This window comes from Onychomys torridus, chromosome 2 (genome assembly GCF_903995425.1).
Source record: "Onychomys torridus chromosome 2, mOncTor1.1, whole genome shotgun sequence".
Taxonomy (NCBI): Eukaryota; Metazoa; Chordata; class Mammalia; order Rodentia; family Cricetidae; genus Onychomys; species Onychomys torridus.
Window position 1 is genome coordinate 143441740 of NC_050444.1, and position 55000 is coordinate 143496739.

At 43.0% G+C, this 55000-nt stretch overlaps 1 protein-coding gene across 2 annotated transcripts; it reads left to right on the plus strand.

The window, feature by feature from the left end:
- The first annotated feature begins 4754 nt into the window (after positions 1-4754).
- On the plus strand, positions 4755-35925 carry Ptp4a2 (protein tyrosine phosphatase 4A2). 2 transcript variants are annotated; one of them, XM_036178435.1, is made up of 6 exons: positions 4755-5171; positions 21749-22445; positions 25179-25271; positions 30503-30633; positions 31768-31842; positions 33623-35925. In XM_036178435.1, the coding sequence occupies exons 2-6, from the start codon at positions 22350-22352 to the stop codon at positions 33729-33731; spliced, it is 504 nt and encodes a 167-aa protein (XP_036034328.1). In that variant the 5' UTR covers positions 4755-5171; positions 21749-22349; the 3' UTR covers positions 33732-35925. The 2 variants fall into 2 exon arrangements, with proteins under 2 accessions (XP_036034328.1, XP_036034329.1); XM_036178436.1 differs by lacking the exon at positions 4755-5171 and adding an exon at positions 5350-5369.
- Positions 35926-55000: the final 19075 nt, after the last annotated feature.

Sequence of the window (55000 nt, forward strand, 5' to 3'; positions counted from 1 at the left end):
CTCTAGCGGAAATCCAGTTACACTGACCGCGAAGATGGGCACCCGGATTGCTGACTGCCCCAGGGAAAGAAGTTCGCCTTGTGAGTGCCCCATCCGGTGTAAAGTGGGCTCCAGCCAAAGCGTTCCTGCTCCTACTGGCACCAACACCACGAACTCTGCCTTCCAGAAGCTGCAGCTCCTCCTACTCCCCTCGGGCCTCCCCCAAGCCCCAGCGCGCAGAGGAGGGTGCTGCGAGCACGCCACCGGGTGTGCGTCTGACACCCCGGCCCCCAGGCTTCCTGTACCCGAGGACCTGCAGGGCGGGGGTTGGGGAGAGCGGGTTCCGCAGAGGACTGGAACCATAGCCCTTGTCCCCTCCACTTCACCCCAGTGAAAGAGGGCTGTAAAATTCCGGAAGAGAGATTAGAGGCCGGGGATGGGTGGGGCGGTGAATCAGTACATTCCTTCCTCCCCCTGCCTCCTCCTCTTGGGTTATCACTCTTGGGAGGGTTGGGCCACTTCTCACAGCCTTCTTCTCTCTTAACCGCTTCCCTGGCAGGGGCCAGACAAACTGAGCAATGCTAGGCGGGGATTTCCCGTGTTCATCTGAACTTTGTAGGGCCTGGTTGGCTCAATTTGCAGCTCATGACCCATTTGGTTTCGGGCCGAAGAGTTTTAGCTGTGGCTTCCAACTTGGCCCTTCATCGGTAGCCCCTAGCAATGGGGCTAGCACCCAATTGCTCTTAGGTGCCCATAAACTTATATTGAGTATCAGAGGCTGGGAAATCTGGGCTCAGAAAGGATAGGTAACTTCCACCTGGTCACACAGTGGCTGATCCTGGAATAACCTCAGCTTTGTTGGTTGCATATATTTCCCACCACACCCCATTACTTCCTTTACTTGAGGTCACTGAAAGGCAAAGCTTGTTTGTAAAAGGGGTAGGGAAGTAAAAAGGATGGACCACTGCCGCTGTGCCAGATACTTTAAATATGTTGTCCTTAATTTCTCGGTTTCCCACAGCTAGGATCAAATAGATGTGACCACCATGCTCTGGTATAGATGAGGAAGCTTTAGCAGTCAGGAATTTTAAGTTTCAAGAGCTAAACTCTTGGTATGTAGAGCTATAGTATGAAGTCTCTGCTCTTTTTGAAACCGTAGGGGTAAGACAAGGTCTCACACTGTAACCCAGGCTGCCCTGGAACTCACACTGTAGCCCAGGCTGGCTTCAAACTTGTGGGTTTTTTTTTTTTTTTTTCCCTATGTTTCTGGGAACTGAACCGAGGGCCTTGTGCATGCTAGGCAAGTGGTCTACTATTCTCTATATCCCCAACCCTGCTTAATTTTTTTGGTGATGGCATGTCCCTAAATGGAAAGTTGTCTTTTTATTTTGTATGTGTGCTGGGGAGCATGGAGGCCAGAGGGCAACCTTGGGTGTTGTTTCTTAGGAGCCACCCACTTTGCCTTTTTTGAGGGGAAGGGGCATACAAGACAGGGTCTCACTATGTAGCCCTGGCTGTCCGGGAACTCGCTATGTAGACTAGACTGGCCTAAAACTCAGAGATCTGCCTCCCAAATGCTGGAATTAAAGATATGCACCACTATGCCTGGCTGCCTTGTCTTTTTTGAGTCAGGGTCTCTCACTGGCCTGGAACTCTCTAATAGGCTAGGCAGGCAAGGCAGTGAGCCCCAGGGATACACCTGTCTCCACTTCCTCAATGCCGGAATTTCAAGTGCTTATCACCACACCTGGTGTTTTTCATATGAGTTCTGGAGCTTGACCACAGGTACTTTAAAGGCTCCTTAGCCCCACCCCTTCATTTTATAGAAGGGGAAGCTGAGACTCTGAAACTTGAAATAAGGTCTTAGTTTGCCTGCTACTGCTGTGATAAACACCATGACCAAAGGGAGCCTGGGATGAACCTTATAAACTTCCAGCCCATCTAGAAGGAAAGTCAGGGCAGGAACTCAAGGCAGGAACTGAAACAGGGGTCATGGAGGGGTGCTGCTTGCTCAGTTTGCTCTCTTATATACCCTAGGACCATTCTGTCCAGGGGGTGGCACCACCCATAGTGGGCTGGGCCCTCCCACGTCAATCATTAATCAAGAAAATGCCCTACAGACTTGTCTATGGGCTATTCTAATGGTGGCATCTTCTCAATTGAAGTTATCGCTTCCCAAGATCAAGGTTGCATAGCAACTTTATGACCATGCAAGGATGCCAAGTGAAAGGGTATAGACTCACAGAATGGGAACCAAATACCTGTCTCCTGACCTCAGCATCTCAGTTTCTCTGCCATGCTCCTAATTCTTCTTTGATACTGCTGTGTATGACAGGCCCACACAGCTTCTGCCTCCAAGGAAATCATGCTCCATAAAATGAGCTAGGAATACCGCCAGCTTCGCTTCACAGGGGTGCTGGGAGGATTAATAAGCTAATGGCAGTTGGACTGCTTCAGCAAAGGCCCTGGATTAATTCAGGGTACATATGTGTGAAGCTCACTGCCAAGGGTGGTTTGTGTTTAATAAGGCACATGCAGCCTGGTTCCTGATCTGTTTATGGTGAGGAGGAAGTAAAATTGCATTACAGCCTACTCTGGGAAAACATCTAGATTTGAGAGGACAGCACACTCCTTGCTGGCCTGTTCGTAAGGGCAAAGTGATGGCGACCCTGTGGTCTCTTAGAGATGGGTTCCCTAAGATCTCAGAAGACTTGAAGACCTTCCGGCTTACTCTGAGGGACACCAATTATTGAGGGAAGTCAGAGACTAATGTGATCATTTGGGTCCCAGAGGCAGACAAACCTGGGCCAAGATCTGCTTCTGTTATTTCCTTTTTCTGAGCCTCAATTCTCTTTTAAAACAAGTAAATAGTACCTTCTTCATAGGGTTATTTAGAAGCATAAATTTGGTAATTTATTTAAAAGTACCTTGCCCAGAGCTTGGAGTAGAGGAGATGCTTTAAAAATGGCTGTTAGTGTAGCTATTATTGTTATCCTTACATTGTTATGTTAATTTACTCATGTTTTAGGGCCAGGCTGAGAGCCAGTTGGGGGGAAGATTCATTCTTTCAGCTGCCTACTAGTTTGCCCCAAGTAGACCCATCAAGCAGAGGACAATCCATGAAAACAGGCATTTATAGTATGTTGTATGTGCTATGATAGAGTGTGCATACTAAGTTGTTTTAAGATCGTAAAGGAAGTATCTGTAACCAGGAAATGCAGCGAAAGTTCTGTAGTGGAATTAGTTCTTCCTTTCCTCTGTCCTTCGAGAAAACACTTTCTGATGGAGGCTGGCGGAATAATGCAGGCAGCCAGAGAGCTTCCACACCATCTGCCAGAGGCCTTGATTCTAATCTGCAGTCTCTCTTGTTCCTCAAGGCCTTTTAACTCCCACGCAGCCAGCCTTGCCCTAAAAAACCCCCTCCTGGGCCACCTGCTGGTGATAAACAACCAGAGTTCTGTGCTGTGGCTTGATAAGGCTGAGTCATTAAGATCTTTCCTTTCCTTTTAAAACTAAGTTCTAAAGGAAGGCTCTGGTCAGGAGCTATGCTCCAGGTCTGCCTTGTGGGTAAGGGCTAATGACCGCTGACCACTGCTTTTCCTCACGGGCAAGGGCAGGATGACTGTGTTGGGAATAGTCAGCTCACGGGGGCATTTTCATTTTCTTGTAAATAGGTGTCAGTTCTGGACAGGTGAGACTTCCCAGGATGGATAGTGAGCAGACTTTTCTCCTCATTCCCATCTTTCTGGGGGAGTCTACCCACTTCTCAAACCAGCCTCCAGGGCCTTTTCCTGCTCCATCTGGCAATAACCCAAATCAGTCTCCCAACTCACTGGTAACCACGTTTTCCTAACCAGAACTCAGGACGAATGATCTGGCAAAGAATTTCTGGCCAGGTTCCAAATGCAAAAATCTTTCCATTGGAGGATCTCTAGGATTATCTTCAACTCCTTAAAAGGGACATTGATTAGATTGGCAATGTTGGCATCCAATCCAACCCCCCACCCTTTTTAGGGGCCAAGATTGAATTTAGGGCCTCACAAATAAGGAGCTATAGACTCAGTTCCACAGTCTTTTTTTTTTTTTTTTAAATCACACTCATTCTTCATACTTTATATTGGTACTGAAGAACATCTGTGAAGATGGGATTATTTTCGCTTAATAGTTGAGAATACTTAGGAAAAAACTTGTTCCTTAAGTCTGTATTTCTGTCTGCCAAGGAAGAGGTCTGTGTTTCCCTAGCCGGGGAGGGGGCTGGGGAGCAGGGCAGAAGGACCCTTCGCGGACAAGTACACGCCTTTCGAGGCCTCTAGGAAGGGCAGCCAAGCACTAAGCTACTGGGTTCCCTACTTCTGAGCAGGAAATCCCCGTGCTCAGACCTCCGTCGCCGCCCAGTCCCAGTCCCAGCGGGATCTGGCCCGAAGCCGCGCCTCCAGGGAACGGGAATCCGCCCGCGACCTTGCGGGTCACTGGGCGGCCAGAGGCTCTAACTTAGACCCAGGTGCGGATGGGCGGGCCGCAGCGTGGGCGGGCGCTTCCCTCGGCCACGTTCGCCACCGGGTTCCCCCACCCCGCGCCGGTCACATGGACGCGCCTTCCGTCGGCCCCAGTGCCGAGCAGCGCGAACCCGGGAGGAGGCGGAGAGCGGCAGGCGCCCAGGGCAGTGGGTCAGCGCCCCGTAGGCAGGGTGGGCGGGGCCGGCCGCCGCGAGCCGCCGGCAACCAATCAGTGGCGTCGAGGGCGGGGCCACGGCCGCGCGCGCGCCGCGCCCCGCAGCGCCCCCTGAGGGGCGGCGGCGGGAGCTGGTCCGGCTGCGCGCGCAGCGGTGGTGGCGGCGGCGCGATCGGCCAGGCTGTAACCGTCGTCCGTCCGGGAGCGGCTGGAGCGGCAGCGGCGGCCGGGAACGGCGCGAGGCGACGCCAGCAGGCAGCGGCGGTAACGGGGGCAGCGGCGGCAGCGGGGGACGCAGCGGCAGCAGCGGCAGCAGCAGCAGCAAGACGGACTCGTGGACACGCGCCGCCGCCGCCGCCGCCGGGCCGGGCCGGGTGTCGCGCGCCGAGGCTGGGGGGGAGTCGTCGCCGCCGCCGCCGCCGCTCCCGCCGCCGCCGCCGCCGCCGAGGTGACTGAGGAGAGAGGCGCCTCCTCGCTCCCGCCTCCGCCGGCCTTCAATGCCCAGTCCCCAGCTCGCCAGCGTGAGTGCGCCCCTCCCGGGCGGCCCCGCGCGGCGCCCGGGCCTCGGGCAGGGGAGGGCGGGAGGCGCCGCTGCCATTAGAGCAGGCCCGAGACACCTCCCCGGAAGGAGGGCCGGGCCGGGCCGGGCCAGGGGCGGGGAGCGCGGCTCGAGGTGGGGGAGCGAGCGAGCGGGCGAGCGTGAAAGAATGCGGGAGAAGGTGCGTGTGCGGGCAGCGTGTGTCCTTGTGGGGGCGAAGGTGTGGCGAGCGCGAGTGGGGGCGAGGAGCAGCGTGGCGGGCGAGGAGGTGTGCAGGGGTGCGCCTGCGTTTGTCCGGCGCGTGAGCACAGGAGCACAGGCATCCCGGAGGCCCCTTGGTCTTTGTGTTGGTAGTGAACCTCCGGGTCCCGGGTCTAACTCACTCAGAAGCGTGGGATCCGTGAGTTTCGGTCAAGTAAGAGGAAAGGGTTTGAGTCTCCCGTGACGCCGATCTCCGGCGCGTCTTTCCCCGTTTCGCGAAAATGATGTAAATTTCTGAATTTCTAGAGATGTCTTTGCCGTCTTCCCAGCCCCCATTTCCCAGGAGCTAACTAACCAAGCTTGACTTCCTCGCCCAGGGTCCTGAGTTTTTGCCGGTTAGCGTATTGGGAAACGTAAACTTTTTTTGGTAGTAGGTAAATGCTTAGTGTTCAGGTCAAGGATATTTATAGTGAGGTGAACCGCAGTATCTTTTAGGCTGTGACTCTCTTACCCTTCTGCAGGAAAACGCCTAAGAAACAGTCATAGTATAAATGTAGATGAAGAAGTGCCATAGTTGGATTTCTGTCTTTCGATTTGTCACGAAATACAAAGTGACTAATCTAGTGTCGTTGTAGGCAATCAGCAAATGCGTCGCTGTAGCTGGGTTAGTGTATGATATTTACTTGTTTCCGCGCTGTGTTATGGAGCAGTTTCAGACAGGAAGTGAGAGAAGTTTAAGCTTCGCTAGTGTGCAAAAGGAAACTAAGGGTATGGAAGAACACATTATCAGGGCTTTGTTTTCTGATCCGGACATTTTTAGTTTCAGATTGAATGATCCGACATGATTGTTAATGAATTTTTCTCTATCTGGGGTTGAAGAAGGGATTATTTTGTTCCATTTGTTTTATTTTACTATTTTTAGAAATTCCAAATAGGGTTGTTCTTGTAGTTCAGTATGGTCTCAAACTCTTTGTAACACAGTTAGCTGGCTTTGAACTCTGATCCTCCTACCTGCCTTGGTCTTCCAAGTGTTAAGATTATAGATGTGTAAGTAGGCTGAATTGGGAATTTGAGATGAATTGTTGATACAGATTTTATACTTTAGTGATGTAATCATAGAAGGTAATTGGAAATAAGTAAGCAAAGCTGAGGCTGGTGCCATAGCTCTGTAATCTCCATTACTTGGGGGTTAGAGGCCAGAGCATGGAAGATTCAAGGACAGCTTGTGAAACTTTGAGAGCTTATCTCAAAATAGTAAAAGGGAGTCTGGGGAAATAGCTCAGTGGTAGAGAGAGCACTTGCCCTGATAGAGAAGCCCTAGGTTTAATCCCCACTGTTACTACCAAAAAAATGTTGGGAATAAGGAAAGTAAAAAAGTGGTTCTTTTTGATAGTGGGTATAGAATTACAGACAAAAATTAGTATGTTAGAAAAAAAAGAAAAGAAAAAAATTAGTATGTTACTGAAGTTAGAAATTTTACGTATATGTAACATTTGATAAAAAATTTTGTTAAAGTGAAAAGATTTTTTTTTTTAATATAAAGTCTGATTTTGTACCGACCTGGCACTTACTCTGCAGCTCAAGCTGGCGTGGCATGTGTGGTGGTACTTTTGGTGGAGCTTCCCAAGTGCTGGGATAGCAGGAATGACCACCAAGCTTAGATAGAAATTAATGGTTTGCTTAGTGTCCCTTCTCTCGTACAATGCTTGAGAAGTAGTGTTGTCATTCACTGGAAGATGGGAGTAATTAGTGGTAAGTGCCACTGTGCTACAGGTGTTTTTTAATACTCATTTAATTCTCACGGCCACAATAAAGGTGGAGGATGTCCTCATTGGCATTTGTTTTGCACATTTTTGAGATGCTTCTGTTTGCCAGGCACTAGGGATTTGGTGATGTGCCCTCTAGACTTCACAGTGATGAGATGAAGAGATACATGAGGAACAGTTACTTTGTTTGGTAACTTGTCCCGGTCATACAAATATTAACTGGATTAAAAATTAAGGTCATCTAAAGCCCCTGATTTTTCCAGGACACCAAACCATTCTCTTAGTAGTGAGTCTGATTTGGTCTAGCAGCTTTGTGCACACGAGAGCTGTGGAAGCTAATGGAGAGGGTTGAGTGTGTTTGAGGCAGGAGGATGGGTGTAGGAGATGCTGACTTGGGACTTTTGGGGGCCTAAGCTAGGCTTTTATGTGGGAGCTGATTCTGCCTTGAAACTGTCTTGGGCCCCAGGGTGTGTGCTTTGAGACAGTTTTTATGAGGCACCTGGGATATGTCTGGGAGGAAAGTCTGATTAAAGAAATGTAGCAGACTTTTATGTTTGGTGGTTTTGTGTGTGTTGTGGGGGCATTTATTGGAGCTGTGGAGTCAACTGAAGTTGCCACTTTGAAAGTTTTTCTCTTGGGATGTGCAGATAATTAAGTCAAGAGATTGCAAATCACATGTAAGAGAATACTCTTGAAAGTACTCTGTTAATTATAAGTTGAACTCCAGATGCAAAGTATTACTAAGACAACAGCTTGTTACATTTAGTATCTACAAAAGCTGGCATTTCAGAACACCTTATTGGTGAAAAAATAGTTCAGAACTGCTGAACTGGGTATTTTCTGACTCAGAACAGAAGTCAGACCACTCCCTCCATGAGTCAGTCAAGTAATATTTAATTTGATTGAACCAAGTTTATAGACAGAAACCATTTACACCATTTACAATGTCAACTGAACTTTGGTGACATTAGGTAAGGAAGCGTAAATGAATGCTTTTGCATATGGATTTTTGTTTTGTTTTGTTTTGTTTTTTCAAGACAGGGTTTTTCCTTGTAACAGCTCTGGTTGTCCTCGAACTCCTTTGTAGACCAGGCTGGCCTTGAACTCAGAGATCCACCTTCTGCTGGGATTAAAGGGGTGTGCCATCATTGCCCAGCCTGCATGTTTTTTAAAGTCAGAAGTTTCGTATGTGTTATTTATATACTTGCTGAAAATTGTGAGCAGAGGAAATTGTATTTCTTTTTCTTGAGTTAGCACCCCTGCCCCCTTTGAACCTAGGGCTTCCTGTCACTCTACTACACAGCTGCACCCTCCACCCTCTGAGAGAACTTTTTCCGTCCTTCAAAGATAGTTTTTTTTTCCTTTTTTTAAATGTAATAATTGCAGACTACAGTTTGGACACAAAGTTGAAATTCAGTAGGGATTTACATTACACTTCCACATTTTATTGGAATTCGTGGTTGGAGATCAGTAAAGCCTCTGAAGAAATCATTGACAAAGAAAGCTTCTAGAGAGCAACACACAGCTTTTAGACATTCATTCTGGAGATGGAAACTTCAGTTAGAGCAAAACCTAAGTTATGCATAGGTAGAAGTTGGGGATCATTAAGTAAGATTTTGAGTGGGTAGAACTCAGGACTCAGTTTAATGTGGTAGGGTGAGTTACTTTAGTAAGGAGGAAGTGGTAGAATGTGCTTTGGGTGTGTTAAAGACAAGGTTAAACCTAAGTGCTCTTGGTTCCAGCATTCCTCCTTCAGAGACTTTTTTGTGTCTCATCACAAACCATCGCCTTTATGTCCATCAAGGTAAAGGAGCTTGTTGCTGATTGACAACCTGAGTTTCATCTTCGGAGCTCACATGATAGAAGGAGACACAACTGCTCACATAAAGTTGTTCACATACATGCTGTGGCCCACACAAATGCACACATACACACATGGGCAAAACAAATGTAAAAAACCCACTAAGTCACCACATCCTAATATTTATTTATTTTTGGTTTTTCGAGACAGAGTTTCTCTGTGTAGCTTTGTGTCTTTCCTGGAACTCACTTTGGAGACCAGGCTGGCCTCGAACCTGGAACTCACAGAGATCCGCCTGCCTCTGCCTCCCGAGTGCTGGGATTACAACAGGCGTGCGCCGCCGCACCTTCATGAAGGAAAGCTGCATACCCATGTAGCTCTGTCCACTTTCCACCAGTCTTTATGAAGTTGCTAGGACTTGGGTGAGAAAAATGACCTTTCTATACATTGCACACCTTTTGAAGGTGTTTTCCTTCTACTGTATTCTCTCTCTTTTCCACCTCTCTTCCTCTCCTTCCTCCCTTTTTCCTTCCTTTTTCATCTTTCTGAGACAGGGTTTCTCCAATTATCTGGCTGTCCTGGAATTCACTGTGTGTAGTCCAGGCTGGCCTGGAATTCTCAGAGATCCACCTGCCACTGCCTCCCAGTGCTGGAATTGAAGGTGTTCACTATCTGGGACCCCTTGTACTATATTTTCAATTATTGTAGATTGATAAAGCATCAAAATCTTTCCAAGAAAAATCATTTTGAAAAGTTGACCAGTTACACTTGAGTTTTTGTGACTTGATTGCATGCCTAGAAACTTAATTCCCCACCCCACCCCCCAGCTGAGGACCAAACCCAGGGCAGCACTCTACCACTGAACTAAATCCCCAACTCTAGAAACTTAATTTTTATTTATTTAATTTATTTTTATTTTTTCAAGACAGTTTCTCTGTGTAGCCCTGGCTACCCTGGAACTTACTCTGTAGACCAGGCTGGCCTTGAACTCAGAGATCTACCTGGCTCTGCCTCCCGAGTGCTAGGATTGAAGGTGTGCACAGAAATGTAATTTTTAATAAAGAAGGCTGAGGATGTAAGGTCAGGGGTTACCGTGAGCTTTGAGGTCACCCTGGGCTACAATGAGACTATGTCTCAAAATATCTTTTTCTAATTCTAAATCTATCAGGTATTTAAAGATGAGGGCTGGATGGTGGTGGCGGCGAACGCCTTTAATCCCAGTACTTGGGAGGCAGAGCCAGGTGGATCTCTGAGTTCAAGGCCAGCCTGGTCTACAGAGTGATGAGATCCATGACAGGCACCAAAACTACACAGAGAACCCTTGTCACCAAAAACCAAAAAAAGGGGGAAAGGGGCTTCACTGTGCTTTCTTTACTAGTTGAGCCTGGTCTGAAACAACCCACTTTGAACATTAGCGCTACCTCCTGTAGAGAAATGGTGTTTAACTCCTTTCATTGCGCCCTTGGATTGAGAGTTTATTCCTCTCAGAATATTCTTTTGGCATAAAATGCACCTTTGAAATACTTGTTCTAGCAGTTCTGATAAATTATATTTTTATTTCTACAGTGATAAAAATGTTGGCTCTAAGGAATGTATCATTTGACAGTTCAAAATCAGATCTGCTTTTTTCTAGCTTTAGGTCTTACAGCTTTAGGTAAAATTGGACCATCTTTTCCTCCCTCATTGTATTATAGGAAGTACTAGGTTGTGTCATTATATTTGAATGTTTAATCTATGTGCATGTTTGGTATTTATTCTTGTTAGTAGCAGGATGAGTTGATATGTTTTCTACTTTGCATTACGGTGAAAAGCCTATCTTAAGGGAACAGAGTGGCTGGTTAGTACAGAAGGATATGAGTCACCAGCAGGGTTTGTCAGCAGATTGAGAAGGATGTGATAGAGGGACAATAGATTCTAGTGACATGATTCTCCACTTCACATGTGTGGTTACAAACAAATTTTCATTTGGTTTTTAGTTTAAATTACATAAATATGATAGGTACTTCAAACATGAGTCACATGTGCATATACATGTGGTGTGGGTTCTCTGGTCCATGGGAAGCTAACACAGAGCCTTGGGTATGCTCCTTAAGCTGTATCCTCAACCCTGACTATTTTGACAGGACCCAGGATCCAAACTGTCAGTGCTCCTGTGACAGTTTCTGAAACCTGGAATTCATCATGTTCCACCATACCCAGCCAGGTTATATTTTGTTTTGCATTTCTAGTCACATGAGATCTTTAGTTAAATTCATTTCTGTTTCTGAGGGAAGAAAACAATTCAATGATCAAGCAGAGTTAATGAGTATAAAGAATACTTATTTTTATTGTGGAGTTTTGTCTCTTTGTGTGTGTGTATGTTTGTGCCTCTGTGTCTATCAGAAGAGGCAACCCCCCTCTGACAGCATTTGCTCCACTATTATGACCACTACTCCACTTTGGAATTTCTGAGAATCTTTAGTGTCATTTGAACTGGTCTGAAATTCTCCATATGGTCAAGGTTGTCTCCAGTGTTAATCTGCTTAACCAAAGGCTAATCTTTCTCTAGTCACCTATCTCTCACTGTTCCTGATTTCTTCCAGTTGCTGCCAGTTTCATACTTTTTCTTAGGAGGCTTTGTTTTTTATTACGTCTGTGTTTCTGTGCCTGTGTAAATGTGTGTGACACTTGTGTGTGGCAGGGCAATTTTCTGCGCCCGCCCCCCCCCCCCCAAACAGGGTTTCTCTGTAGCTTTGGAGCCTGTCCTGGACTAGCTCTGTAGACCAGGCTGGCCTCAAACTCAAAGAGATCCACTTGCCTCTGCCTCCCAAGTGCTGGGATTACAGGCGTGTGCCACCACCACCCGACAATGACAGAACAATTTAAATGGAGGTTGTTTCTCTCCTTGGACCCTGTGGATTCTTGTTTTTCTTCTTGGCAGTAGGTACCTCTACTCTTTTCACGCTTTTCCTAACCTATGTAGTGTTAACATGAAAATTTATTTCCCATCAAGTATTTTTTTGCCTATCCTTTTAGGAGTTTGATACTCTGTAGAGTGTGTGGTGTGCGCATAGCCACACAGATGCCTTGTCATAGATTGGTGTGCTGCATTTTGGTGTCATTCAGCAGAGGTGAGGTCTTAAAAATGGAGGAAGCATTTGGAAGAAGAGGACAAGAAAGATTTGATTTTATGTTAAATTAGAGCCCGTGTTAAACTAAGTTAGTGGCAACAAAAGATTCTTGGCAAGACATCAGTGATTTCACCAGTAAACTTCACATTCATACATAATCTATACCATTTATTTAGTTTTTTTTTTAATTGGGAATATATCTGTGTTTAATGAAAATAAACATGCCATTGTTGGACAACTAGTGGTTAGATAACATACTTAAGAGACCTACAGACATAGATGATTGAAGTGTGATTCATAAAAACAAGCATAGAGGAAGTGAAGTGTAACTTAACAAGCTTTCATTGAAAAGTAGACAAAAATGCCCTAACAGCAGAATGCTTTCTGGGGCTCAAACAAAGGACTTTATGCTGACAAGATGGGTTTTGGAATGTCTTATTTGGTATCCTGAACATACGGAATGTCTGTCTGTCTGTCTGTCTCTCTCTCTCTCTCTCTCTCTCTCTCTCTCTCTCTCTCTGGCAGATACTGGACAGAGTGTGGTTGTTGTCAATGTGTTTTACAAACTGAGAAAGGAAAGTGTTATGTTGACCTATGCATAGCTGGGAAGTTCTGAAACATTGTATTATAGATAATTAAAAAGGGCCTTTGGGTTTTTGCTTTGCATGCTGCTCCTGTGTAGTGGGTTATTTTGAAAGGTGATTCAAATAACCTTTCCAAATGTCTGTTTTGCAACCTCAGGGAACTTGCAGCTGCTCAGTCATTTCAACTGTCCTGATAGCAGCCTAGGAAACATTTCAGAGTGGTGTTGACAGGCAGAAGCCAGGTGTCTTTTGGGAGTTTGCTTCTGAATTAGCTTTATTAAACAGTTGAAAGTCAGGATTCGGGTGGTTTGATTTAGATTTTTTGGTTCTGAGGATTGAACCCAAGGCCTTGAGCATACTAGGCAACCGCTTCTACTATAGAATAGTACCCTAAGCTCTCAAGTGTATCTGATAATGAAATAATTCATTCAGTAAGCAGGTTTTGGATTAATATGTGTATGGTGAAATTGAAAACTGAATTAAAATGATTAAGATTTAAGTTGTTTTCCAGGAAAACTATTTAGTCTGGTGAGCTTAAAGAAATATAGAAGAAAGAACAAGAAAAACAAGTATGATGTCAATTTTGTGGCAGAGCAACTAATTGGAGGTAGTTCTTACTGCATGAGAAGTTTACCACAGTTGCTTAGAAAAAGAGTGAGCATAACTTTATAATAAAAGAGGCTTGGATTTCTTGAAATGCTAATAACTAGTATTTAAGCATAAAACTCATAAAAAGGATGGCCTTGATACTTTCATTTACAAAGGATTCATTTACAAATGAAAGTATAGATGAGTAGAATTAATTTAACAGCAGTTTATTTTTATTTTGTTTTTTGAGACAGGGTTTCTCTGTAGCCCTGGCTGTCCTGGAACTCAATCTGGAGACCAGGCTGGCCTCAAACTCAGAGATCTACCTGCCTCTTCCTCCAGAGTACACTACCATCATCTGGCTTAGCTGTTTTATTTTTAAAAGATTAACTGAAGACAATTGGATCAGCACCCATTGTTAGGATTATACCATTAGGTCTTTTCATGTTATTAATTAATATAATTTTTTTTAAGAAAAAGTGAATATTGACCATAATACTGTGAATTGTATTGCTTTATTTTTTTGTTTTGTGTACTTTTTAAAAAAATATGCTGATTATTATTTTAAATTGTGTGTGCAGGAGTGCAGGTGGCTGGAGAGGCCACAGATGTTAGTTTCCCTGAGGCTGGAGTCACAGGTGGTTATGAACTACCAGGTGTGGATACTGGGAACTGAAGTTGGGTCCTCTGCAAGAGCAGTAAAGGCTCTTAACTGATGAGCCATCTCTCCAGCCTCTGTTTTGTGTTTTGAAAGTTTCATTCTGTAGTCCAGGTTGGCCTGGAACTGACTGTAACCCAGGTTGGTTTTCCAGTTTATGGTAGTCCTACTGTCTTTGCCTTCTTAATGCTGGGATTATAGGCATGTGCCACCAGGCCCAGATAAATTTTATTTATAAAAGGAAAAAATGACATTTTAGGACAAGAGATTCATCTGGAGAAATGCTAATCTTTAGGGGGAAAATACATTATGCAGTTGAAAAGTACAGTTTCAAATATGGCTTGAAAATACTGCAGTACTTGTCTTAAAGCTATTTGTAGAGGAATATATTACTAAAAAGGAATTTTCTAATCACCAGGATACAAATTTGAAAACCATTCCCTTTCATTTGGGTGGAAACGGCCCACTGGATGTGAGTGAACAGCTGTCAGTGTTCTCGGAAGCAGGTGTGGTTGTTGGTTAATTGCTTTCCTTTCCATTTTGAGTGGCAGGCCATGTGTCTTTGCTGATTCCGAAATGTTAAGACATTTCCTGCCATCAAGGTCATAGCTTCTTTTTATAGACTGGATTATTGATTTCTGTACTGGAACTTCATTCTCAAGTTCCCCTCTTAAAAAAGGAGGAAGTGCAGGAGTGGGAAGAGCAAGGAGTAACTCTGAGAGTTGTTTTCTTTAACTGGCCAGCGAAGCTGTCCTGCTGGTTTTGTCCCGTTGGCAGATATTTTGGCTCCTGCTTTATAGAAGCACAGCGGATGCTTTATTTACTGTCTAGGATCAGAGTCAGTAGAAGGAGGGAAAAATTCTGTGAATCTTCTTCTAAGTTTCAAGAAGCTGTGTCTCCAGTTTTTGTTTGGTAAATGTAGCATTAGAGATAAAGCAAGGTAGGTGGCCCAGGCTGGAGAGAGCAGTTGGTTGTCCCAGCAGTGTTCAGAATGGGTTAGAGTAAGTCAGGAAAATGAGCAACTTCAGTTTGAGACTAGTTAACTACATGAGAAGTGTTTAATTGGTAAAGATGATTTTTCTTCAGATTGTGTGCCTTTAGAAGCTTTCTCAAATAATCAAAAAGCAGTACAGATATTTCCCTCAGTAGTCTCCCTATTTTTGATGGTCAAGATGATTTTTGTCTGTAGTCTGAGTAGGTGTCTATGAGTTTTACAGTTACTCAGGGCCTTTACTTTCACCTTCAATATCCAGTTTTTGGACGCAGCCTTCTGGGTTCTACTTCAGAGTGTATCTGAAAACTGACTTACCCTCTGGATTGTTACTGTCTTGCTCTATAACACCTTATCTCCTAGACTGCCGAAACAGGCCCCTTCGCCCATCTTTTTGCTTCCACCCATATCATTTTTTCAGTCTGTTTTTGTAAAGCAGCTAGAGTGATATCTTATTTTAAACAAATTGTCATTTTTGAATGTAACCATTAATTTGCTTCATTTGAGGGTCACTGTTCTTTGAATGAAAGCCAAAATTTTATGGAGCCTATAAGGTTCTCACTTCTGACTCTACATTCTTTGTCCTCTTTTTCAGTAGCACTGGCCCTCCTGTTTTTCCTGGAACACTCAAAGCATGTCCTTTATAATTGTAACTACAGCTTAGCTTATCTGCTTGTCTAATGCTCTGAGTATCTATTTGGCTCACACCCTCTAGGCTTGATTAAAATGTCACTTTTCTAACAAATTCTTCTTAAAAAATTGGAATCCCAGTCACTTCTGGAACTACAGATTATTTAACTTTGCATTTTTCTTCAAGGAGTGGCATTGTATCCCCCCCACTAAAATATACAATTCATCCCAATAGGAATTTTTTGTTAATTGCTTTTTTGCATTAAGAATATGTGACATAGTATATATCCAGTAGATGTTTAAATTAATACATCATTATATAGACAGTCATAAAGAAATTTTAGCTCATCTGGATAAATTCAGATTAGGTCAGTTGTATTTATTTTAGTGGGAAATACAGATGTTTATGGAAGATGGATTTGTTTTAGCAAGGTTTTGGCTCTGTATACAATGTACATTTGGCTTTAAGTATCCTGATCATAGAGAATAATCAGACTCATTTGCATGGTTTCCTGTAGAATTTATGTTAAGAAAAATAACAGTACATAAACTTGCTTGTTTTTTAGACTTTGGGGTGTAGGTTCTGTTTGCTTCTGTCTAGAATTCTTGTAGTGTGCGTTTATATTATAGTGTGCTATTTTAATTTGGTGAATACTGGCATAGGTCATCAATTAGAGGCTTATATGACTTAATTTGGAGCTGAAAGAGGTGGAAAGCTTGGTGGTAGTGGATTGATGTTAGTAAGATTGGATCAAATTAAATAGGGCTGATCTCTCATGCCTTTGAATTGCTGTATACCCATATGAACAGGACTGTAGTTGCTGAGCCATGACATGAAGTTTGCTGAGTCTTTAACAAATATGAAAACTGTCTTCCTAGAACTGTAGTACTCACAGGCTTGCCTGGGACAGAGGGACTAGCCCTCTGGAGGCCTTTTCTAACCCTGTGATTATTACAGTATTGTTTGGAACATACATTTAAATCATTAGAGGTTCTTTATCACCCTAGAATTTTTAAAAGAGATGTGTAGTATTACATGGAAAAGCTAAAACCATTCAAAAGGTGTATGTTAAGATAAACAAATTATGCTTCTGTCCTTTAGCCCCTCTCCACACTTTCTCTGCCTTCTGGAAACCTTATCTCCCTTATCTTTGTAACCTTTAAGATAGTCCATGGGTATGAAAGTGCACACATGCATTTCTAAAAGCAGACCATGTACTCTGCCATGCATCTTTAAATTTAGTTTGCTAACTAGTGTCTTTCATCCTTCTTTACCTATTTGTTTATTATGTAGATCTATTTTATCTTTTAACCTTTGCCTAGTTCTCCATTTTAAGAATATACCCTGCAGCTGTTCTGTGGTGGCGCACTTGGGAGGCAGAGGCAGGTGGATCTCTGTGAGTTCGAGGACAGCCAGGGCTACACAGAGAAACTTTGTTTCAAAAAACATACATACATACATACAGTCTAATTAAAGGATGAGTACTGGATTATTTTATACATGTTGGCTATAGACTCGCCTTTAGATGGATACAAGCAGAAGGATACTGACACCAAGATTTAAACTGTTTTTTTTTTTTTTTTTGAGCTGAGGATCGAACCCAGATCCTTGCGCTTGCTAGTAGGCAAATGCTCTACCACTAAGCTAAATCCCCAACCCAGATTTAAACTGTTTGATACCCTCAGAGTTTTAAGTAGTCTCCATACTGTCTCAGCTAGTTAGGACGTTAGGACTTTACTTGCTTGCCTGTTCTTCCAAACCTCATATACTTTCCCTCTACTCCGTCCCTTCTTTCTAGCCTTCCACTTAAGGGGATTTCTGTGGCAAACCATTCTTTTCAATTCTTCTGTGAAAATATATTCTTTTGCTGAAATTAAAATATTACATATAAAACGGAATTATACCAAAATATCTTGAAAAAACCCATGTGTATATATGTCTGTGGAGGCATATACTGTTGTGAGAGTGCTCTTGGAGGCCAGTTTTGTTGTGAGCTGCCTGACATGGGTGCTGGGAACTGAACACTGGATTCTGCAACTCTTGAGCATTCTAGCTGTGGTAGATTATGGTGGAGATTTTGATTTAAAAACAGGTTGTTTGCTTTGCATCAGTGTCAGCTGCAGTTAACATTAGTTCAGCTGAAATGATAGGCGCAAAACTCTACTGTTGATTGTGTAGTTGGACTCTTGGGAAGGGTGGGACAGAAACTTGGTTTTATCATGTGTCTGTTAATTTTGATAGAACATACTGTTTCTTTTGGCGGAAATTCTGTTGTTGGAGCTCTTCAGTATTAAGAATTGAAAATCTAATAAAAAGTTATCATTATCCCTGGAAATGGTTCTTTCCAAAATGAAGTGGGAGGAATAGGATAGGATAAAGCTTGTTTTGTTTGCTTAGCAGACAAACCCTGGAGACTAGGTAGAAAATTTAATGCCAGGACCATAAGCTTTTAAGTCTGGCTGCCACTACAATGCAAGCCTGTTAGTGCCTCTGCTCAGCTGATACACATTAACTGTGATAACGTTGAATCAAAAGATTCAAACGCAGGTTAGAATTTCCTTGTGTTTTGCTGTGCACTGTATGCAAACCATTGTTTTTAGTAGTTTCTGGTAATCTTTTCCTCATAGAAGTCAGCAGTTGCAGATGCTTGAAGAAAATCTAGACTTGCATGCAGAGAGAATGGGTCTTGAATATGTGGGTGCATCCAAAGTGGAAGGGAAAAAATAACTAAGGAGTCAGGAGACCTAGGCTCTTGTCTTGAATTGCTCCTAATTGAATAGTGTTGGTCTTAAAACATTTAACCTATGTGAACAAGATCTTTGAGGTTTAAAGGTCAGAATAATTTATCTGCATTTCTCCTAGCATTTCTCCAAAGCTTTGTGGCTACCCAAAGAGTGTTCTGTAAAATGTCCTGTGTAACTTCAGGTGCCTGTGTTGGAGGTTACAATTAGAATTAAAATGGTATAGTAGTCACAGACAGTTTTGTTTTTGGCGGCCCCCGCCTCTTTTTTTTTTTTTGAGACATGGTCTCTCTCTATGTAGCTCCGGTTGTCCTGAAACTTGCTATGTAGACCTGGCAGGTCTTACAGAGATCTGCAGCCTGGACTGGTCTAAAATTTCTGTGTATCAAGCAAGGGTGGTTTTGAACTTATAGGGGGGAGCACCCCCATTCCCAACCACCCCCTTTTTTTCCCCCTGAGACAGTTTTTCTGTATTGGGGATAGCTGAGGTCTTGTGCATGCTGGACAAGTCCTTCATCACCAAAATGCACTCAGCACAAATATATTTATTGCTGCAAATTTAATATATTTTTTTGAGACAAAGTCTAAAAATGTAGCCCTGACTGGCCTGGAACTTGGTGATCATTCTGCTTCCCAAGTACTGGGATTTACAGACATGTGCTGCTGTACCCAGCTTTTAAAATTATTACTTTTAATTTTTGCAGTACTGGAATATCTAACTCAGGGTTTTATGCCTTATGGGCAACCATGCTACCTCTGGGTTTTATTTTCAGCCCTGAAACATCAAATAAGCATTTAGTTATTGGTGACTTATAGAAGAGGAAAGAAAAAGAACTTCTTAGACCATGTCCCTGTTTCCAGAGGAACTTAATCATCGGACTGAGCCTGTTTGTAATGAAACATCTTAAACTGTTTCAAAGCAGCAGGCCTAAAAAAAATTACGGATTCTGCTACTTCTCTGACTTACCTTGTGTTTTAATAATATTTGGATAGAAGAGTGCTGTAGGAACCACTCACTTTCAGATAGCTTATACTTTTTTTGTTCTTTAAATCTATGTGGATGTTTTGCTTACGTGTGTAGCTGTGCCTGACATGCATACAAGAGCCTTCAGAGACCAGAGGAGGGTGGTCGGATCTTCTGGAATCAGAGCCACAGACAGTTGTTAGCTGTCATGTGGGTGCTGGAAACCAAACCCAGGTCCTCTGAAAAACCAAGTGCTCTTAACCACTATTTATCCAGCTACAGAGTTCACATTTCCCTTTTAAAATTATTATTATTATTATTTATATTTTTTGGGTTTTTTTTTTTTTTTCGAGACAGGGTTTTTCTGTAGCTTTGGAGGCTGTCCTGGAACTTGCTTTGTAGACCAGGCTGGCCTTGAACTCACAGAGATCCACCTGCCTCAGCTTCCCGGGTGCTGGGATTATAGGTGTGCGCCACCACCGCCCGGTTTAAATTATTTTTTTAAGGTCTAGAGAAATGATGGCACATTGCTTGTTAAGAGTACTGACTGCTCTTCCAGAGAGCCCAAATCCCCAGCACCCACTAGGTGGCTCACAACTATCTATAACTCCAGTTCTAGGCCCTCTTCTGGCCTTCATAGGCAGTATATGTATATTATATAAAGACATGCAGGCAAAACACTCATACACTTAAAATTAATAAATCTTCAGAAATTTTTAAAAAACTTTTTTAGACAGGGTTTCGTTGTGGAGCCTTGGCTGTCCTGGAACTAGCTCTGTACACCAAGTTAGCCTCAACTCGCAAAGATTGGTCTGCCTCTGCCTCCTGAGTGCTGAGATTAAAGGCGTGCAATACCACACCAGGCTACAAAATTATTTTTTGAAATATTTACTTTTATTATTACTTTTAGCCCTACTTGTTTATGTGTTTGCTGGCTATGCACACATGAGTGCAGGTACTCTTGGACGCTAGAGGTTTTGGGTCTCTCAGGAGCTGGAGTCACAGGGAGTTTGTGAGCCACCCAGTGTAGGTGCTGAAATTTGAAGTTGGGTTCTTTTCAAAAGTAGTATACTGTCTCAACCACTGAGCCATCTCTCCAGCCCTAGAATTATTATTTTTCTTAGACAGGTCTTACCATGTAATGTAGTGCTGGCTGGCCTGGAACTCACTTTGTAGACCAGACTTGCCTCAAACATACAGAAATCCACCTGCCTCTGCTTCCTAAGTGCTGAGATTAAAGGCATATGTCACCAGTTCTAAATTTTTTTGGGAAAAAAGATTCCCCTACATTATTTTTGATACATGATCTTTTTTGGTTTTTCGAGACAGGGTTTTTCTCTGTAGCTTTGCGCCTTTCCTGGATCTCGCTTTGGAGACCCGCCTGCCTCTGCCGCCCAAGTGCTGGGATTAAAGGCGTGCGCCACCACCCTGCTCAGTGGTGATAAATTAAAACACGAAAACCACATAGCCAGTAGAAGACTGTAGATCGAGGCCCGGTTAGTTCATGTGACTTGAGACAACTTGAGGGAAGTCCTTTCACTTCTCTTTTTCTTTTCACGTAAATAACAGCTATTTGGGGAGAGAGGGAGTGTGTGTGTGTGTGTGTGTGTGTGTGTGTGTGTGTGTGTGTGTGTGTGTCTGTCTGTCTGTCTGTCTGTCTGTCTAGGCTTGCCTTGAACTTGCTATATAGCCAAGAATGACCCGGAATTTCTGATTTCCCTGTTTGTACCTTTCAGCTGCTAGGATTTTTGGACATGTGCCACCACAACCAGTTTATGAGGGGTTGGTGATCAAACTAGGCTTGTTAGGAAAGCAGTCTATCAGCACCCACCCTAAAATAAAAATTTGACCATGCTTAATGGATTAATATCATAATGAGGGTAATGCATAAAATTTTAATAAAATGAAATCTTTGAAGTAGAATTTTGGGCCGGGCAGTGGTGGCGCACGCCTTTAATCCCAGCACTCGGGAGGCAGAGCCAGGTGGATCTCTGAGTTCGAGGCCAGCCTGGTCTACAGAGCGAGATCCAGGAAAGGCACCAAAACTACAGAGAGAAACCATGTATCAAAAAACCAAAAAAAAAAAAAAAAAAAAAGTAGAATTTTGTTAAATGTCTTCAGCCTATTACAGATAGATACCTTATTTTAAACAAAGGCTATATGTGAAAGATCTATCAAAAGCAGAAAAATACAACATTTTTGTGAGCTGAAAGTTAAAAAAAAATAGTCGATGGAACGTTTTCTTCAAGTAATAGTGATTTTAATGAATTTTTAAGATCTAGACATTGAAAAATGAGTTAGAAATAATTTATTCCCCTATGAACTGTATTGAAGCAGTTTTGAAAAAAGATAAGGTGTTTAAGACTCTTGTTGTGTATGCACCCTTGTCGTCTTTATAGGTGGCAGTCATTTAGCATTGGTGATATTTGACCTGTCTTGGGCTCTCAGGGAGTGTATTTTTACTTTAGACTTCATGGTTACTGGGTTCTTAACCTCACTTCCTGTTACGTATGCTTTTTCTCCAGGTTTTTCGTTGGAATATACGTTGCACATTTATGGCGATTCTGAGTGTGAGGGCAGACTTCTGCCAGGCTCAGCACAGCGTTTTTGCTGACAAGTGAGCTTGGGGATATATGTGCCATAATTAACATTGCCTTGAAGACTCTGGACACCGAGACTGGCCTCAGAAGTAGTAGGCTTTTTTTTTTTTTTTTTTTAATTGCAAGCATATTTCTTTGAATGACTCCAGTAAAATTAAGCATCAAGTAAACTAAAGTGGAAAGAACCTACACCTTTAACTTGTCTCACTAGTGCCTAAATGTAGTTGAAAGGCTGCTTACATTTTGTATGTAGTTGGATTTTTTTGGAGGCTGAAGGTATCCATCTGCAGACATTGAGGCCCAAGTTGAATTTGGATTGAAGTGGATTCTGAATACGTCTGCCTGTGTTGGAGAAGCTTCATAAGGAATAAACAAGTTGAATAGAGAAAATAGTGATCAATAATAGGCATTTTAGTGGTCTTTTTAATGTTTTCTGCTGAGAAACATTTCAAGATTCATTGATCCCCCTTCCCCTGTTTTCCCTACCACATTCACACACGCACGCTCACACTTTTTATTTGCCATAATGAACCGTCCAGCCCCTGTGGAGATCTCTTATGAGAACATGCGTTTTCTGATAACTCACAACCCCACCAACGCTACTCTCAACAAGTTCACAGAGGTAAGATTGTAGGGTAGTCTACTATTGGGATTGACTTATAGCTAAAGTCTTACTAAAATTAGAATAAAGTTGTGTGATTTAGCTATGAATGTTTATTCTTTAATAGTTTATATTGGGTTGAATTGTTACTATAGAATTTTTTAAAGACTAAGAAACTTGGGGGCTACTCTAGATTACCTAGTACTTTAAACCTTGTGTTCTTTCTATGTTCATTAGTTTTTTTTTTTTTTGTTTTGTTTTGTTTTTTGTCATTTTTAGTAATAAAACACATTTGTTGAGCATAGTATGTCCTCAACATTGCAGTAAGCACTGAGCACTGCTTGTTTTTCAGGTCAAGGTACAAAAATTCTATATGACACAGGCACGCTTGTTCCCTCCTCCTTCTTACAGATAATACCACTCAGCTTCACAGTCATTCATTTAATTTGCCCAGTGGCTCATTGCATTTGGTAGAACTGACACATAAGCCTGTCATGCTGTCACTCAGGTTAAGGGGGTGGATGAGATGGGGAAAGGAGAACTCTCGGGTGTGACAGCCTCAGTTCAATCCTTGAGGCTATGACAACTGATTCCCCCAAGGTATTCTCTGATCTCCGCACACGTGCTCTACCAAACATGTGTATGTCCCATGCACACTAAATTAAAATGTAATAAATAGAATAAACTCATGTTATATTTCAAATTTCAGTGAAAAGATACTCCAAACTACTTAGTAATAGTAGTTATTACGATACAGGAACCCAGGAATTTGGGGGAAGGAAGTGGTCATGGGTAGTAGAACAGAGTCTCATTTGTTCCCCCCTTTTTGGTAATGAAGAAACGCTTTACTCTTTTAGCAAATATTTAAATGTAAAGTTTTTAGTCTTTTATAGGTTGTACTATCAAATGTGAATTTGCAGCTGGGATTCTCACTTTATGGGGGGCAAAGCTGATGCCAAATAGATGTTTATTGTAAAAAAAAGTTGCAGCACAATTTTTTGCTGAGTGATAACCATGAAAATTGTTTCAACTTTTAAAAAATTTTTTTTTTCCCATTTCTGTGGTACTGGGGATTGAAACCAGGACCTTGTGCAGGCTTGGTATGGACCTTTCCACTGACTTATATATATCCCTAGCACATGTATTTTGAGACTTTTCCCCACCGTACTTCAGTGGTACTGGAAATAGAACCCAAGACCTCGCCTCATGAATGTCAAGCAAATACACTGCCAGTGAGCTGTATCCCTGCCCTTTTTTATTTATTTTGAGGCACTCACTAAATTTTCTTAAATTATTTATTATTTATCTGTCTGTCTGTCTATCTATCTATCTATCTATCTATCTATCTGCCTGCTTACTTACTTATTTATGTTTTTTGAGACAGGGTTCCTCTGTAGCTTTGGAGCCTGTCCTGGACTAGATCCACCTGCCTCTGCCTCCCGAGTGCCGGGATTACAGGTGTGTACCACCACCACCCGGCTCACTCACTAAATTTTGAAGGCTGGCCTTAATTTAATCCCATAGCTCAGGTGGGTCTTGAATTTGTGATTCTTTTGTCTAGCCATCTAGGCAGCAAAAATTACAGGTCTGTGCCCCTAGGCTCACTTGAAATTCATTTTTAAAATTCCTAGCTGGGAGGTGGTGAGATGGTTCAGTGGATAAAAGCACTTACCACCAAACCTATATGGTGGAAGGAGAGAACTGAATTTTGAAAATTGTTTTGGAACCTCCATGTGTGCATTGTGGTATGTTCACAAGTGCAGGTACAAAAATGAATAAATGTGAATAAGATTTTTTAGACAAGGGTCTCACTATATAACCTTGTCTGGTCTTGAACCTCTGGAGTTCTGCCTGCTTTTGCCTCTGGAGAGCCATTCCTGACCTGTATTTTCTCTTTAAAGGAGCAAGGCATTTGCTTATAATTGTTTACTAGCTCTTTTTAAATCACTTTTTCTTCCTAATTTCAAAATTAAACTTACTCTTTAGAAAAGCAATAAATGCTTATTACACAAAACCCAAAATATATAGAAAAGCAAAATAAGAGCCAGGCATGGTGTTGAATGCCCTTCATCCAGCACTCAGGAGGCAGAGGCAAGTGGATCTCTGTGAGTTTGAGGCCAGCCTGGGCTACAGAGCGAGTTTCAGGACAGTTAGGGCTACACAAAGAAAACCCTGTCCTGGAAAAACTATAAACAAAGCAACAACAACAAAAACATTGAGTTGTTAAATACCTGGCTTCTGGATTTCCCCCCACATGTGTGTATATTTATAAATACACTTATGTAAGGTCATACCACATATTCAAAACTGTCCCCCCAATCCCTTTAGTGTTCCTTTCATAGTTGTCATAATATTATCTGTCTGGGTGTACTATCCCTCCCTTAATCATTCCCTTTTTTTGGGGAACATTAATAAACATTTCAACTGTTTACCATTCTGTTCTACATATGATGAAGATGTTGTGTAAGCTGTTCTGTCTTAATTACCTCTTTTCAATGAAATCCCAAGAATAGAATTTCTAGGTCAGTGTTGTATGCATGAACTTTGAAAGTTTTTGTGCTGTGCTGCTACACTGGTTGACCTTTATAAAGATGAATTTTTCCACAAGGACTGTGTGTCTGCTATATGTTGCTGCAGTGAGATCAGTTTTGAGCTTTGCCTAAGAACAACACTGCATAGTTTCGGCTTGTATGTTTCTGAAAACCAGTTCCAGATTCCCTGAACAAGTTTTCTGATGACTGTCTTTCTTTAAAGGAACTTAAGAAGTATGGAGTGACAACTTTGGTTCGAGTTTGTGATGCTACATATGATAAAGCTCCAGTTGAGAAAGAAGGAGTCCACGTTCTAGTGAGTGCATAGTGTCTTTGCTTGTTCCTACAAATACATCTTGACATTTCAAACACTAATATTTATGAAGCTTGATACTCAAGTGCCAAGGTAATAGGCAGTTTTTTTTAATTTGAGATTTTAATTTTTTAAATTTGCTATGTAAACCAACTGCTTGCAACTCAGAGATCCCTCTGAATAAGCAGTTTTGATAGCAGTCTTCTAGAGTTTTCTTTGGATTGATAAATGAGCAGCAGCATTTATTGTGTCCTTGGAGTCTACAACTGTAGTGTATTTTCAACAAATGAAAGGCAGAATCAAGTAGACACTTAATCCTAAAACATGGAAATTGGGGACTGGGAAATGTCTCAGAGAGTGAAACGTTTCTGTCAAAGCATGAGGACCTGAGATTGACCTTCAGAACCCAAGTAAAAAGACCATGTCTCAAAAAGTTAATTCTATGGGGTTGGGGATTTAGCTCAGTGGTAGAGTACTTGCCTAGCAAGCACAAGGCCCTGGGTTTGATCCTCAGCTGGGGGGTGGGGGGATAAAGTTAGTTCTAGCGGCAGGAGGCTCTCTGATTTCAGGGTCATCTTGGTCTACACAGTGAGTTCCAGGCCAGTGAAGGATACAACAGGGAGATCCTGTCTCAAAACCCCCACATGGCCACACCCACAATGGAAATTGTTATTTTTTTATTTTGGGGATTAATGCAGTATTTAGCTTTTGTTTCTAGGCTACTAATTTGAATATAATAATTTCCATCAGAAATACTTCATATGGAAATATCCTCTCCCAGTTTGTAAGTATGACCTTAGTGACTTAGTGTTTTGTGGATCATTTGTAGAGGACAAAAAGGCAGGAGCAAAAGCTGAAGGCTAGGAGAAGGCATCTTGGTACAGAGTACTCTTTGGTAGCCTTCTTCAAGAGCTCTAGTAGGGTTAGACTAGTTCGGTTTGAATACAAAGCAAGCATGCTAACTGCTGTTTCTTTACAGACAGTAAGAGACTCTTATTTGGAACAAAAACAAAGCAAAACAAAAAAGCCTCTACCATTTCCCCTGAATAATTGGCTCACAAGAGTAACTCTTAGGAATGAAATGACCTTGCAGTCTTCTATGCCTTTTTGAGAGCAATGTAGTAGGAAGAGAGCTGGAGCTTTTGTGAGTAACTGGGAAGAAAGTAATGGGAGGTAGATGGTTCTGTGACTCCTCAGGTACGGACTTGGTCAGTGGCTTGGAGGGCAGTTGATACAGGTAAGTTTCCTTGTTGGTCAGTCATCTCATATTTGTGACCCATACTTTTCTCACTTTTGCTTTAGTGAAAACATGTTTTTTAATGATTTCACTGCGGGGCTGGAGAGATAGCTCAGCAGTTAAGATCACCAACTGCTCTTCCGAGGACCTGGGTTCAATTCCGATTATACACATGGCTGCTCACAGCTGTTTGTACCTAACAGTTTAGGTACAGTTTGTTCCAGGGGATCCAATACCCTCACAGACATAAAAGCAGGCAAAACACCAATGCATATAAAGTACACATAAATAAATTATTTTTAAAAAAGTTCACTGCTTGGCATTGAAACAATTGGCTTGCATTTTTTTCTAAGAGACTAGTCCATGGGCTGGAACTGCTGTCGGTAAGATTATGTGTATAGAATGCAGCCCTGTGAGTTTATTTTTTTGAGGCAGCTTCATGTTATATAGGTAGGCCTCAAACTCATTATGTGATTGAGGATGACTTTGAACCGACCTTCCTTCCTTTACCTCCCAGTGCTGAGGAGGACAGGTGTGTGTGCTGTGGTTACTTTATGCAGTTCTTGGAGGGTGAGCCCAGTGCTTCCTAAATGCTACAAGCAAGCACTCTACCAGCTGAGCCATGTCCCCAGCCTGGTTCTGTGGTGTTTTTAGTTTATTTATTTTTTTGTTTTGTTTTGTTTTTTTGTTTTTCGAGACAGGGTTTCTTTCTCTGTAGCTTTGGAGGCTGTCCTGGAACTAGCTCTGTAGACCAGGCTGGCCTCGAACTCACAAGAGATCCGCCTGCCTCTGCCTCCCGAGTGCTGGGATTACAGGCATGCACCACCACCACCTGGCTTAGTTTAATTTTTAAATGTTAATTTTTTGTTTTTTGTTTTTTGTTTTTCCGAGACAGGGTTTCTCTGTGTAGCTTTGCGCCTTTCCTAGAACTCATTTGGTAGCCCAGGCTGGCCTGGAACTCACAGAGATCCATCCGCCTGGTTCTGCCTCCCAAGTGCTGGGATTAAAGGCGTGCGCCACCACCGCCCAGCTTAAATGTTAGCATTTTTAAATGTGTGCATACATGTGTTTTCATGTTCTGATCTGCTGGAGCTACTGGTGGTTGTGAGCCACTTGATAAGGGTTCTGGGAATTGAACCCAGGTCCTCTGGAAGATCAGTAAGTGCTCTTAAACACTGAGCCATCTCTCTAGCCTTGTTTTCAACTTTTATAAATAAAATTTTGTTTTTCATTATTGTGTACATGTGTGGAGCCATCAAGCTTGCCTAGTCCTGTGTATTTTAAGGAAAGATTTAAAAATTTTTGAAGTGTGGTGCATCTCTCACTCAGCGCTTGGGAAGCTGAGCAGGAAAATGACAAGTTCAGGACTAGATTGGTCCTGAACAATGAAGGAAGGTCAAGGCCAACCTGAGCTTCATATGAAATCCTGTTTCAGAAAACAGAATATTCAAATTAAGCTGAATACAAGTTAATTTTTCCCTCTTGTGTGTTCTTAGTGGGTATATGAGAAATCACCTTGCTTTGATAATGAGCAGTATGAGAAGACTTTGGATTGGCCATGGTCTTTGAAGCAGTAATGTTGGCAAACACCTTCATAAAATAGAATGAGCTAGAGAACTTAAATTAGTTTGTAGAAGATAATGCTGGGTCTGGGATTTATTCCAACCCTTTAAGTTTGGCTTTCTGTTTTGTTTTAAATAGCTGTGCCCAGATAAAATTAAAGGTCTTACTTAAACTTGAAGAAAATGAGGAGGTTACCTTTTCCCACACAGATTTATTTATATTTTCCCAGTAAAAAGGTTTTTGGAAAGAGTCACTCTAGTCCAGGGGAATTGGGATAAACCAGTTAGCTGGTAGTGATGTCAGTGTCGGTACTGTAGGTTCTGATATTTCTATTTGTTTAATGCTCTTTTTTTAGAAGATTTATTTATTATGTATACAGTGTTCTACCTGCAGGCCAGAAGAGGGCGCCAGATCTCATTACAGATGGTTGGGAGTCACCATGTGATTGCTGGGAATTGAACTCAGGAACTCTGGAAGGGCAGCAAGTGCTCTTAACCTCTGAGCCATCTCTCCAGCCCTTAATGCTTCTTTTTAAGAAAGACAGCTGTTGTGTTGCCTATGCCTGCAGTCCCAGCACTTGGGAAACGAGGCAGGAGGAGGGGGAGCCAATGGGAGGCAGCAGCAGGTGAATCTATTTGAGATTGAAGCTAATCTGGTCTACATAAGGAGTTCCAGACTAGCCAGATCTACATATTGAGACCCTGTCTAAAAATGTTAAAAGAACAAAAAACACACAAACTGCCTATCAGTGAGGGCAGCATGTTATGTGCATTGTTTTTTATCCAGGTACACTTTAAGGAAGTGTTAGAGGAAGTAAGCTCTCCATTAGGGTTTACAGTTTAACTGTAGTGACAATTGTTGTAACACTGGCAGCCCTTTAATTATGAGGTATAGTTGACAATTCAAACATAATTTGCTGTCATGGCCAATGGCTACTTAGAATATTCCACTGGTGCCAGTAATGATTGCTGAATCAGTTTAGTGCTTGTTTCTTTTCTAGTATTCTTACTTAGTCTCAGCACAATAGTCTGGAGCTTTAAAAGGATTCCCCATTTCATTTTTGTCCTTTAGGAGGGGGAAAGAGTGCATAAAATGTGGTGAATCCTGCCCATTTGTGTTGGAGTTATTAGGACCTCTTGCCTATGTAACAGCAAAGACTAAACAAGCAGTAATGTGCTGTTTGGTAAATGCAAGGAGGGCTGAAAGACAACCCAGATTGATGACTAGACAGAGAGGGAGGCTGGGTGAGCTGTGGAAGCATACACCTTTAGTCTCAGCAGTTGGGACTAGAGGACTCTATTGAGTTCAAGGTTTGGCAGGGCTCTATAGAGACCCTGTCTCCTCACTAAAAGAGGAAGTGAAAGGTATTTCAGCACATGCCTGTAATCTTAGAATTTGGGAGGTAGAAGTTGGAAGGATCAGAAGTCCAAGGTCATTCTCAAGTTAAAGGTCAGTTTAGACTATATGAGACCATAAAACAGGATGCTTAAAAAATCATCTCAAGGGTTGGGGATTTAGCTCAGTGGTAGAGCAGAGCGCCGCTTGAGGCCCTGGGTTCAATCCTCAGCTTAAAAAAAAAAAAAAAAAAAAAATCCTCTTAGGAGCCTATCATTGACACTGTCCTTACTAAATGACCTGTATTATTTGGGTGGAGGTTTAATCCCCCCCTTCTAATTTTATTTACACAAAGATAGTATTTCAGAAAGAAATGAAAAACAGAGATTTCAGAAAACCATTCTCTAAGCAAAAGATCTTATAGCCCAAGGGATAATTCTCAGAAGCAGTTGTGAAGGAACCAGTGAGACTCCATGAACCAGTGAGACTCCATCCGGCACACACTTCCAGGGGACCTACAGTGGTTAGCAATGTCTGTCCAGGCACTTGTTCTCAGCTGCTCTAGATCTGTGACACAACAGTTCTTGGTAAAGATAGGGCTGGGGGAGGTAAGTGGTAGGATGCTTGCCTAGTGCCTATAAGTCCCTAGGTTCAGTTTGCAATGTTTATGTGTATGTCTGTCTTTAGATGTGTATGGATGGCGTTTGATTATAGATCATTTTTGAAGGCTTAACTTGGCAGATTGAAATTTTGGTTTTGGATTTTTTTTTTTTTTTTTTTTAGCAGTGATTAGAATTGTGTGAAGAATAGTTGTACAGAGCCTAGCAGTAGTGGCACATGCCTTTAATCCCAGCACCTGAGAGGCAGAGGCAGGAGGATCTGTGTGAGTTCAAGGCCAGCCTGGGCTACAGAGTGAGTTCCAGAACACCTAAGGCTACAAGAGAAACTCTGTTTCAGAATAAAACAAAAGAATAGGTTTAAGTGATGCAGTTAATTTAGTTAAGCTTGCCTGCCCTGGCTACTATTTTCAGTTCATCTGTATTAGGATGTTAGTCCCTAAGAACATACCAGTTGAATGTAAGAAGTCATTTCTTTTCAGGATTGGCCATTTGATGATGGAGCTCCACCCCCTAATCAAATAGTAGATGATTGGCTGAACCTGCTAAAAACCAAATTTCGTGAAGAGCCAGGTTGCTGTGTTGCAGTGCATTGCGTGGCAGGGTTGGGAAGGTAAGAACTTTTACTTTTTTTTCTGAATTTATTGGTGTGTCTAAGAAAGCCAACTGAAAATTTCACCTTGGTAGAACTTGCATTTAGTAACTAAATGATACTAAATTATTGGAAAGGAAATGAGCAAATGCCAGTGTAATAAGCTTTCTTAAGAGCCAACTGTGTTGGTTCTGGATTGGATTCTAATGCTATATTGCATGTAGTGAGGGTCCGTGCCCCATTTCAAGAAATAAAGATACTTAGGTCATTAAGTGGGCAACAAAATTGAAATAGTTTTAGAGGTTAAAGTATCTGTACATGGTTGGGTTTGGATTGAAATGAAAGGGAGTTAACAAGGTTACTTTTAAACTCGAACAGCAATGTATGGACACTGAGAATTGACTGATTTTAGAACCTTTTCTGCCAAATATGCTTGCAGAAGTTTAAGTGCCAATTTATGAGTGCGCTGTGACTCAACTCCCTGTGAGATGCCATTGCCTCCAGGTGGTGGTGACTTGGGCTATTAGCTCTGCTTAGCACTTTAGTATGTTAAGGTTTCTTCATGAGGTTGGACGTTTCAGCCCTTCTCTTGAAGGCTAAAGGTGGTGTGAGGCTTTACTGGGTGGCTTTATTTCTGCTGCCTGTCTCAGGTAGTCGAGATGGTGTCCTATCAATGGGCTTTCTAAGACACCTTTCTTTGGGGGTGGGGGGATAGAGAGGCTGAGTGTGGTGGTGGTGGTGGGAGGGAGGCAAGAAGGATTGTCAATGAGTGTGAGTAAATGTGAGGCCAGCCTGGTGTACATAGCAAGACCTTGTCTCTGAAGAAAAGAAAATATCAAGTTACCCAGATGAGGTGAAAAAGCTTGAGTTAGTTTTTTCTTTTCTTTTTTTTTCTCTCCTTATTTTTAATTTTTAAAATTTTTTTGGCGACATGGTTTCTCTGTTTTATAGCCCTGGCTGTCCTAGAACTCACTGTGTAGACCAGGCTGTCCTTAAACTCACAGAGATCTACCTGTCTTCCAAATGCTGGTATTAAAGGCATGTGCCACCATACCCAGCACAAAGCTCAAATTGGTAATGTATAAGCTTTCCGTTAAAACCAGTGCACACTTTAGATTCTAATACTGTGGACACTTACGATGGCCTTCTCTGCAGGGCTCCTGTGCTGGTTGCACTTGCATTGATCGAGTGTGGAATGAAGTATGAAGATGCCGTTCAGTTCATAAGACAGTGAGTATATACAGTTGTCTGTGCAGAAACCCTAAGTGGGGCTATGCATGAGGAAGAGGTTATTGAGCCATTTGAAATAGGTAAGAAGTGGCTGGTCTGTGCTTAAAATACTGTTTGAATAAAAAAGACAAAGGCAAGTGACAAAGACTACCAGGAGTTTGTAAGATTGTTCTTTTAATTTAGATGTCAAATTTGGGCATGGTAGTACGTGGTTTGATGTCTAGGAATCTTGACAGTGAGTAGATTGAGGAGTGCTGTTTTCAGTGGATTTCATAATAGCACCCAGTGCAATTTCATGTGACCAGCAGGCAAAAGGAATGCATGGAGGAACAGATTAATCACTTTGGTACTTTAACATTATTTATTTAATTTTATGTGCGTTGGTGTTTTGCATGCATGTATGTGTAAGGATGTCAATCCCCTGGAACGAGTTATAGACAGGAGCTGCCATATGGGTGCTAGGAACAGAACCCAGGTCCTCTGGAAGAGCAGCCAGTGTTCTTAATCAATGAGCCATCTCTCCAGTCCCTACTTGGTACTCTTGAATGACCTATTTCCATACAAAATTATAATGGTAGTAATCTGACATCCCCGACACTGGTCTGAAATAATAGGCCATGTTCCTTTTTTTTTTTATATATAAACAAAATTAAGAGGAGGAAGAAAAGACTGACAGGAGACATGAAGTGTCTGGTTCTCAGCGCTGAGATGACGGTATCCCACTGCCACTCCAGTCTGTCCTGAACATGAGAATTTGTCTTCATATACTCTAGTTTTAGTTTTTTAAAGCGTACTAAATGCTTGTTTCTCATTCTGACCTGAAGACTCTGTTCATCTCATTGGAAAGAGTGTAGTCAGGTGTTACTGATCAACTCTGCTGATCTCTTTTAAATAAACTACATGATGGGCAAAGAAATTCAAACTCGGGTGGCAGAGGAAGGCAGATCTCAGTATTTGAGGCCAGCCTGAGCTACAAAGTGAGTTTCAGGGCTACACAGAGAAACCCTGTCTCAGGAAAAAAAAGAAAAGAAAAGAAACTTCTTTTGGAGGGGCTTGAGTTTAAAGGTGGCCCACGCCTTTAATCCCAGCACTCAGGAGGCAGAGGCAGGTGGATCTCTGTGAGTTGGAGGCTTGTCTGGTCTACAGAGTGAGTTCCAGGTTCCAGGACAACTATAGAAACCTTGTCTCTAAAAAACCAAAAAATAAACAAAAACAAAAAAACTCCAGGGCTGGAGAGAGATGGCTTAGAGGTTAAGAGCACTGACTGCTCTTCCAGAGGTCCTGAGTTCAATTCCCAGAAACCACATGGTGGCTCACAACCATCTGTGATGAGATCTGGTGCCCTCTTCTGTGTACATAATAAATAAATAAATAAATAAATAAATAAATAAACAAACCTTAAAAAAAACCAAAACACCAAAAAACAAAAACTCCAGAAGAACGTGTCTGTAGCTGGGTGGCAGTAGCACATACCATTAATCTCAGTACTCGGGAGGCAGAGGCAGGCAGATCTCTGTGAGTTCAAGGCCAGCCTGGTCTACAGTGCAAGTTCCAGGACAGTCAGAGCTACATATAGAAACTCTGTCTCATAAAACCAACCAACCAAACAAACAAAACAACCAAGTTCATGTACCAGCTTTTAAAAGTGATGCGGTATGGGGAATAAGCAGGTTTTCATCTGGGGAGAGCTGGCTTAGATGGCATTATGCCATAAATAGTACATTTATGTAAGCTGTGCAGTTCTTTGCTATATGATAGTGTACCATTCTTGTATTTTCAGAAAAAGAAGGGGAGCATTCAATTCCAAACAGCTGCTTTACTTGGAGAAATACCGACCTAAGATGCGATTACGCTTCAGAGATACCAATGGGCATTGCTGTGTTCAGTAGACGTAGAGGAAGGCTGAACGGATCGTGGCATTAGAGGGAACTCTTGGTACCTGGAAATGTGAATCTGGAATCTTACCTGTGTCATCAAAGTAGTGATGGATTCAGTACTCCTCAACTCCTAATGATTGAGAAGAAAGCAAATGATAAAGAAATCCCTCTATAACACGAATAAAATGTTTAAGAAAAGAAAAAAGAAAGGAAAAGGGATTAATTTAGTGAAAGATGATTTTGCTCCTAGTTTTGGAGTTTTGATTTCTGCCAGGATTGAATTATTTCAAAATCTCCTGTGTTTTTTAAACTTTTTTCAAAATAGATAATCTGAGGAAAACCAGCAGAATATTAACCAGTGTGGAGCCAGTTGTTGGGGAGCACACACTTCCATTATGCTTGGCACATAGGTCTCCTTGTGGTAGGATTTGGGGGAGGTAGATTTTCCCCATCTTTCTTCCTGTCCCGGTGCCCCTCCCCCCAATACATGTAGATGGAATAGAAAGAAACCCTTGTTGCTGTAGATGTGCTTGTGTCTGCAGCCTTGAGCCTACCTGGGCACTTTTAGGAAAACAACAACAACCCCCCCCCAAAAAAAAAAAGCTCCAAAAAAAAAAAAAAAACAAGCAAAGAAAAAGCAGTGCGCATCTGTTCTATGATCTAGGTGGTTGTTTAGTCTAGTGATGGTGGGTGTTCACCTTAGTTCCTCTTCCTCACTTAGGCATGAAAGGTAGCCAGGAGCAGTTTGTTTTGGTAAATGGTGAGGAAATGACATCTTAAAGAGGAGTCTGTCTCCTGGAACTTAGCTGAGATGAGAATCCTTTCCCAATAGTGGAAGAAGTGGGCATCCCAGAAACCAGAGATGGCTCCAGGCCATCGATGGTCTGTCTAGGAGAGTTAGCATATTTCTACAACTGTAGAACTATGGGTTGTGGATTTGCTATCTAACGATGTCATGGAAAAGCAATATCTTAAAATTTTAGGGCTGATTTCAGAAATAGAGGAGCAACAGGATATTCACAGTATTTTGGTCTTGAGAATGTCTGTGATGGTGGTTTTCCAAATTACTCTATGTACAGTTAGTGTAACCACCTATTACCTTGTTATTACTAGATTCTTCTGAGATTAAAAAGAAATCACTGTCAAAGCCAGTAATATCTAGTCAGTGTGTATCCACAGGCAATGGCAAGCAATAAAGTGAATAGCAAAGGGGACTCCACTCTTGGCATCATGTGGTAGCATTTTTCGGGTTGTCTGTTAAATGTGTTGATACAGAAAAGCTGTTTTTTCCTTATTTGCAGAAGACAGTTGACCAGGCTGCAGTGGAAAGGCATCTCCAGGGACTCTGGCACCCTCTTCACCTAAATGTTCGGTACTTGACAGTGAATGTCAAGCCCTGAGTGCAGGCCTAGAATCTTCCTTGTCCCAGTGGAAATATATTGTGCAGAGCCATAGGCTTCCCGCTTTGTTAGTACAGATAGGCCAGTAGGATGGACAACATCTCATTGATGGTACCTCGGTGGCTGGCAGCTTTGTGAACTGCCTCTATACTATTGCAGGGATTGTTCTGCTTTTAATTAAATTAGTCTGTGGAGTCCTTCCTGCCTCATCCCAGAAAATGAAAAATAATGCTTTTTTGACATTGTTTCTAGAATTTTAAAGTAAAAAATGATGATACAACCCAAAATTCTCTTCTTTCAGAACATGACGACAATAGATCGCTTTAACATAAACTCAAGATCAAAATATCTTCCCTTCTAAGTTTAGATTGACTGTTGACTCCAGGGGTTTTGATCAATACCAGCAAACCCTTTTCCACTTGACATGTTCAGAAGTTTGGTGTGTACATTTGTGCACGAGCATATGTGTTCCCATGAGGTTATGTGCATGCAGGTGTCCCATCGGAATCAGTGCCTACTTGAGATAGAGTACATTCCTGGTTCTGTGTGAGGAGAAGGGTGGATAAAGCAACATAAAACAACCGTCATATTGTTTTAAATAAGACTAATGTTAACTGTTCTCAGAACTGGACTTTTTTCCCTCAAAATTAAAACTTTTTTTTTTCTTTTGGATTTAATGAAGTATTCCTAGTGGAAGCCAGTTTGGCATGGTGAGAGAGATGTCAAACTTTTGAAAGGTGTGCAGCCTGATTTAAAACCAAATCCTGAACCCTTTTAAAGAACAATAAAACATATTTTACATGCTCTTTGTGCGATTTTTTTTTCCCCCCCACCTCCAAATTGAGTTTGTTTGCTCTCCTTTCTCTGGGATTCTCAAGACCTGGTTTGTGTCCTGATAATGTGCTTCCAAGAGGTGAAGTGGGAAGTGTTCAGTTAGGTGTCCCTGACCTGCAAGTAGTACATTTTTCTGTTTCACCTCTTGGACACAACAGTATAGGAATTCAATGTCTCATTCTAAGGAATTTGCTTACATCATAGGCTTGGATAAGGCATTACAATTTTTCTTTAAACTCTTAAAAGTAGAGAATTATCTGCTTTATGTATCATAGAATTTCTCTTTAATAATTGGTAAGCTAGATAAAGTGCCAAGGTACAAAGAATTAAAAGATGAATTCTGCTTTAGAGGACCTTAGTCTTAGTGAGTGGAAGCTGGGTGTGGTGGTAAGCATCTGTAATTTAAGCACTCTAGCTTGGGGGATGGAGGATCAGGGCATTCAAGGCTGCCCTAGGCTACATGGCAAGACCTTGTTTTGGCAAACAAAGTTACAGTGGATGGATGGCTTTGTGCTGTGCTATCTACAAGCTGTTGGTCCCACAGTTTAGCGTTAATCTTGTCCTCTACATTAGCTCCCTTAGATTCTTTGGCTGGTTGTGATAATTAGCTCTACAGGAAATTGCTATGCCTTGTCTTCATTCTGGCTGGACTGTGTGGTTAAGCCAACTACTCCTACCCTGAAATTGTGCAGCTCTACATGCTAGTGAGTCTAAAGTCTTGTGGCCTCATGCATTGTCTCAGACCTGCCACATCTGTCTCATTTGCGCTTTCTCCTTGCTCACTTTAGCTCTGATTGGTTGGTTTTTAAACCTAGAAACAGAGCCAGGAAGACAGCTCTGCAGGTAAGAGACTGTTCATCCCTGGAGCCTCCGAAAGAGCTGGATATTTGTAATCCCAGCACTCCTGTGGAGAGATGGAAAGCAGAGGCAAGAACTGTCTGGAAGCTCCTAGGTTAGCTAGCTTGGAGACCTCTGCAGTAAGAATGCCAGATAGTCTGAACCAACTAGGAATGCTATTCCCTGACCTCCACACTGTGTCTTGGCTGGTATATGCCAATACACTAAAGCTCTAAAAGAAACTTCACACTGTCCTGACACACACACATCTCACCCATCTCTGGTGGGCACCTGTGGTACTGTCTTAAATTGTTACTACCAACATATTGACCCCTGTTTAAAGGGTCCCATTCTATAAACATATCTAGGATTTAAAAAGTGAGCAAATGTGTACCTACTTGAGTTTATGTGTACCACATACATGCAGGGGTCCATGGAAGCCTAAAGAGGCAGTTGGGTCCACTGGAACTAGTGCTTCAAGAGCCTGAGTCTTCTGCAGAACCAGCAAAAGCAATCACCAGGTAACTCCCCAGCCCCATTACTTTTTTTTTTTTTTTTTTTTTTAAAGCTTAAGACAAGCATTTCCATCTATCTGATTTCATATCTTATTTGAGTAAGGGGCTCTTTAATCCTTTCCCTAATGCCCTTTTCATTTTCTGTCTAGATCATTCTCACCAACAGTAAGTATGCTGTTTGTTGGCATACAAAAACAGAGTTGGACCTGGTAGCTCATACTTTTTAATTCTAGGATTCTGGTGGCAGAGGCAGGTAGTGGTGAGTTCCAGGACAGCCAGGGATATGTAGAGAAACCCTGTCATTTAAAAAAAAAAAAAAAAAAAAAAATTGGGTTGGGGATTTCGCTCAGTGATAGAGCGCTTGCCTAGCAAGCACAAGGCTTTGGGTTCGATCCTCAGCTAAAAAAACAAAAAAACCCCAAACAAACAAACAAACAAACCCGAAAAAGAATAACTGGGGGCTATCTCAGAAAGTTACAGACAAGTGCCATCAAGCCTGAGAGTTTGATCCATGGAGACCATGCTGTGGCACAAGTACACATGTGAAAAGATAGAAACCTGTTTAATTCCACATCCACCTCCTTTCTCTGCTCCCCCGCCCTCCACCCCAGTACTGGGAATTGAATTTAAGACCTCAGCATGCTGGGCAAACACTACCATCAAGCTTCCCTCTTAACTGTACAGTAAAACCAAACCTATAGTCGCTTTTTTGAGCAAAGCTTGTTTATTTTTTTATTTGTCTAAGCTGATCTATAACTTAGACCTTACTGGTCTCCTCTTCAGGTTTTATCATCCTGCTGGGTGTCAGATGTACACTTCCCTTGCTGGCTCCCAGTGAGGATTTGATTTCACTGGGATTGCCCCCTTTTATGGGGGATGGGGTTGAGACAGGGTTTCTTTGTATAACATCTCTGACTGTTGTGGAACTCGCTCTGTAGACCATGGCATCCTCTAACTCCCAGAGATCTGCCTGCCTCTGTCCCCTGAGTGTTGGGATTAATGGCGTGTACCAGCACTGCCTGGTGGGATTACCCCTATTTAAAGACTGCCAGCTCTGTTGTGCTTATTAGTTCAGTGGTGGGTTCTCCAAGCTTTAGGTGTGTCTACATGATGGAGTTGGTGGCACTTTAAAATTCATCTTTGTGACTTAATGATCCCTCAAAGTTGTACACATAAGTCCCTGGGTCCTGTGAATGTGAACCTGATGGTGAGGCTACTTGGTGTATGTGATGAAGGCATTTCCTAGGTGACCTGGCGGATCAGGGCAATTTAATGTTGCTGGCTTTGAAGATGGATGAAGGGGCCACAAGCTAGCATTGCTGGCAGTACTGGGACCCAAAGAAAGCAAGGGAAGATCCCCCCATCTCCAAGAATGAGGAAACGCAACACCTGGGATTCATTTTCACAGGAATCTACACAACTATAGCATGAGAACTTTCACCCTTTGTAAGAAAGTTTCATTCTGGCTCAGATTGGCCAAATGCCCGCCCTTGTAATGCTGGATTACAGGTGTGAGCCATCATACTTTGCTTTAACCTTACTTGTTTTATCCCCACCCAAGACGGTCTCACTATGTAGCTAGCTAGCTCTGGTTGTCCTGGAGCTCACTTGGTAGACAAGGCTGACCTCGAATGACTTCTCCTGCCTCCCAACGCTGGGATTAAAGGTTTGCATCACTAAACTTGGCTTTGAACTTTAATTTTAAAAGTCAGTGTGTGTGTGTGTACACACATATGTACCCCACAGCATTTGTGTGGTGGTCAGAACAACTTGCAGGAGTTGAGTCTTCTCTGTGGGTCCCAGAAATTGAACTCAGGTTTACCTATAACTCTCGATGGTCCTGCCTCTCCTCCACACCCAGCTGGGGTTTCTGAATAACAAACAGGCTCATCATGGTGGCACAGACCTATAATTTCAGCATTTAGAAGGCTGAGGCCTTGAGCTTGGTCTAACCTGGGCTACATAGTCCCTGTTTCAAACAAAACCCGATTCATGATTTGAGATTAAACACAGCTTGTTGAATGCTGTAACTGAACCTCCTGTGAGAGGAATAATGATGTGCCCGTTACATATTTACCACCTGTCCTAGGCACTGAGACTACAGAAGGGCACATGACAAACTGGTAAGTTCTGGAGAAGGTAAGAGTTTTCAGGTAGTGTTCAGTGCTATGAGAATAGGAAGAAAAAGCACAAGTGGTTTGTGTAAACCCTACTTGGTATGTGTATGCACAGCAGTGCAGAGCCTATTAGTATAGTAAGGAGGGCAAGTAGATTTGTACTGATTGGTGATAGTGGGAAGGTAGTTTGTGATGTGATTATGTGGCAGGCATCTCAGTAAATGGGCAGTGTATTTCTTGAGGGGGTAGGTTAGCCATGTGGTTCATTGAAAAGATTCATGTCGCCTGGCAGTGGTGGCACACACCTTTAATCCTAGCACTCGGGAGGCAGAGCCAGGCAGATCTCTGTGAGTTCGAGGCCAGCTTGGGCTACCAAGTGAGTTCCAGGAAAGGCACAAAGCTACACAGAAACCCTGTCTCAGGGGAAAAAAAAAAGTTCTTGTCTGGGTACCATCAATATTTTTTGGGGGTGAGGTCTTATATCGCCCAGGCTGACCTTGAACTGGCTATGAACAGTGGAGGATGATTTGAATTCCTGATCTTATTCCCTCCACCTGCTGAGTGCTGCGTGACAAGTTTGTACCACTACTTTTGTTTTTGAGTCAAAATTATGCCTAGTTTGGCCTGGAATTCCCAATCCTCCTGCCTCAGTCTCCAAAGGTCTGGGAGCACAGAATCAGAACTACATCCAGCATACACAAGTCAGCTGAATAGGATCCTCTTAACTGCAGATTGCTGCTTTTTGCAGGGCAGAGCCACTGAAGGTCAGCAATCACAGCAGTTACAAAGTCAGGTCTTTGTACAGAAGGTTATGTAAGAATCTTGAGTTAGAGGCTATATTTGTAAGGTGTGATTGATTTGTACTGTGCATGTGGTATGTGTCAGCCAAGTTAATGAGAATGAACCGGAGAGGTTGGACCCTGAGGAATCTTGGTGGCTAATGATGGGGCTGCTGTGGTCCAAGAAAAGGAAGTTTTAGGCCTTAACCAAGGGAGCAAGGGAGGCCTATGGTAGAATTTACTTCCCACCACCATTGTGCAGGTCTGTGTGAAAGGTGAGGTGAGCAGTATATCAGTTTTAAAAGTCCTAGGAGCTAACGTGGCTATGGAAAGGTGTGGTAAACCTTTCCCGTACCCACCTGTCTCCTTTCCACAGATCACGTAGACTGGAAGCAATTAGAATATTTCATGCTTGCAGCTCTGACCTCTGCCCTGGAAGAGGTCACTGGCAGGTGTACCACACTGTGGCACTGCTGTCACTGGTGTCCCCTTGTTTTAAAGGTAGGGAGTCAGGAAAATAGAAAAACAAGGGGCTAACACTACCAGTATCTGTCTAGTTCTGCTGCTCTCAGGGTTTTACATGCCTGATCGGATTTAGTCTTCATAGGCCTCACCACCAGCCCTATTTATAAATGAGAGACTACAAAGTAAAGAAATAGTGAGCAGGCGCTGGCAAGGTCAGTATGCTAATCCTGGGACTGACTCTAAAATTGGCCCTTTGCTGCCCAGCTGGACTGCTTTGTAGACTGGGAAGAGATCTATTGGGGATTTCTTAGGCATTGGATGATGCAAAGGAGCCCTTGGTAATTGAGCTGCATCTTTATATTAAATGTGGGGGCAGGAGAGGGTTGGCATGCTTGTGCATATGCATGTGTATAGCAATTCTGACTTGTCGGTGGCTTCAGCTTGTGCAAACTGTGTGTAATGGGCCTTGCCAGTAACAAACCAGGACATTCAAGCTGAGTGGTTTATAGTTTATAATTGGCTTCTTATTACTGTTGGCTGCCTTTCTTGCACATAGAGTATTACTCCAGGATTGGTATTTGATTTAAGAAATTTTCAAATTGATTTTATCTTCAGTGCATTAATGCGTGGCCTCGATTCCTGCAGAGGCATCAGATAAAACCAGCGTGGATATGTTTTAGGAATCATAACTGGATCTGAGCTGCCAGTGACCTGGCTTTCAGTCAGCATAGCTAAATCACATTTCTGAAAGAAAAAACATTTTTTTTTCATAACTAAGTCCTTTGACTTTTTTCTTGGGGCATCTCAAGTTTGGACTCCATCAACTGGAAAATATTTTCCAGATAATGCTAAAACACATAAATGGGAATTTGTTAACATGAGTTGATCTAATCACTCTCTTCCTTCTGGAACCCAACACATAAATATTCCAAGAATAATGCAGAAATCAGCCTAATTTTCAAGGGTGCCCAATTGTGATGCCTTTCAAAATCAGGAAATGTGGAATATGACCCAGTAATGAAAAGACTGTTAATGCAGTTGAGTGCATGGAAAACTGAAGGGTGTTCTTTCTGTAATTTCATGAAGATTAGCATAGGTAAATGTTTTTAGTTTTGTTTTTTTCATTTCATCTCTAGAAGTACAGAGTAGATTGCAGCTGTATGGAAGCACCTATTAATCATCTTCTAATGCTTTCATGTAAATGCTCATATTTGACTTCCATTTAGAGTCGCTATTAACACCTGGAACTCCAGATTGATAACAGGTAAAAATTTAATGAGATTAATTTATAGCCTCTTTGTTCCTCACCCCATACCCTCCTAATATCTAATTCTCATGGGATAAGGCAGGAAATAGGCGAGAAGAGAGAGCTTTGAGCTCGGCATATCATTTCATTAAGATTTATTTTTGCGGGTGGTAGTGGTGCACGCCTTTAATCCCAGCACTCAGGAGGCAGAGGCAGGTGGATCTCTGTGAGTTCAAAGCCAGCCTGGTCTACAGAGCAAGTTCCAGGACAGGCTCCAAAGCTACACACAGAAACCCTGTCTCAAAAAAAATTTTTTTATGTGTATGCATGTTTTGCCTATGTATGAATGTGCACCACGTGCATACCTACTGCCTGAGAAGCCAGAAGAGGACATCCACCGGTATGGGAGTTACAGATGGCTGTGAGCTGCCATGTGGGTGCCCAGAACCAAGCCCTAGTGCTCTGCACGGGAGCAGGTGCTCTTGGCCTCTGGGTCATCCGTGTGTCCTCCCCCTTTCTGGAGAGACAGGATTTTACTATGTTGCCCTGGCTGACCTAGAACTTATATGTAGATCAGGCTGGACTTGCACCTACTACAGAAATCCACCAGCCTCTGCCTCCATGATGTCAAATATATGTGTAGCAAGAAGACTTTTTGATTATTTCATGTTCTAAGGATATAGATCCTTTTTATATTACTTAGTAGTGTTGGGGTGGTGTTTTTGTTTGGTTTTGGTCTTTGTTTTCAGTCAGAGTCTTGGCTTTGCATGCTTGGCTGCCCTCAAATTCACTGTGTAGACCAGCCATGCTGGCCTTTAACCTGCCTTCTGTCTCTTAACCTTTAAACTGTCCTGCCCTGCCTCCCAAGTATGCAGGTACAGGTATGTGCCACTGCATGTGGGTCTTTTAAATATAAAGTAAAAAATACTTTTTTATGTATGTGTCTGTGCATCTATGAATATGAATAATGCCCTAGGTGGGCAGAGGTGGGAGTTGGAGCCCCTGGAGCTAGAGTTAAGGCAGTTGTAAGCCAACTTATGTGCTAAGAACTGAACCCAGGTTCTTTACGAGAGCAGCCAGTGCTGCTCACACAGCTGAGCCTTCTCTTCAGTCCATACCTGGCTTTTTCCTGGCTTCTGAATGATTTCTTCCCCCATCCTATAAATCTTAAAAGGTTTTGGGAGGGGTTTTTGTCTTGTTTTTTTGTCTGTTTGCTTTTTCTCTCTCTCTTTCTGGTAAGGTCTCAGAAGCCTAAATGTAGCCCAGATTGATCTTAAACTTACAGCAGTCCTCTTGCCTCAGCCTCGCTGATGCTGGGATTATAGGTATGAGACACTATACTCAGCTCAAATATCTTTTCTTTTTCGTTTATTTATTTTCTTTGTATGTATGTATGTATGTATGTCTTTATTTTTCTGAGACAGGGTTTCTCTGTGTAGTTTTGGTGCCTGTCCTGGATCTCGATCTGTAGCCCAGGCTGGCCTTGAACTCACAGAGATCCGCCTGCCTCTGCCTCCCAAGTGCTGGGATTAAAGGCGTGTGCCACCACCGCCCGGGCTCAGTGTCACTCTAGCCTCCTCAGCACTGAAAGCGTTACACCCTATGATGGTAGGTCCCATGGGTGTGAGACTGCTGTGCCTCTTAGGAGGCAGGAGGCTTACCAATGTCTAAAGGGAAAGTAGTTGTGTGGATATATACACACATCTCACATGTCCATATATACTCACATAAGAATAATTTATAGTAGTAGAATGTGCAGTATTCATTATGGAAATCCCATATGAGTGCTTGACTCCACAGAATCTCATGTTCTAGCCAGCCAGTATGTGGTTGCAACTGATAAAACCAACACAAATGTTGACTTTTCTTTTGAAGGCCCAGAAGTAAAACAGTCAAGACAGTACTAAAATGTCCTTTGTTGGGGCTGGAGAGATGGTTCAGTGGGTAAGACGATTGGCTACTGTTCCAGAAGTTCTGAGTTCAATACCCAGCACCCACACAGTGACTCACGGTCATCTGTAATAGGTTCTTATATCCTCTTCGGTCATGCAGGCATATACAAAAATAGAGCACTCATATACATAAATAATAAATCTTTAAAAAAAGAATGTTTTTCATTGGAGGTGTGTGAGGTCTCCATGGGACTAGATGAGTCTTAAAATAGTAGACTCCTTAGTTTTTGGTGCATTATTTTGTGCCCTTCCAACATCATTGTTGAGGACATGGTGCGCATCTACATTTAACCTGCACTCCTGCCATTTATTAAGTCTAGGTAATCAGGAGGATGAGCCTCATTTGTAGCACTTGCCAGCTTCCATGGTTTGAGTACTCCAGTTGATGTCACTGAAGGTAGAATTGGGAGTGAGCAAATTATTGTGGTGTCTCCAGCATACAGATATATACAGTGAAATAAGTATATAAGAACACAGGTGAGCCAAGTGGTGGTGGTGCACACCTTTAATCCCAGGACTTGGGAGACAGTGGCAGGCAGATCTCTGTGAGTTCAGGGCTAGCCTGATCTATAGAGCAAGTTCCAGGACAGATAGGAGTGGTACACAGAGAAACCCTGTCTTGGAAAATGAAAGATGGCTTAGTGGACAAAGGTGCTTGCCCCCAGGCCTGGCCACCTGACCCCTGGGAGTCACATAGACGTCGGAGAGAACCGAACGCCCCAAGTTGTCCTCTGACTACCACATGCATCTTGGCAAGCATGGCCCACATGGTGATGTGCAGGCAGACGCGCTGGAGGAGTAGCTCAGGGTCCTACATCATGTAGGCGACAGGAAGTCGACTGAGACACTGGCCTGTATCCCGAGCATAGGAAACATCAAAGCCCGCCCCACAGGGACACCCTTCCTGCAACAGCGACATGTCACAATAGTGCCACTCCTCAGGAGCTATGGTTACATTCAAACTACCCCCTCCCCCCACACACAATAAATAAATGTTAAAAGAAATAGAACACAGGCCAGGTGATAGTAGCACCTGCCTTTAATCCCAGCACTCAGGAGGCAGAGGCAGGTGGATCCCTGTGAATTTGAGGCTAGCCTGGTCTACAGAGTGAGTTCTAGGACAGCCAGGGCTACACGGAGAAACCCTGTCATAAGCAAAGAAAGAACATAGAGTAGTAAAATAATGAGAAACATGAATTTCAAGAACTTACAAATTTGTTTTTTATTTAATTTAATTGTTACTACAATGATTTTTAAGACAGGGTGTCAATTGTGTTAACCCTGGCTGGCCTGGAACTCACTCTGTAGATCAGGTCAGCCTCAAACTCAGAGATCTGCCTTTGTCTCCTGAGCGCCAGAACTAACGGTGTGTACCATCACACCCAGCCATACAACTTAATTTTTAATACTGGCTTTATCTAATCAGCTTGAACGTTTTCTGAAATTGGATGAACAGTGGTGGGGCCACTGTTTTGTGACCCCTGTGTTTAGTCATTTCTGCCACTCTTTGGCCACAGCCCATAAGCCCCCCACTTTGTCCTTTCAGCTGTAGCAGCATGCCTGTCCTTCGGCCAGTTTTCTGTTCGCTCCTCAGTCCACCATAACCTGACTTTTGTACTTCCATGATAGAATGTGCTAGAAAGGAAAGGCCCTTTTCCTCCACCAATCCCAGCATCCAGGGCTCCCTGGGGCTCATTCTAGATGTCTGTTTTTCTCTTCCTGTGCACTCTGCCTCCATGATTGCATCCAAACCCATGCAGCTAGGTGCATTGATGGCTCAATCCCTGTGATTCCGACCCACAGCCCTCTAATGTTCCAGCGCACTTGTCTACAGTCTTCATCAAGTCCTTGCCTCATCCATCAAAAAGCATCACGAAAACATACTCACGGTTTCTCTTCTCACTGAGCCCTCTGACCAGACACCTAGCAGTCATCCTCCCCTTTTCTCTGCTTCATTGCCCTCACTTTCTGCTCAGGCACCAAACCCAGATTGACAGACATATCCATTCATGCGTCCCGTGTATTGGGTCGAAGCATTAGAGCTTGAAGTCAAACCTATACATGTAATTTTTGTCTCTGTCATTTTTTAACCAGCTTTGTAAGCTTGGGGAACTTGCTCAACCACTCTGTTTCAGTTTTCCTAAATATGGAGTAGGAATTACAGAATCTCCCTTGCAGGCAATCTCAAGGGATCAAAACACTGGAAACAGCCTGCTGCAGAGTGGGACTTAGAGTGAGCTGGTGTTCGTCATGCTGATATTTCTGCAGCATCTGTAAGCAGTGGTGTATTGGTTTCCTAAGGCTGCCATAGCAAAGTGCCATAAATGAGGTGGTATTGGAGGACAAATTTATCTCTTACAGTTCTGGAGGCTAGATGCCAGAAATCAAGCTGTCAGCAGGGCTGTGTTCCCACTAAACCTCCAGCAAATCTCTCCTGACCTCTCCCTAGCTTCTGGTGTTTATTGAAACTCTTGGCTACTTCAGTGTATTCCAGTCCCAGTCTTTGTCATAACAAGTGTTCTCCCTGTGTGCTTCTGTCTTCACATGCCTGTTGGGAAAAGACAACAGTGACACTGGCTTAGGTTCCGCCCTCCCGCAGTGTGACCTCTATAATTACATCTGTAGCAACCTTGTTTCTAAGTAAGGTCATATTGGGGGGCACTGAAGTTTAGGACTTAAACAGAGGAGTTCTGAGGAGTCACAACCTACTGGAGCTGAAATGTTTATGCCCTTCCAGAGTTCCTGTGTTGAAATCTCAGTGCCCTCTCCAGCTCATGGTAGCAGGTGGGACCTTTGGGACTAAGACACTGGGATTAGTGTCTTTATGAAGGAGTCCCCCAGACGCTGTGAGGACACAGGACCCAGGCACTGGAAACAGGAGAAGGGTGTTGTCTTACACGACACCTGTCTAACACTGCCTTCCACTGCCTTGATCATGACTTTGCAGTCTCTAAAACTGTGCAGTGAACTTACATGGTCTACCAGAAACCTAGTTTATGATATTTTATTATAGTGGCTCAAATGGTCTGAGATAAAATCTAACCCAGAACAAACAGGAGCTATATAATACAGGGATCATGTCTGATTGTTGATCTTTTGCTAAGGTTCCACTATTGTAAATAATACTGCAATATCTTTATATTTAAAAGTTTTTCAAATTTGAGATCAGTCACTCCCAACAAAAGACAATCCAATGTAGCTGGAGTTTTTTTCCAGTCCTGTCTGGCTCACAGTCAGGACACATCTCTCTCGCCCGCCAGTTCCACAGCCGCTTAGACCCAACCAAGTAAACACACAGGGAATTATTGTTTACAAACTGTATGGCCACAGCAGGCTTCTTGTTATCTACTTTTTATATCTCTTTTGTTTGTTTTTTTTTGTTTTTTGTTTTTCAAGACAGGGTTTCTCTGTGTAGCTTTGCGCCTTTTCTGGAGCTCACGTGGTAGCCCAGGTTGGCCTCGAACTCACGGAGATCTGCTTGGCTCTGCCTCCCGAGTGCTGGGATTAAAGGCGTGCGCCACCACCGCCCGGCCTAGTTTTTATATCTTAAATTAACCCATTTCTATTAATCTATAAGTTGCCACATGGCTTGTGGCTTACCGGTATCTTTACATGTTGCTTGTCATGGCGGCAGCTGGCAGTGTCTCTCTGCCTCAGCCTTCCTGTTCCCAGAATTCTCTTCTCTCCTTGTCCTGCCTATACTTCCTGCCTGGCTACTGGCCAATCAGTGTTTTATTTATTACCCAATCAGAGCAACACATTTAACATACAGAACATCCCACAGCAATCCTATCTGAAAATGGGCAAAATACTTGAGTAGACATTTATTTATTTAGTATAGCCCTGGCTGGCCTGGAACTCACTCTGTAAATTAGCTTGGCCTTGAACCCATAAAGATCCATCTGTCTCTCTACCTTGAGTAACAGGCATTAAAGGTGCCCTTGAATTGATGTTTCTCCAAAGAAGCTATATAAAAGCACGTGGAAGGTTACACAATCCCATTTGGTGCAAATCAAAACACAGTCAGGTATCACTTTCAGCAGAGGGCTTACTCAGCACCCAAGAGGTCCCAGGTTCTGCAAATAAGTAAAGAATTGTGTCTTTTCACAGTAAGATGACCACCTCATTACCATTAGGATGGTTATAACCAAAAACATTAGGACTGACAAGATTATGGAGATGAAGACTGAAACAGTTCTGGGGGGGAAGGTAGGATGGTGCTGCTTGGGAGACATTTTGAAAGTTTTGTTTTTCTTTTTTTGGACAGAGTCTTTTTGTTAGATAGCTCTGGCTGTCCTGGGCTGGCTTTGAACTCACAGAGATTCACCTGCCTCTGCCTCCAGAGTGCTGGGGTTAAAAGCATGTGCCACCATGCCCAGTGAGAAATTCTTAAATTATACATAGAATTTCCATTCCTACATATTTACCCCAAAGAATTGAAAACAGCCAGGTGATGGTGGCACATGCCTTTAATCCCAGCACTTGGGAGGCAGAGGCAGGTGGATCCTCTGTGAGTTTGAGGCCAGCCTAGGCTACAGAGTGAGTTTCAGGACAGACTGTAAATCTACACAGAAAAACCCTGTCTCTAAAAGCCAATAATAATAATAATAATAATAATAATAATACTTGAAAACATATTTTAACAAAAATTTGTTCATGAATGCCATCATAACACTCTGCACCTTAACACTGTAAATGATCACCCCTTGGGAGAACAATAAGCAGTGTGGTATATCCATACAATGAAATAATGCTCAGCCATGGAAAGGAAACACAAACTAATACAACACTACAACATGGATGAACCTTGAAAACTTTGTGTTAGTGAAAGAAGACATAAGGTCGTAGTGTATGGTTCCATTTGTATGAAATATTCAGAATAGCTAACACAGGCAGCAATAGATTCGATGATTGCCGGAGAGTGGTGGAGGAGAAGACAGGAAGAAGGCATAGATTTTTTTGTTTTTTTGTTTGCTTTTTTTGTTTTGTGGTGGTTAAATGTTTTGGAGTAGGTTGGTAGATGTGCAACATTGTAAGTATGCTAAGCTTCATGAAAGTGTGCATTTAAATGTTGAGTTTTACTTCACAGGAAATTTACCTTAATAAAAAATTAAGGCTTTGTTGGAAGTGTGGTTAAGTCAGCCTGAAAGTTGTGAGCATGAAGAGCGCTGTTCCCATTACTCATCTGTCCTGTGGCAGCATAGCCAGGGGAGAGATCAATGCCTGAGGCAGGTGGGAGAGCTGTCCCTCACCAGTGGCCCCTCACCAGTGGCCCCTGCACCTCTCCTGGGGATCACAGAAGAGGACTTGAAAGGCTCGCCCGCCCGCCCATTTCCTTTTGCTGCAATGGTGAACTAGCCAGGGCAGTGCTGGAAAGCTCCCCCTGGTGGCGAACACAGGGAGAGCTGGCGGATTGACCAACCCTACAACTGCCAGGTCCAGAGCCAGGGTTATGTGTTGGCCCACCCCAACACCCACCCCGTATGTGATCTGCTAGAGCACGGGGGCGGGAGAGTGGGGGTTGTCGGTGCTGTAGACCTGGTGCTGCAGGATCTCCAGGACAGCAATGGGGTGTCCAGTAAGAGTCCCAATGAGGACCCAGTGTTGATGGTGCAGCAGAGACCAGGGGCCTGGACTAGTCCAGTGATTCAGTGATGCACACCTGCGTGTAAAACGTATGGATAGAGGCTTTACTGTGTGGCTCTCAGCACTGCAGCCTCCATGATGAGATTTCCCCCCTTACTTCCTTTATTTTTCCCTTTTCCCTTTTTTCTCTTAAATTTTATTTTATTGTTTTGAGGTGGGGAGATGGGTGGGATTGGGAGGCATGATGTGAAAGACACAATAAATCAAAAGAAAGTTAAAAAAAATCAATGGCAATAAAAGGAATGAACCGATAGATGCTAGAATGCAGATGAGCCTTGGAAGCGTGCAGAGTTAAGAGGAGCCAGTCTCAGGTCATATGTGATTCCAGTTATATAAACTGTCCAGGAGAGAAATCAGAGAAAGAACAGGTGTTTGCGGAGGCTGAAGGCAGTGGGGATGAGGAATATAGGATTTCCTTTTGGGATGATGAAACGTTCTGGAAATAGATAGTGGCTATGATTACGCAACATGCTGGATATGCTAAGCACTGCTGGACTTCATGCTTTAAATGGTTAAAATGATGCCAGGTGGAGGTGGCATTAATGTTACCAGCATGTAGAAGGCAGAGGCAGGCAGATCTCTATGAATTTCAGGACAGCCAAGGCTGTTATATAGAGAAACCCTGTCTTGAAAAACCACACACACAGGTTAAAATGTACTTTATCTTACATATATTTTATCACAATAAAAGAATTTCCTTCAGAAAGATTTCCTGCCAGATGGTGGTGGTCCACACCTTTAATTCTAGCACTCGGGAGGCAGAGCCAGGCGGATCTCTGATCTCTGTAAATTCAAGGTCAGCCTGGTCTTCAAAGTGAGTTCCAGGAAGGCTCCAAAGCTACAGAGAAACCTTGTCTCAAAAAACCAAGAAAAGAAAGATCTCCTGAGATGATGGCAAAGCATGCACTGGACAGCACATTCAGGGTCCACCGATACCCAGGAGCATCTTCTATCCTGTGGGGAGGCTCACTGTATGGTAGACCCTGGGAGTCTTTTGACAGTGTGAATGCTGGAGTGAACTCTGGGTTTGAGTTCCTGCCCTGCTGCTTGTAAGCCAACTGGATGACCTGGGCACTGCTCAGTTTCTTTGCCTATGAAATCCGGTTGGTGACATTGTCTACCCAGGGTTGTTTGGGAGTTAGATGAATGGGTGAGTCATAAATTTAGGATTACAAGTCTACAAATTTAAGAGAGAAATAAAAGGAAAATAATTAGTAATGAAGTGGTTTTCAATAATTTGTGTTCAGATGCATGTGTGTGTGTAGAGGCCAGAGATCAACATTTGGTGGGTGTCATTCATGGTTTTTTGGGTTTGTTTGTTGTTGAGACAGGATCTTTCACTGGTCTGGAACTCAACAAAAAGCTAGTCTGGCTAGGTAGTGAGACCCTGGGATCCTCCTGTCTCTGCCTCCCCAGGGCTACAATCACAAGCTCGTGCCACCAAGCCTGACTTTTATGTGGATCCTGGTGATCTAACATGGCTCCTCTTGCTTATGTGGCAAACACTTCACCCATTGAGCAACCTCCCCAACCCTATTGTTTTGTTTTGTTTTTTTAGAGACATGATTCTCTGTGTAGCTTTGGAGTTCGCTCTGTAGCCCAGGCTGGCCCTGAACTCACAGAGATCCTCCTGCCTCTGCTAGGATCAAAGGCCTGCGCCACTACCGTCCGTCCAGCCCCCTATTGTTTTTTGAGACAGGATCTTGCTGTGTAGCCCAGGCTGGCCCTGAACTTGGGTCTCAGCCTCAAAAGTGCTGGGATTTAAAGGTTCCCTCTTATAAAGTGCTCTTAGCCGCTTCCCCTCCTGCCCTGAAGGTTTATATGCACGGAAGCATATAGGATTGCCCTTTTTTCTAACTCTGCAAAATTTTTAAAATTGCTGATATGGAGCCAGTAAGATGACCCAGTGGGTAGAAGTTCTCACTGTGCAAGCCTGACAACCTGAATTTGATCCTTGGAGCCCATGTGCCCACTGTGGCATATGTGCACCCACCCATATGAAAATACATAAAGTTCAACAACAACAACAACAAAAAGGAAAAACAGGGGACAGATGGCTCAGTAGTCAAGAACATTGGCCACTATTCCAGAGGAACCCTCATCATGGTTCACAACTGTCTGTAACTCCACTTCTATAGGATCCCACAACCTCTTCTGGTCTCCACGGATACTGCTGGCGTGTGCACGGACATACATACAGGGAAAACATTCATACAAGAGCTGGAGAAATGGTTGAATGCCAATTAGCAGTTGTTCTAAGCCTGGCGGGGTGGTGCATGCCTTTAATCCCAGCACCTGGAAGGCAGAGGCAGGCAGATCTCTGTGAGTTCAAGGCCAGCCTCGGCTACAAAGTGAGATCCAGGATAGGCTCTAAAGCTACACAGAGAAACCCTATCTCAGAAAACAAAACAAACAAACAAACAACAACAAAAACAGTTGTTCCTCCAGAGGTGGTATTGTTTTTTGGCTCTTTTTGGGGGGGGGGGGGCACCACCCAGCTCCCAAATAAATCTCACACAGAGGCTTATACTTAATTACGAATGCATGGCCTTAGCTTGGCTTAGTTTCTAGCCAGCTTTTTAAAATTTAAATTATCCTGACTACCTTTTTCCTCTGGGCTTTTCCTGTTCTCTTACTATAAATCTTAGTCTTACTCCGTGGCTTGCTATGTAGCTGGGTGGCTGGCTCCTGGGGTCTCCTCCTTTTCTGGCTGCTAGATCTTCCATCCCCTCCCATATTACTCCCTCTATATATTCTCTCTACCTACCAGCCCCACCTATCCTTTCTCCTGCCTTACTATTGGCCAGTTCTTTATTAGACCATCAGGTGTTTTAGACAGGCACAGTAACACAGCTTCACAGAGTTAAATAAATATTCTACTACATAGAGGTCCCAAGTTCAATTCCTGGCACCAACATGCTGGCATACAGCCATCCATAGCTGCAGTTGCAGGGGATCTGATGCCCTCTTCTGACCTCTTCAGGTACCAGGCTTACACATGGTGCACATACGCCCATGAGGCAAAACACATAAACATAGAAAAAAATTAAATCATATGTAAAATGAAAATAAATAATAAAGTTAATTAAGAAAATAAAAATAAAGTCATCAATATGGCTACCTGTATCAATTGTTATCCCCTACCCCCGAGGATTATTCCATTGGGTGGGATTTAGTTTCTTTATCCCCTTGTATATTGATGCATATTTGAGTTGCTTTTAGTTTGGGGTTACTAAAAACTACTGACATAGACCTTCATGCTCACATCTTTATGCAGACACATATTTCCTTTTCTCTTGGCTAGGAACCTAGGAGCTGGACCATGTTTTACTCTTACATTATAAGAAATGACAGATATCTGCCACTTGCTTAAGCCCGTTACCAGCAGGACTGAGGCTCAGTTGCCTCTGCCCTGACTTCTCCCAAGCTGCTAGTCCGTTCTGCAGATGGAGCTGGTGCCGTTATCTTCCTGAGCACGTTGCCTTGGAGAAGCAGCATTGACTCACATAAGCACACTGACCTCTCGCTTTCCAAAGTGGAAAATCATGACATCTTTGCAAGTGTGCTCTTGCTGCCTCTGGCCCTGCATGCTAATGTTGAAGGGCTTGTCTGCCTTAACCATCTGATAAAAATATGCCTGGACAAGGTCAGAGACTGACTTGAGGAAGGAAAGCTTTAGATAAGCAGTTCTCAACCTGGGGATCGAGACCCCTTGGGGTCGAATGACACTTTCACAGGGGCCACATACCAGATACCCTACACAACAGATATTTATATTATGATTAATAGTGGTAGCAAAATTACAGTTATGAAGTAGCAACAAAAATAATTTTATGGTTGGGGGTCACCACAACATGAGGAACTATATTAAAGGGTCGCAGTGTTAGGAAGGTTGAGAACCACTACTCTAGATGAAGAGCATGAGGAATAGAGAACCATGGGGACACTCTGTGGGCATGAGCAGAGATAGGGGCCTGAGCAGGCAGCATAAAGCATGTTCAGCAGAAGCCTCAGAATCCAAATGCTAGGCTAGGTGTACAATACTGAGAGGACAGTACTGTTCTCTAAGTCACTTCTCTGTCACCTGATGTCCCTAGAGGTCAGTCACCACAGCACCTCTCACAACAGCTCTTGCATATTCTTTCAGAGATTTGCACATATAAATCCTGTGTGGCCCAGGCAGTGGTGGTGCATGCCTTTAATCCTAGTACCTGAGAGTCAGAGGCAGTGAATTAGAAGTTAGCCTAGTCTACAGAGTGAGTTCCAGGGCAGCCAGGGCTACACACAGAGAAACCCTGTCTGGAAAATCCAAAATAAATAAACGTGTGTGTGTGTGTGTGTGTGTGTGTGTGTGTGTTTTGAAATGCACTTTTTTCTTTCTTTCCTTTTGTAACAATCTCACTATATAGCCTTAGCTGGCCTTGAACTTGTTATATAGACCAGGCTGGCCTTGAACTCACAGTATGAGTTTCTAGTATTAGCAGACTAAACATGTTGCTTAATAGTTGTGTTTTTGTGTGTGGAGGTCAGAAAATGACTTCTGGGAGGCCATTTTATCTTACCTTGTAATACTGGTAATTGAATTCAGATCCTGTAGCTTGCTTGGGGGCCATCTCTCTTTATATATATATATTTTGGTTTTTTGAGACAGGGTTTCTCTGTGTAGCTTTGCGCCTTTCCTGGATCTCATTCCATAGACCAGACTGGCCTTGAACTCACAAAGATCTGCCTGCCTCTGCCTCTCGAGTGCTGGGATTAAAGGCGTGCACCACCATTGCCTGGCCTCTCTTTATATATTTTATAAGTTTAGTCCACAGTACATGGGAAGAGCCTCTTTATTTGTGTTCTGTATTTCCATGCTGTTCTGTTAAACTAACCCAGTAAAGTCAGCATTTGGGAATGGAGAGATGGCTCAGAGGTTAAGAGCACTGACTGCTCTTCCAGAGGTCCTGAGTTCAATTCCCAGCAACCACTTGGTGGCTTACAACCATCTGTAATGAGATCTGGTGCCCTCTTCTGGCCTGCAGTCATACACATGCTGTATACATCATCATCATCATCATCATCATCATCATAAATGAATCTTAAAAAAAGGCAGCATTTAAACACTGGTATTGGTAGGAGCAGGGCCTCCAGAGGTAAGTTTAGTTTACAGTAACTAATGGCAAGGTGGCAGGGAGACACATGAGAAGCTGATCTGTAATATACTGTCAACAACAGTACATGAAAGGACAGGTCATATTTCTGGGGCCTGATAGGCCTGTGGCTCCCTAGGTGTGGTTTTTGGACTCTAGGGAGTTAAAGTATGGTCAGGCAGCTGGCCCTCACCTCCTTGCCCAGAAAGTCTTGCTCAATGGAGCCTGAGGTGGTGGGAGCTGGTGATTCTAAGACATGTGATCCTGTGATGATTTGAAAAAAGCTTGCTTTGCAGGAAAATAAACAACAACAACATCAAAACCCAGCTTCCTCTCAGGGAATAACCGAGTGGAT

Coding starts and splice junctions, on each gene's coding strand:
- Ptp4a2 (XM_036178435.1), top strand. CDS start 22,350: ATGAACCGTCCAGCCCCTGTGGAGATCTCTTATGAGAACATGCGTTTT. Junction 22,446..25,178: donor CTCTCAACAAGTTCACAGAG/GTAAGATTGTAG, acceptor CTTTCTTTAAAG/GAACTTAAGAAGTATGGAGT. Junction 31,843..33,622: donor GCCGTTCAGTTCATAAGACA/GTGAGTATATAC, acceptor TTGTATTTTCAG/AAAAAGAAGGGGAGCATTCA.